Source organism: Gymnoscopelus braueri (genome assembly GCF_963280865.1).
Source record: "Gymnoscopelus braueri genome assembly, chromosome: 6".
Lineage (NCBI taxonomy): Eukaryota > Metazoa > Chordata > Actinopteri > Myctophiformes > Myctophidae > Gymnoscopelus > Gymnoscopelus braueri.
The window spans coordinates 9350335-9411823 of record NC_137607.1 but is presented as its reverse complement, the minus strand read 5'-3'; the positions used below and the strand labels follow the sequence as shown (position 1 = coordinate 9411823).

Below are 61489 nucleotides of genomic sequence, written 5' to 3'. Positions count from 1 at the left end.
GAGTACAGATACTCCTTCGTCAAATTCACTCCATTATAAGTAAAAGTAGCTCAGTCAAAATGTTACTCAAGTAAGAGTAAAAAAGTAATTGTTTTTAAATATACAGTATTATATTTAAGTATAAATATAAGTATTCCAAAGTACATGCTTTGAAAAATACTTAAAGTACAAGTAAAAGTAAAAGTAGAAGTACATTTCTTAATTTTGATATCAATGAATTGCTGTAATGTTTTCACAATGAATTTATAGGACCTTGTAACTCTTGTTTCAGAGAAGTACTGTAACTCTCTGAAACCACCTCCTGCACTGCATGCACTGATGTGCTTGCTTGTAGATGTTATACAAAGCCTTCAGAAACACCTATAAAAACATAGAAATGACTGAGGAACCAGAACTAAATACTTTTACTCCTATACACCCATACAAGATGTAACAAAGAGGAGAGCGGAGGGGGAAGCCAGAAACACGGCTAGTAGAGAAGAAGTTAGGCCAATTGCATTTTAGGGAAGAAAAAAACAGCCAACCTAAAGGCCAAACCGCACCAATGCAACTAGTCACAACTCCTTGCAACAAAACTGTTTTAAGGTCAACCACACCGATGCAACTCCTTGCAACTGCCATTGGGGTTAAATGGTTGCAAGTAGTTGCATGTTGCAACTCCTTGCAACTGCCATTGCGGTTAATGGTTGTAATAGTTGCAAGTAGTTGCATGTTGCAACTCCTTGCAACATGCATGGCGAAACATTGTTGTGGATGTGGAGTGGGCTTAAAAGTACTCAGTACTTTATAGCCTTCCTAGAAATATACTTGAGTAAAAGTAAAATATTTGTCTTGGAAATGTACTCAAGTAAGAGTAATACGTATCAAAAAAAATCTAATACTCAAGTAAAGTACAGATCCTCAGAATCTGTACTCAAGTACAGTACTCAAGTACATTTACTCCGTTACTGTCCACCACTGTTCATGACATACGTACAGTGTCTGACATTGCATTTGTCCAAAACAGCAGCAACATTGATAATATCTTATTTTAAGTATAACCAAAGACAGAATGCTTTAAATTAATGCTGTGTAACTTATCCGTGGGTTGTGTTATCCTATCAAAATTGGCTTAAGGGAGGACAGGCCGGCGGGCGGATGGACCTCTGACATCACGCTCATGTCACCATGATTCCCAATTCAGCTGCGCTACGCCCAGATATGGAGTGTGTTGTCTAACCTCAATGACATCAGCACACAAATCAGTCAGCTCCATATAGGGGCACAAAAGGGGGCATGCTCATATATGGGCATACTGATGACATAAGAGAATTCTGTGTATTCCTCCCCCTGTCTCTCCTTCCCTCTATCGTTCTCTGCAGGTCTGAAGTCACTTCCTCATCTGCTGTCAATCAACCCATTACCTGACTCCACCACTTAGTTCTCAGGATTCTAGATCTTGCAGATCTACAATTTCAAAACACGTTTTCATACAGTGGCCCTCTCCATCATCAAAGTTGCCCCCCCTGAGTTACGAGGTAGTTAGTTAGTTAGTCTGTCTTTGTTTTCCCTAGCTGCTTCTCTTGTTATTTTGGCAACGCCCGTGTCCCCTGTAGTGACTTGTTTTTGACGCATCAAATCGAGTAGTACCGTCTGAATACCAGCGCCCACACATCAAATAGAATAGTACTGCCTGAATACAAGCACCTACACATCAAATACAGTAGTACCGCCTCACACACACATCAAATAGAGTAGCACCGCCTGAATGCCAGCACCCACTCATCAAATGGATTATTACCGCCTGAATGCCAGCACACACTCATCAAACAGAGTAGGCACCGCTTACTCACACTGGGTGTGATTTTGTATTAATATATACCATTTATATATACCATTTATATATACCGATGCCAAAAACACAATTCAATTGTTAATCACACATTTGTGTGACAATTAATCATCAAGTAAAATGTCATGATTGTGACAGCCCTACACACACACACACACACACACACACACACACACACACACACACACACACACACACACACACACACACACACACACACACACACACACACACACACACAGCAGTGGCAGTCATGTGAGGTAACAACCTGCTCATCAGGAGAAGTTAGGGGTTCAGTGTCTTGCTCAAGGACACTTTGACACACAGCCAGGAGGAGCCAGGAATTGAACCAGGAACCTTCAGATTCCAAGATGGATACTCAACCTCACCCCCATAGAGAGAGAAGTGAACTTGTTTGTTTCTTATGGTTTCGACCAAACCAGTTCTAACCAGTCCCCTCTCTCTCTTTCTCTTTCTCTCTCTCTCTCTCTCTCTCTCTCTCTCTCTCTCGCCCTCTCTCTTTTTTGCACCGCCCCCCCTCCCTCTCTCTCTCTCTCTCTCTCTCTCTCTCTCTCTCTCTCTCTCTCTCTCTCTCTCTCTCTTTTTCTCACCGCCCCCCCTCCCTCTCTCTCTCTCTCGCTGTCTTTCTCACCTCCCCCCTCTCTCTCTCTCTCTCTCCCTCACTCTCCCCCCAATACAAAAAATAAAATTGCCTGAGATGGCACGGCTCATGTTTCTGATAGGTACGGATCTACTTCATCTAAAAAAAGGACTTAAAAACGTTTAAAATGGTATTTTAAAAATCATTGAAAATGGAAAATGGCACGTTTTCGTAGAATGATACATTATCGTGTTGCCGTTGTTGCTGTTGTGTGTGTGTGTGTATGTATGTTATAATGTTCTACTAGCAATATTCACAATACTAACAGCCATGGTGGGAGCAAAAAACACATTGCACTGAATGTTCCACTTTTAACAACACAAAACTATCCACAAGTTTCCTAGGGCGTTGTGGGCATCACTTCCTGTCGATTTGATCCCTGATACCTGATCAAATCGACAGGAAGTGATGCCCACAAAGCCCTAGGAAACTAAGGTGTGGCTGTTAACCAATTCAGACCGGGAACGCATCTGTGTGTCATTTTTAGATTTCTTTGGCTATTCAAAAATAGCAGATCTACAAGCTCATAGCGCGGCACGCGCTATGAGCTTGTAGATCTGCTATTTTTGAAAAACTACAAATGTCTTCAAAATCCTAACAGTTTTCTGAAAAACGTTGCTAACATACGTGGTTTTCAAACCTTTTTCATGTCAAGGGCCCCCAAAATTATATGTATTTGGCCACGGACCCCCATTTAAAAATATGTTGTTCCAGGGACCCCAGAAGCAAAGATTTTAGTTAAAAATGTATATATATATATATATATATATATATATATATATATATATATATATATATATATACAAAGATTTGCACAAATTTTCACCATTTTCCAAATAAATAGCATGATCTACAAGCTCACTTTGAGCTTGTAGATCTGCTATTTTTGAATAGCCAAAGAAATCTTAAAATGACACATGATGTGTTCCCGGTTTGAATGGGTGGCCTACCTTGAAATGTCAGCAGGTATCACAGGAGACTTCTGTCTGCTACGTTGTCCAGAGTCATGAGAATATCCTTGGCCATGGACACCAACAGCAATGTCTCCTTCAGGGTGGAAAATAAAATGTTGCAGGTCACTTGATGAATGGACACAAATCTAGATGAATGAACTTAGGTGAGACCAATTATGTGAAACGCACAGGCATAAGAGTCTGTGTAACAAATGATGTGAAACGCACAGGCATAAGAGTCTGTGTAACAAAAACTGTTTTTATGTCTCTAACCTCGGAGGGTTGCTTTCTCAGGAAGACAGCCTGGCCTGGGGAACTGACAGTATATGCAGGAACCTGCCCCTCCTCCATAGTGGGGGAAGGGTCAGGCCCAGGTGCACACCTCAATAGCATAGTGGTACACAGTAAGTCACAACATTTACTTTAGTACTGTACTTGAAGGTTTTCATTTGTATTGTTTTTGCATGGATTTCACACATCTCAAATAGAAACATGGTACTTTTGACTCCTCTATATTTCTAGGAAGGGACTCATCAAACATATTATGAATTAACCACTTAGGTCCTGTTTCAAATCAAGTGAAAATAGCAGATCTACAAGCTCACAACACGTCGCACCGTGACACATTGTGAGCTTGTATATCGGCTGTAGAAAATCCCCTCCTTAAATGCTCTGTGTGCGTGTCAGATCAAATGAATATCAAATATCTTAATACTGAATCAAGCAACTTAAAAACTGTCTGGGGTGTTCACAAAAGCCAGAGTAGGCGTTAAAATGACCTCCAAACATGTTTGAAAGTGAAATATCCCTTTAAATCTAAATCGCAGTGTGAGTATGACTCTCACCCACACTCACTCCAGAGGGCCACATTGCATGTACCGTATGGCAGACACCCCTTATCTCAGTATTTTAACCTTTTTCATAAATTAATGGCCTACTTCGCCATTCTATGTCACACAAAAGTAGCAAAAATAGCCGATCTACAAGCTCAAAACGTGTCTCAGTGCGACGCGTTTTGAGCTTGTACATCTCCGATAAGGGGCCGCATTAAGTGAAGGTGGGGGCCGCATGTGGCCCCCAGGCCGCCAGTTTCCCATGTATGACGTAGGCAGAACCTTTGTTAAACACACTATGTAACACACCGAGTGCCGCTCTATGAGCTTGTAGTCTGCTATTTTTGAAAAACTACAAATGTCTTCAAAATCCTAACAGTTTTCCGAAAAACTTTGCTAATATACGTGGTTTTCAAACCTTTTTCATGTCAAGGGCCCCCAAAATTATATGTATTTGGCCACGGACCCCCATCTCAAAATATGTTGTTCCAGGGACCCCAGAAGCAAAGATTTTAGTTAAAAATGTATATATATATATATATATATATATATATATATATATATATTATATATATATACAAAGATTTGCACAATTTTTCACAATTTTTCAAATAAATAGCATGATGTACAAGCTCACTTTGAGCTTGTAGATCTGCTATTTTTGAATAGCCAAAGAAATCTTAAAATGACACATGATGTGTTCCCGGTTTGAATGGGTGGCCTACCTTGAAATGTCAGCAGGTATCACAGGAGACTTCTGTCTGCTACGTTGTCCAGAGTCATGAGAATATCCTTGGCCATGGACACCAACAGCAATGTCTCCTTCAGGGTGGAAAATAAAATGTTGCAGGTCACTTGATGAATGGACACAAATCTAGATGAATGAACTTAGGTGAGACCAATTATGTGAAACGCACAGGCATAAGAGTCTGTGTAACAAATTATGTGAAATGCACAGGCATAAGAGTCTGTGTAACAAAAACTGTTTTTATGTCTCTAACCTCGGAGGGTTGCTTTCTCAGGAAGACAGCCTGGCCTGGGGAACTGACAGTATATGCAGGAACCTGCCCCTCCTCCATAGTGGGGGAAGGGTCAGGCCCAGGTGCACACCTCAATAGGGCTGGCAAAGTTCGCTTGGGTGGGGGAGTGATTTGGGGGGCGTGGCCAAGATTCACCATGTTGGTTGGGTCACTACCAGTCTACAGACCCATCCAACAGGGTACACTACTATATAGCTAGTACACACAGCGGTACATCCAAAGAATTACATGCAACAATGTTAAAAGCCAACTGCAAAAACAAACTTTCAAATGTATAAAATGTATAATCATTTGAAAATAGCAGATCTACAAGCTCAAAATGCTTCTAGATCGGCTATTTTCAAATGGCCGAAATGTATATAGGAGAAATTGTGGGCTCACCTATCAGGTCAAAAACCTGGGTGTCATTTTTTACTCTGATTTGAACATCATTTTACCATTTAAGAAACATTGCCAAAGTCCGACCATTTCTGTCCCAGGCTGACACTGAGAAATTCATTCATTGTTTTATCACCAGCAAGCTTTATTACTGTAATTCTCTCCTGTCTGGAGAGCAGCAGAAAAATATGCAGCAGCACGTGTGTTGACAAAGACCAGACGGATAGCACACATTACGCCTATTTTAAGGTCCCTGCATTGGTTGCCTGTCAGTTTTAGAATAGATTTTAAGATCCTTTTACTGGTTTTGAAGTCATGTAATGGGAATGCACCTGCATACTTGTCAGCAATGCTTCCTATGGACGTGCCTGCTTTACTTGTTCTTTTAAATTATTTGTATTATTATAATTTTTTAAATGCATGTATTTATGTATTTATATGCATCTCTGCTTTTTATTTTCTATTTTTTTCTTTTCTTGAACTTTTCTTTTCTTCCTGTGAAGCACATTGAACTGCACTTGTTGTCTGAATTGTGCCGTATAAATAAAGCTTGATTGATTGATTGAGAGTTATGTCAACATTGCTCCGAAGCATCTTTGTCACTGAACAGTGTTTGACATGCCTCAACCAGCTACAGAATGTGTGTGTGTGTGTGTGTGTGTGTGTGTGTGTGTGTGTGTGTGTGTGTGTGTGTGTGTGTGTGTGTGTGTGTGTGTGTGTGTGTGTGTGTGTGTGTGTGTGTGTGTGTGTGTGTGTGTGTGTGTGTGTGTGTGTGTGTGCTAATGCCCTACTTCATTACACAAAAACAACAAAAGTAGCCGATCTTCAAGCTCAAAGCGCGTCTCAATGCTGTGACACATTATAGTTATTTTTTAAACCTGCACCTGAGCCCACTTTGGGGTGGATGTACTGTACACACCAGTTCACCTTTGTACAAACTATGATGGACTATGAGGATTAAAGGAAAAGAAAACAGTGTTCAGATAAAACAAATTATTTCATTGACTAATATTCATTATTTCTCCATGTATGGCCATAAAAGGGACACAGGCAGACAGACAGATACAGAGATCTCCATATATGGGCACACTAGGGACACAGACAGACAGACAGACAGACAGACAGACAGACAGACAGACAGACAGACAGACAGACAGACAGACAGACAGACAGACAGACAGACAGACAGACAGACAGACAGACAGACAGACAGACAGACAGACAGAAAAAAGACAGACAGACAGACAGACAGACAGACAGACAGACAGACAGACAGACAGACAGACAGACAGACAGACAGACAGACAGGTATACAGGGTAATGGGTATGGCATAACAGGGTGGGGCATGCATTCCCTATTTGCATTGTTCCTGAGTAGGCCGGTGTCCAACGGGCAGCTGGAGGGAGAGTGGTAGTGCAGTGCAGGCAGTGATTCAAAGTGAGTAAAGTATGAGGTTTTACACACATGACAGTTCTTTACCAACTAAAATTCAGGACTTTATTTTGATGATGACATACTAGAGCTCATGTGTGTGTGTGTGTGTGTGTGTGTGTGTGTGTGTGTGTGTGTGTGTGTGTGTGTGTGTGTGTGTGTGTGTGTGTGTGTGTGTGTGTGTGTGTGTGTGTGTGTGTGTGTGTGTGTGTGTGTGTGTGTGTGTGTGTGTGTGTGTGTGTGTGTGTGTGTGTGTGTGCGTGTGTGTGTGTGTGTGTGTGTGTGTGTGTGTGTGTGTGTGTGTGTGTGTGTGTGCGTGAGTGAGTGAGTTCTGGGAATTGAACATTTCCTTTGGTGAGAGAATAAAGAGTTGACACTAATATGCAGTTTAGAACATGTATTCAACACAAAAGATGACAATAATATGACAATAATTATGTAATATAATAATGAGAAATATAAAAATGAGAAAATAAGAGTAAAGAATAGAAGGAAAAGGGATGGAAGGAGATGAAGGAAGGAAAGGTGGACGGGGTACGAAAGTATTGGCATAAAAATGTACTTATAGTGCCAAAAGTAAAAGTACTCATTCTGCAGAATGTCCCATTTCACAAGTTCATAATGTATACAAATATTTTGAAAATAGCAGATCTACAAGCTCAAAATGTGTCGGATCGCGATGCATTGTGAGCTTGTAGATCGGCTATTTTCAAATGGCCGAAATATATATAGGGCTGAAGTGGTTAATGTATGTTTTGTGATAATAATCTAAATCTGCAGAGTAACTAGTAACTAAAGCTGTCAAATAATTGTAGTGGAGTAAAAGTACAATATTTTCCTCTGAGAAGTAATGGAGTAGAAGTAAAAGTATTTAAAATTCCTCAAAAGTGTACTTAAGTACAGTACTTGATTAAATGTACTCATTTACTTTACACCACTGGTGACTGGGAATGGAAGGCTAATGCTATACGCCGAGGCCAGAGTCACTGCCCTAGCCAGAATACTGACGCCTGATACGAGAAACGTTCTCCTTGCGTTCAGAAAACCTTATAACTTGTCATCTTGCTGTCTGGGTCTGAAGCTTGCCTACAGAGGAATGGCTACTTGACCTTGCTGTATGAGCCTGCTGCTTAATAACTACACTGAAGGTGTACTCAACTCATAAGAAATATTATCAGACTCATTCACTTGTTCAAAACAAGTGGGTTGGGCACATCCAGTTCCTTGCTGGTGCTGGACACAGAATAACAGTATAATAGAATAAAAGTCCGCACAGAAGCTTTGCTCCTCAGTGTTTAGTTTATTTAAAACACTGACATTACAGGGTACATCATTTACTTCCCTTGCTACAACATTACATTCAGACACATCAGCATACAGTCATATATCAATATAACTGAAGTAAGATGAATACTAAATATGTATGTATAATCGATAGATCAATAGCCTAAAAGGAATATAAATTGTATTTACTTTTTTGTGATTGCTGTACCTTTAAATAGTCAATATAATGTTCAATCAATCGATCGATCGATCGATCGATCGATCGTCGATCGATCAATCAATCAATCAATCAATCAATCGATCGATCGATCGATCAATCAATCAATCAATCAATCAATCAATCAATCAATCAATCAATCAATCAATCAATCAATCAATCAATCAATCAATCAATCAATCAATAAAAGCAGAAACGACACAAATGAACCCCAGACTCAGATCTGACAGAATCTTTTCTCAGGAGTCAGTCAAAACTGTTCCAAATCTGTGTTCATTTTGTTGACTAAACGGCAAATGTTTCTTTGACGACCTTTTTTCACTGACGAAAACGACATAAAAACACAATAACAAAGTAAGCTAAACAATCACAAAATATTTTGTCAATTTAACCCATTGATACCTGGAACGCATCTGTGTCACTTTAGATGTCTTTGGCTATTCAAAAATAGCAGATATACAAGCTCATAGCGCGGCACCGAGTGCCGCGCTATGAGCTTGTAGATCTGCTATTTTTGAAAAAACGTGAACATTTATTTTTTATATTTTTTTTCCAAAAAACTTTTAGGATTTAGATTTTTTTTTAGAAGCGGCCTCAGGTCTTAAAGGGTTAAACAAATAAAAAGTAGAATAAAAATACTAGGAGACTAGTGGAGAAGAGATCCAGTATAATAACTAAGACAAGCATTTTATGCTTGGTAGCGCGTGGGCGTCACGGTCCTAAAATAGCTATGAGCTCACAGCGCGTCGAGCTTGTATGGAGCATAATGACGGTATAATAATGACACAAGGCCTGCTAAAATAATGTAGTGTCGACTACATCGACTGTAGATATATTTAGTCAACTAAAACTGAAACATTTCAGATGACTAAAATGTGACTGAAACTAAATGGAATTGTATTCAAATGACTGAAGCTACATGAAAATGTGCTGTCAAAATGAACACTTGCTCCAAAGACAGTTGTTCTCTGGCAGCACAATGTCTTACCTGGCTATCAGGTGACGGCTATCAATGTGAGTGAAGCTTTTTGCTGCTTTCACACCCTGGACGCCCCGAGTTGAAACACATTCACCTCGAAATAGACTATTCACGTTACGCTGTTCTTACCCCACGGCCCAATCAGATGAGTTGAGAACTGGCCTTCTGTGGCAGTAGTGGCACGATTATTAACTGGGGCGAATATTCAGTGAAACTAGCAGATTTAAAAGCTCACACGGCCATTTTGAGCTTATTATTATTATTATTATTATTATTATTATTATTATTATTATTATTATTATTATTATTATTATTATTATTATTATTATTTAGCACAGTCTGACAATATTCACTTGACCAAGTCTCAAGAGGCAAGAGCCTCTTGAGACTTGGTCGAGCACCACGGACGAAGAGAGACGGGTAAACAAAGGGCTTTACTTCAGTAGAACAATACAGAACCCTCAAACGTAGAGGGAAGACACACAGGACAGGTAGCACACACAAACAATACAATGTCCAAGCACAGGCCAACGGCTGGGAGATAATTATAAAGCAAAGTCATTAGGCACAAGGGCCACCAGCCGCGAGAGCCGCGGACAATCAAAGGCTCAAAACTGACTCACAAACAGGCACAAAGTTAGTGACGAGAGGGGGGGGGGCGGGGCCGGAGGTGAGGCGAAGTCCGAACTGTGACAGTTTTCTCCACTTGCTTAAGCATTTACAGGTCATACAGGCTGTCCAGTTCCCAGGTTGAATGCATTCCTCCACTGAGATAGACAAAGAATGGCTCAAGGCTCCAGGTGGTTACATTTGTACATTCTTTGAGTTAAATGAAATCTTACTAGACCGGCGCCCTTCGAGCATGTGTGTGTGTGTGTGTGTGTGTGTGTGTGTGTGTGTGTGTGTGTGTGTGTGTGTGTGTGTGTGTGTGTGTGTGTGTGTGTGTGTGTGTGTGTGTGTGTGTGTGTGTGTGTGAAACATAATGGTAAACAAGATATAACCTGTTCTCCTACTTGTCCCTCCACCTAAAACCACAAATCACAGCAGAGTGACATGCTAGTTGACACTCACTGACTAATCACTGCCTTGTCCGACATGTTGGATGAGCCAAACCTGACTCTCTATCCACATTCTATAGCAATCCTCTAGACGGTCTAGCGTGTGTGTGTGTGTGTGTGTGTGTGTGTGTGTGTGTGTGTGTGTGTGTGTGTGTGTGTGTGTGTGTGTGTGTGTGTGTGTGTGTGTGTGTGTGCGTGCGTGCGTGCGTGCGTGCGTGCGTGCGTGCGTGCGTGCGTGCGTGCGTGCGTGCGTGCGTGCGTGCGTGCGTGCGTGCGCGCGCGCGTGTGTGTTATCAACTTTAACAACTTAAACCCTATATACTTGACCAGGGTCCCCCAGGGGTCTGTACTCGGTCCCCCCCCCTCTTCACCGAATCACTTAGCAACAGATACTGTTGCAACGGGGCAGATCTGCTATTTCCACTGAATAATTGCTTATTTTAATTGAATGTTCATATTACACACAATTCACCAGACAGACAGACAGACAGACAGACAGACAGACAGACAGACAGACAGACAGACAGACAGACAGACAGACAGACAGACAGACAGACAGACAGACAGACAGACAGACAGACAGACAGACAGACAGACAGACAGACAGACAGACAGACAGACAGACAGACATCATAGCACTTTCTGTCAAAATAAATTGTGATGTGTGTACATGTTTGACTCTACATGGGTCAAAGACGTATAAGGTTTTATAGGTATATATTTTTAAACAACAATTACAGTTCCCTAAAATAGTTTATGTTCATTGGAGCGACCACGAAGAGCGCGGTTAAAAATCCATCAAGGCAGAATGAGATGTTCTTGCCCAGCAGCAATGACGACGCAACGCACAGAAGAATGCCCACTTCTGGTCAGACGAAGGAGGAGCCAGGCCCGGAGGCAACTCACAGTGCCTAGAGCCTCCTAGTGTCACCAACACCTGCTGCTATCTCACCTGCCACCCTAAACCCCCAAGAGACAGTGGGGGCAGTACCACTTGGACACAGGCCGGGGTCTGATCAGCCTCGGTCGGGTCGCCTGGAGGAGGGTGTCTGTTGCAAGACCCGAAACACCCAGTGACTCCAGGAAACAACACTGATGATGTGTTTGAACGCATTCCTCCACTGGAATGGACAAAGAATGGCTCTTTTGCTCCAGGTGGTTACATTAGCACACTCGTTGAGTTGAATTCATTCTTACTGGACTGGCGCCCTTCGGGCATGTGTGTGTGTGTGTGTGTGTGTGTTGTGTGTGTGTGTGTGTGTGTGTGTGTGTGTGTGTGTGTGTGTGTGTGTGTGTGTGTGTGTGTGTGTGTGTGTGTGTGTGTGTGTGTGTGTGTGTGTGTGTGTGTGTGTGTGTGTGTGTGTGTGTGTGTGTGTGTGTGTGTGTGTGTGTGTGTTGAAGCATAATGGTAAACAAGATATAACCTGTTCTCCTACTTGAGTCCCTCCCCCTCTCAAAGTACACTTAAAACCACAAATCACAGCAGAGTGACATGCTAGTTGACACTCACTGACTTATAATTACTGCCTTGTCCGACACGTTGGATGAGCCAAGCCTGACTTTCTATCCACATTCTATAGCAACTGTCTAGTGTGTGTGTCTGTGTGTCTGTGTGTGTGTGTGTGTGTGTGTGTGTGTGTGTGTGTGTGTGTGTGTGCGTGCGTGCGTGCGTGCGTGCGTGCGTGCGTGCGTGCGTGCGTGCGTGCGTGCGTGCGTGCGTGCGTGTGTGTGCGCGTTGACAGGCCAGCCGTAACCTTTCCATAACTCCACGGCACATTGGCAACAGCTTCTCAGTGGACCCCTCACAGGTCAGCACAGAGGAAACTATTTGGCAATGCTCGTTTACAACAAATATAATGTAACTATCTAGATTTCATGACGCACCAGTTTTGAACACATTTAGCCAAAGTGCTTTAACCCATTAAGACCTGAAGCTACAAATGTCTTCTAAATCCCAACAGTATTCTGAAAAACCTATGTTTCTATATCAGTGGTTGAAGGTTCTCAATCTTTTTCATGTCAAGGACCCCCAAAATTATATGTATTTGGCCGCCGCCGACCCCCATCTCAATATGTTGTTCCAGGCACCCCCAGAAGCAAAGATTTGAGGTAAAAATGTTTGCTTTAAAAGAGTATATCGTTGCTGTCGTTGCATTTTTTTTCCATAAATCAGTGCTATTGAACACCCTTTACATCTGTGTGTTGATTAAAAAAATATTGAACCAATGAAAAGTATTAAAAAGCGCTTCTGACAAAACCAGCTAACTCCATTGGATCCTCAAACTTTCTGCTAAACCAGCCAAGTCCACCAAAGGGGGGTGGAGTTAGCTGGACTCCAGGCTCCACCCCCCTTTGACCCCCTCATTGAGAGCTTGGAGGTCCATTTAGCTGTTCTTATCAATGATGAACAAAACCTCCTAACTCCACTTTTTGTTTTGTTTTAGTCATTTCCTGAAAAATGAACATTTTGGAGTTAGCTGGTTTCTGCCAGACAGCAGAGATATAAGATTTGCACACATTTTCACGATACATTTTTTTTTTGCAGATCTACAAGCTCTACAAGCTCTACAAGGTCTGGAAAAATGGGTTAAATATCAGAAACCCTTAACTATGTTATGCTATTCCTGTTTCATAACAAATAAATGATTAAATCAACACTCACTCACTCCTTGGTGATGATGGTTGGTAATGCCCTAACAAAAAAACTAAAACAAAAAAGAAACTGATCAAAAATATTTAATGAAAAAGTTAAATACTGGTTGAAATCAAACCAAAGCTGCAAACACTAATATGTTATGCACGTTAATAACGTTAAAGTCACTGCTTTCATGACTGTAATTTGGGAATGTTGTTGCTTTTGTACTTGTTTAGATTAGAGCTTCATATTATGTGCTTTTTGTAATTGGATTGGATTTTTGGATCTTTTAACTATAGGTAGATATTTAGAAAGGCCTAACCAGGGACTGGGGTCTCAAATTAGCCTCGGCCAGAAACCACATTCAATGCAACGGTTTCATGTTTTTATAACATGAAACCGTTATTTATGCTTTTTTGTTTTGTCCCTGTCAAATAAACATAAATACAAAATAAAATTAAAACATTATTTTCTGAACCGCTTCGTATTGTATGACCAGTTCGGACGCAGTGCTCTTGTGTATCCAAGCATTTCTTCACAGAAGTGATGGTCCTCTATATCAGTGGTTCTCAAACCTTTTCATGTCAAGGACTCCCAAAATTATATGTATTTGGCCGTGGAACCCCGCCTCAAAATGTTTTGTTCCAGGGACCCCCAGAAGCAAAGATTTTTGCTTTGAAATATACATTCAAAGATTTGCACACATTTTCATGATTAAAAAATAAATAGCAGATCTACAAGCTCATAGCGCGGCACTTTTGAATAGCCAAAGTATGTAATTTGGTTAAAGTGGTTAAAATTAATGTGAAGTTATATTAACTACTTTTGCTGGGGACCCCTGGTATCCCCACAAGGACCCCTGGGGATATATATATCCCTGGCACCAAATATTTTCAGATGGGGGGCCACGGCTAAATTGTGGGGGTCCTTGACATGAAGAAAACACTGCCCTAGGGGTCGAGTTACTAGGTTGAAGACCCATTGTTTATATGCATAGTTCCTTAACACTTTTAAATCATTCTTTTACAGTCCCCCCTAACTTTTATGTGGACCCAAATCAAATGTTTGATGGTAATGATTCATCTCGTAGTTAGTTGGCTTGGTTCCAAGCTGTCATTTTTGTATATAAGGATTTTGTGAATAATGTTAAATGATGGGAAATTCATTCAGTGCAAACTGAGCTGTTCAAACAATTGAACAGTCGCTGGTGTGCTGTTCACGTTGTCCACTTGAGGGCGACAGAGACAGCAGAGTGAAAACAGCAGCCTCTTCCAGCTTCACCAGCTTCGCCAAGTTCTCAATCTCATCTAAACAAAATGTTTGGCTTTATTATGGCTTTAATATATATGTTTTAATGGAATATTACTGTTAATAAAATAATGATAATACCAATGATAATGAAAACATTATGCAATGATAAGGAACAGGGTAATAGTAATAATAAAAATTATAATAATAATTTAAACTAGTCCATATAATGACTTGGAACATGTATTTTCTGTTTATGAAAGAGCTGAAGAGACCCCTGTTACTGAACTATCTATCTATCTATCTATCTATCTTTTGTCCACAAAAAAATAAGGTATAGTGCATAAAGCATTAGCATAATTATACTTTTATTATTACTTGAACTGCATTAATATTACTTTAAGCCAAGAGTGAAGATGGCATTTCAGAAGTGATAGTTACATTCAAAGTGGCAGGTCTGGAGTTCCTCCTCCCCAGTGGTGTAAAGTTTGCACCACTGGGGCCAGTTGCACCACCTCATACTAAGTTCAAACTTAGCCTAGTTATAGCTTAAACGGCTTTTAAAACCAATTTAGCCGGGAAAGTATCTGTGTCATTTTAGACTTCTTTGGCAATTCAAAAATAGCAGATATACAAGCTCATAGCGCGGCACCGAGTGCCACGCTGTGAGCTTGTAGATCTGCTTTTTTTTTTTGTGAACATTTTTGCAAATCTTTAGATATATATATATATATATATTTTTTTTTAATATATATATTTAAAGATTTTCACACATTTTCACGATTTAAAAAAAAATAGCAGATCTACAAGCTCATAGCGCGGCACTCGGTGCCGCGCTATGAGCTTGTAGATCTGCTATTTTTGGAATAGCCAAAGAAATCTAAAATGACAGAGATGCATCCCCGGATTGAATGGGTTCAGCTATAACTAGGCTAAGTTTGAACTTGGTGTGAGGTGGTGCGACTGGCTCCAGAGGAGGAGGGATGAGGGCGGTGTCAGTGATTCCAAAGGGTGGTTATGAGGCATGAGATGAGTATGGAGTGTATGTATGGTATCAAAAGCAGCACTGAGGTCGAGGAGAATGAGGATGTTGAGTGAGCCGGTGTCGGAGGATAGCAGAAGGTACGTTGGTTACCCTGATGAGGGCAGTCTCTGTGCTATGTTTGGTATCCGGAAACCAGATCGAAAATTGCTCATACGGGTCGTTTGTATCCAGGCATGTAGTGATTTGGTTTGCAACAACTTTTTCCCAGAATTTTTGACAGAAACGGGAGGCCTGGTTGGTGGTGGCCTGGTGGGGAGGGGGTCCAGGGAGCAGGTTGAGGATTTCATACTCTGCAAGTGCAACTACTGATGCTACCGAGCTCAGATGACAGATAGAAACTACAAGAATGGTGTAAAAAATACTGTGTTTTGTCATTCAAAAAGTGTTCCTCTTGAAAGCAGGCTGTCAACACACCATTCACACTGATGGCCCATCAGTCACACTGTGTTTTGTGCATTGTGTCATTCAAATAATGTTGTGCTCTATCATCCAACATGTATGTGCGACTTACACACAGTTCAATAGTATAGTTCATAACTATATAGTTTACTACATATTACACTACGTCTAGTATGTTGTAAACTACTGCATTACATAACATCTGTTTATAATCCCAAATATGTGGCACGCGCACACACACACACACACACACACACACACACACACACACACACACACACACACACACACACACACACACACACACACACACACACACACACACAGCTTGCTGCTACAGAAATATGTACACTGATGACCCTGACATGGAGATACTAGTGAAGGTGTGGCTCTCCCACACCACCTATCGGGCAGAAACCTATTTTTATTTTATTTTTTACTTTTCATATTATATCCAGTATTATTGTTGTTGTTGTGTTATCGTGTCACAGTAGCATTTCACTGCCTGTACCTGTATGAATAGTGACAAATACATTCTCTTGATTTTGTTGATACATTTGTATTGATGAAAATGAATTTACATTTTTACAACACGTTTGTACATTACTGTCAAAAGAGGAAAACATATAAAAACAATAAAGCTTGAGAGCTTATTTCCACTGAGGTTCCACTGCAGCTATTTTTGCCGAATGTATACAGTGTTACGATGTGAGAAAATATAGTATTGTCTTCTACCATCTCACAGATGGCTGTCTTTTAATACAATCTAATAAGTGAATACAGTGTCTTATGTAGACATTAAATCCTTCGTCACAATAACAGCATCTAATTTTAAAGTATGTTCTCCCTACATGAACCTCTTCCCTGTGCTTGTCCATCTCTATATCAAACAGATATGACGATGGGCCAGCACAGATAATATAACAGATTTAGACTTTATTAATCCCACGGGGGAATATCAGTTTCAACTTCACCCAGCTGATGGCTGCTCAGATGGTCATGAGTGCTCGGAGGGGAGCTGTTAAAGAGTCGTGCTTAGGGACACTTCGTGGACACACATGGATAGCTCCCCTGATAGGTGTGCAAGCAAGTGGATACGGTGTTTGGTGTAGAAATTAAATCCTTCGTCACAATTAGCGTCATCTAATTTTAAAGTATTTTCTCCCTACATGAACGTTTTCCTTGTGCTTGTCCATCTCCATATCTAACACAGATTCACCACAAATGGTACATGGAATGGGTTGCATCTTTATCCATCTCCTCCCGCTTCTCCTCTTTTTCTCTGTTGGAACCTCCGTGGATGCAGGGGTTGGTTCTGGAGACTCCAGGTCCTGACAGTGTGACGGCTCGTTGCTCAAAGACGATGTTAGTCCTTCACCATTGTTTATTTTATTTGACTTGCGTTGTGGTGCCTTTTTGTTACTCAAAGACGATGTTTGTCCTTCCACGCGTTTTCTTTTGCGTGATTTGCGTGCTGAGGCTCCACAGTCCTCCACGTCAGCTTGTGTTTCCATGGGTTGAGTCGAGGTTGTGGCTAGAGGCTGTGTCTCTGTGTTTTCATCCAGGTTGATCAGGGGAGGTTCAGGTTGCTCCTGGAACAGACTGGGCCTCCTCCTCTCCTCTTGCTGCTCAGAAGAAACCTCCTTTTTACACACAGGGAGGTGCAGGGAGTCTAGGAAAGACAAAATGACACGGGGGGGGGGGCACACCAACAACAGACACTGAAACTACAAGATTGGTGTAAAAAATACTAATTTCTCTTGAAAGCAGGACATCAACACACCCATCAGACTGATGATGGCCCATCAGTCACACTGTGTTTTGACATTCAAATAATGTTGTAATCTATCATCCACCATGTCTGTGGGACTTACACACAGTTCAATGTAATATAGTTCTATAACTATATGAACTATAATATTCATATAGTTGACTATATATTACACTATGTCTAGTATGTCTAGTAACATTTACATACGTATTATGTTAATGTGTATGCATTTTGTCAATAAAAAAAACAGTAAAACACACACTAATCAGCATCTTTAGACGTCCATAACAGTTCACAACAAGATTTTTACAGAGTGTAGTAAACTATATTGTTATGAACTACTATTGAGCTGTGTGTACAGTAAGTCACACATACACGGTGGATGATATATTACAACATTATTTGAATGACAAAACACAGTCTGACTTATGGGCCATCAGTCTGATATCCTGCTTTCTGGGAGAACATTTTTCCAATGACAAAACACAGTAGTTTCTACACCAGTCTTGTTAAAACTGTTTAAAAGTAGAAATTAATATACTGCATAATGAATACATTTCAATGTACAAGTATCAAATTTCAGCTTTCTTTTCACAGTGTTTTCATTGTGGTCCAGCAGTGCTGAATGGAAGAGCTGACCCATCATTCCCATCTAGCTGAACTGTTGGTATTTCATCAATGCAACTATGGAATTAATACTACTAGTAAAAAAAGACATTTGTAATTGCAGATTTAGCCTGTACTGAGTCTGTGTAGAATAGATAATGCGGTTAGGTCACAGAATGGATTTCCATTCATATTCTCAACACATTGCTGCAACAGAAACTGTACACTGATGACCCTGACATGGAGATAGGAGTGAAATGTGTGGCTGTCTCACACAACCATATCGTCGCTGTCGGGCAGAAACCTCTTATTAATGCCCTATGCTTGATCATACGTCAGCGTCACACAAAAGCATCTGAAAAATCAGTTTCTAATGAATTAAAATGCTACGGTGCCTCATCATCGTCTTGGGTCATCTTTCTGCTATAGGAAGCTATTGTTATTGAAGTACATCAAATGGCATGAATGCACAGAGATGATTCACCATAACACCTGGTATCACAACACAACTGGCCTTAAAAATAAGGCTCCAGACATCCCAAAACAAACAAGTAAGCGTACTTCTTGGCCTTACACATACAACCCATCTAAACCCTGCTCATTTTGCTAGGGTCGGATGGCTCAGGGTTGAGGACAGAGTACAGCAACTTGCAATGGGCCTGGTCTACAAGATACACCACAACATTGGGTTTACCCGTGTACCTGTCAAAATACTTCAAAAACATAAATGGAGTCCACAATCACAACACCAGAGGCAGCTTCACTGATCATGTCCAACCCAGATTTGGCACAAACAAGGGAATGAACTCGTTCTCATGCTATGCAACAAAAATGTGGAATGCCCTACCAAAAGGAGTAAAGGAGTGTAAAATACTACTCACTTTTAAAACTGCCCTAAAAAAATACCTTCAGGAGGCTGTAATTCAACTGGCCCCTGTTAAAGTATTAACCTACCCCCCCCCCCCCCCTCCTCGAACTGTTTAATGTACATTTTTCTTGTTTTTCATACCAGTAACCTGTAAGCTGATTGTATGATGTTCTGCATAGTAGTGTCTGTCTGTTTTCTTAAATGTCATCATGATTTGAGTGCGTGGGGATCTGATATATTGCACTTTTACCTTAGCGCTAGGTATACTCTTGGTTGCTTGTTTTTGCAGAAAATGCACTAAATACTTCTGGTGATTAGTAGTTTTCGTTCCCTACCTATGTTGAATACACTTATTGTAAGTCGCTTTGGATAAAAGCGTCTGCTAAATGACTGTAATGTAATCTCATTTGAAACAAGCTGTTGTGCTTTTATGGGCGATCCAGTTTAGAGGACCTTGTATTGTTAACTGTACTTTCATGTACTTTTCCCATGTCTTTCTAAATAAAGTACTTCAATCAATCAATCAATCAATCAATCAATCAATCAATCAATAAAACAATAAATCAATCCTCATCATCGTCTTGGGTCATCTTTCTAATTAATTAACGACACACGTTAAGGCGCAGCTATTATTATTGAAGTTATTGAAGTACATCAAATGGATAGAGGTGAGTCACTATAACGCCTCATCCATTTGTGAGGACTTGTTAGTCAAGGTCAGAAGCAACTCGTCTTTGGCAGCAATTAACAAACAATCCATGCAAAATCACCACAGCCTTGAATATGTTGGCCTGCTACACAAACACCAGCTTGGCCTCTTTCAGATTGAAAGCCATCCGTTGGGCTGCCAGGCATGCCGGCCCTGCTATCCATCCATGTTATCCAACATCAGTGACAAGAGGCACGGTGCACTTGGGTGGAAAACGTCGGATTGCTGCTGCCCTGCCAAGGTCACAACCGGACCTGACCATGTCTACAGTTAGAGGGCCAGAACACTTGCTCCCCATAATCTGGCACACTCAGTGTCAGAGAACTAAAGACACCCAAAATGATAGGGATGATGTGATGACACAGTTATGGCTGATGTGATGGTAAATTGGTAATCATTCTGCTGTTTGTAAACATTTCTGCAAACGGTGACAAATAAAGATCCTGATTTCGTATACGTGTTATTTCATGTACTTATTTCATGTACTCAGCATGAGTAGGCTACATTCTATCCATTTGATGTAGCCTACTTCTATAACTTCAATAGCTGCACCTTAGTATGTTAATTAATTAGAAAGATGACCCAAGACGATGATGAGGCGTTCTAGTGACTCACCTCTATCCATTTCATTTACTTCAATAACAATAGCTACCTGCAATAGCAGAAAGATGACCCAAGACGATGATGAGGCACCATAGCATGTTAATGAATTAGAAAGATGAGGCGTTAGTGACTCACCTCTAACATTTTAGTTTGTCTGCCTGCCCGTCTACTCCTTATTATTATCCTACAGTTTAGCGTAGAAATAAACAAGACAAAAAAACGGCGCAATCACTTCAGACAAAACTTTTGGTGATGCCTCATCCATTCATTGGAAAATCGACCAAAAGATAAATGGATGCACTGCATTTCTATTTACAGTTCAATAACTTGTCTTTGGCAGCTAAATGTTTTTAAAAAATGCATTACTTCAAAATTGAGTGTCACTCTTCAGCTTGTCAACTGTAAAAAAAAATAACTTGGAATAAGGATGGAAATGGTGCTCAGTGTACACTTAAGCAAAAATCCAAACAAAAACATAATAAACACAAATTGTAAACACTTCATGTAGAATACTACTGCTCAGTGGTAGGCTACTGTAGAGGACAGGAGGATTACAGTGAATACATTTGTATTAAACAATGCATTTCACAACGTAACGTGAGCTTGTAGATCGGCTATTTTCAAATAGCCAATGTATACTGTAGGTAGGGTTTAAGTGGTTAACTGATTTCTATGTACGCTATAGCCTATATTACGCTATATAAACTCCCACTTTGAGAACCACTGTTCTGGTATGAAATAGAACTGAATATTTTCTGGTTTCTTGGTAATATACATGAATGTAATGGAGCTCAAAATATTTGCTTTTTGGACTGAACTTAACATATTTCTTTAACCATTCTATAATTCTTCTTGAATAAACTACAACTCAATGACAAACATATAATAATATGACACCGTTGGCTTGATCGCAGTGAGACTGAGCACACACACTCCCTGGATGCCAGAGCAGAACCTCTGCCCCAAATCTTTCTCATGGGCCTCTTATAGCGCCACCAGGAGGCCGATTTTTGCAAAACAAATGTTTTGACAGTACTCTTACAGATTTTGTCCAAACATCACGCAAATCAGTAGACAGTATCTCTATAGTCATTAAACCAAACAGGTCTTTCAGATTGTTCATATTCCATTCTGATTGGCTAAGATTGGCTTCAAAACTTTGCAGGACTGCTCCATTTTGAACAAAATGCTTCAAATCATGAACACAGTGTGCGATTTCCGTGAAATGTTGCACGCACATTCCCACTAAGCCGAGGAAGATATAAAACTTGAACATTTTCAAATCAGCCTCATGGTGGCGCTGTAACATGCCGATTTGTGTTTTTATCTATAACTGCACCCATCTGCTTAAAACTTTGTATGTGCACTTAGAGGCCAAGGAAGAACATTGGCCTGCATTTTTCACATGCCTTTTATGTCGCCACCAGGAGGCCGACTTATGTAAAACATTTTTTTTTATATTACTCCTTCAGATTTGATCCAAATGTTATGTTTGCTTTTTCATATTCCATCCTGATTGGCTAAGATTGACATCTAAAGTGGCCCGTTTTTAACAAAATGCTCGCAGTGTCCGATTGCGGTGAACCTTTGCACGCACATTCGCACTACGTTGAACAAATACCACCTTTTTAACATTGCCCTATTATAGCGCCACCAGGAGGCCGATTTTTGCGAAACATTCTTTTTGTATATTATTATATATTATATACTCCTACCACACATTTTGTCCAAAAATCATGCAAATCGGTACACATTATTTCTAAAGTCAAGTGATCAAGAGACGGATCCATCAGATTTTTCATATTCCATCCTGATTGGTGAATTCCGAACATTGCTGGCCCACAATAACCTGGCGGAGACCTGTGCTCCGAGGAGCACTTTTTATAGCTATTATTAGTAGTAGTAGTAGCATTATTATTATTATTATTATTATTATTATTATTATTATTATTATTATTATTATTATTATTATTATTAGCCTACCCTTATTATTATTATTATTATTATTACCCTTATTATTATTATTATTATTATTATTATTATTATTATTATTATTATTATTATTATTATTAGTAGTAGTAATAGTAGTAGTAGTATACTACTACTACTACTATAGTAGTAGTAGTAGTAGTAGTATTATTTGTATTATTACTATTGACATTAGTATATTATTATTAGTATTATTAATAGGATTATAGGTCATAGTTGAGGTAACACAGGTAGAGTTACACATGTGTGCCTGTTGTCCTCCTCCCCGGAATGAATAAGTAGTGAACGCGTTCCCAGTCGGTCTATTATTTGATGGGGAGTGAAGTAAAGATGGCGGCGGCCGTGTTGCAGATGTCCTGTTGGAATCGGGGGATGTTAGCGGTCAGAAGATCAGGCATCGCTTCTCCTCTCATCCCGGGTCTGGTTCAGACTCACTACAGAACCTTCTGCGTCCACAAGCTGCGTCCAGAGACTCTGGAGGACAATCCTTATTACAGCAAATACCAGGACAAGATCCACTGGCTAAGGAGGTACTACATGCTAATATGCTAACATGCTCAGTGGTGGGAAGTAACTAAGTACTCAAGTACTGTACTTAAGTTCAATTTTGAGGTATTTTATTTTATTTTACTGGAGTATTTCCCATGTTCAATACTTTTAGTTCTACTCCACTACTTCTCAGTAGCAGCAGATATGGTGCTTTTGCTCCCCTAGAATTATTTGAAAACTTTGGTTACTTTGCAGATATGAATTATTATATTATAAAACACACTTTAACCACTTAAGCCCTATTTTATACGTAGGAAATTTGAAAATAGCAGATCTACAAGCTCACAACGCAATGCATTGTGAGCTTGTAGAGCTGCTATTTTCAAACGGTACATTTACTTTTGGTATTTAAGTATATTTCAATGCCAATGCTTTTGTACTTTTACTCAAGTAACACCTCTGAACACAGGCCTTTTACTTGTAACAGAGTATTTTTATATCGTGGTATTGCTACTTTTACTTGAGTAAAATATCTGAGTACTTCTTCCACCACTGAACATGCTAACATGGTTATAATAACATGGCTGAACCACACAGCACAGCAACCTTAACATGCACTAAAGTGTGTGTTAAAAAGTCATTAAATAGATAATTAGACATTATGTTGGGTTAAACTTTGAGACCTTTAGTCCCTGCAATGTTCCAACTGTCCAGTAGATGTCGTTTCTCAACTGTGTGCACTATCCTGTCAGGGTGAAACCTTGGAAATGAATAAACATGGAAATATGCCACTATCCTCTATTGAGAAATCAAAATGTAATAGAGAATCATTTAACATAATTATAATCACCACCTGCTGGAAATCTCTAATTCCACCTATATTACAATTTAGTGCCAAACCCCAGGAGTTCAAGGCACGACTGGAGAAACGCCATGAAGTGAAGAAGGAACCGCTTGAACACCCAGAGTTTGTCAGACTGATGGAACAGGAGGTATACGCCTGCTACAATACAACACTGTACAAAAACTGATTTAACATTAATTTAACGTGTCATTCAACTGTCATATTGTCATCATAACTAGATTTTATGCTACATGTCAGTAAGACAGTACACAATCTATTGAAATCAATGTTGTTTACAGTATATAGTGCCAAATAAAAAGTTATAAACAAGTTATCTCAAGACGTTGTACATGTAGAGCAGAGCCACACAATACTCTACAGGCAACGGTTCTCAAGCTATGGGTCACGTCCCAAAGTGGGGTCGCAGGAAAGTGCCGCTGGGGACGCGCTTTGGCAACTTTAAAAAAAAAGTTTTAATACAGAAAGCGGAGGGGGGTTCGCGACCAACGTGGAGATGACAAATGGAACCAAATGGACCCGTAAGCGTCAGTTGTTTGGTGCTGGAGGGGCCCCTGTACATTGTATCAGTTGTATGTGCCAGTAAAGAAAATAAGCCCCGGAATTGGCATTTTAGTCAACAAACTGCGCTCAATACGGACCGCGAGTGGAGACGTGACATTACCTTGTGGGCCCAAGGAGGTCCTGCTGCTCACAGACAGACAACTGAACTGAACTCGGGTGGTTCTTATGCCTCACTTAAGTTTACAAACGTGTGAACGGAAACACTTCAGTTGCTTGAATTGATATTTTAGCGCTTTAGTGCTCCGAGCTGGAATCAAACCCCATTCTCCAGACCAGACGGTAATCTGCGCCAAGGAAACTATAGCTCACGTGAGGAGCGGGGTCGTGACCGAGTCTTTTTCGCCGGCGCAAAAATATTATTCGTTCATTTAAGTTGGATCAGGAATCGCTGCTTTAACTTCACTTTCTAATATTCATATATAAGGCCACCAATGATTTTATTCCAAGATATTCTTTATTTCCACATTGAAATTGCTCTATAAATGAAGTGTGGTGTCGTCAAAAAAATGTCCCCCATTAGATGGGGTTGTGGCATAACAAAGTTTGAGAACCCCTGCTCTACAGAGACCCAACATTCCCCCATGAGCAAACGCTTGGTGGGGGAAAAAGTTAGCAGGAAGAAACTGGAACAGAACCTGGTTCTGTGTGGAGGGGGAACCATCTGCCTCCACCTGTTGGGTTGAGAGACAGACTGACAGACAGACACTCAGACACACAGACAGGCAACTCTACAGCAATAACAACTTTAATAGTTAGTTCAGTACTCCATGGAGACCCTCCATCCACAACCCGGGGTCTGTGATCATACTCCATGGAAGCACAAAAGCTCCATTTATGTACACAGCAGCAGTACCTCTGACCAGACAGCATATCAATGTAAAAGTGTTTTTGTTCAATCATTTTTACTTGGGCAACAATAGAGTCCTTATGCATTAACCCATTCAAATCCGGGAACGCATCTCTGTCATTTTAGATTTCTTTGGCTATTCAAAAATAGCAGATATACAAGCTCATAGCGCGGCTATGAGCTTGTATATCTGCTATTTTTGAAAAAAAGAAAAAAATGTGCAAATCTTTTTTTATATCTTTTGAAGCAAACATTTGTAAAATATTCTCCAGGGACCCCCAGAAGCAAAGATTTGAGTTACAAATGTTCATGTGAATAATATGTACATTTATTCTTTTTTTTTGTATAGTTGGAGAAGAGAGACCTACAGTCTACAGGCTTTACTAAAGACAAGGTAAAACATGAATGAATGAATGAATGGTGAATTCAACAATTCATGAAATCCAGAGGGTGTGATGATGATTTTTTGTTTAACACTGAAGTCGATCAGCTGCAATAAGTGTTGCGACCTTACACGGTGTGTGTGTGATGTCAGAGCAAAATGGCCGCCATGTGATGAATTGTTTCCTGTTTAGACGCTGGGATCCATCCTGAACCTGGAAATGATTCACAACATGACTGCAGACCAGATCTCTGAGGTCAGTCTGAATATATGATATGTCCATGTTATATACATATTACTGTGCACTGTATCTTTATTATAGCATTCACAATAAGATCAGAGATCAGATTTCTGAGGTGATTTTTATATTATATTATACCATATTATCCTTACATTATATTCCTATGCTGACATGACACTTATTACTGTATCTAATATTATACAATATCCTGATATATTATATATCATTCACAACAAGCCCAGAGACCAGATCTCTGAGGTCAGTCTGATCATATTATATCCATATCTTACATCCATATTATATAGTGGATATAAGATGTATAATATCACGTAGATCTGCTATTTTAGAAAAATCGTGAAAATGAGTGCAAATCTTGGAATATATATTTTATAAAGTGAACATTTGTAAAATATTTAGTTCCAGAGACCCCCAGAAGCAAAGATTTGAGTTACAAATGTCCGCTTAACTCTCTCAGTGCCACACAACGAGATATCCCAAGTTTTTTCTGAATGCCCTCAGTGCCAAGAACGAAAACATTTTTAATTAGTTTAATTATTTATTTTTTTGGGGGAAAAAAATGTTCAGAACCCAAGATATCATTATCTGGAGATGTGCAGCTCCATCCACTCCTTGTTTAACTTATAACTGAAAAGGGCTGTATCTCGCTTCCTAAGCACTTTTTTTTTTACTTTGAAAAAAATAATAAAAATGCTGGCACTGAGAGAGTAAAAAAAAAAGACGAATCAAATATTTGCACAAATGTGCACTCTGTGCCGCGCTATGAGCTTGTAGATCTGCTATTTTTGAATAGCCAAAGAAATCGAAAGTGACAGAGGATTGAATGGGTTAAACATGCCCTGAAAATGTTCAGTGGTCAGATGGGTGGGCCATTTTCTACTATTTTCGGTGACTGAACACAAATCGAGTCTGATCACATTTAATAACAGTGTGGACAGTAGGTCTTAAAGAGCACATTTAATAAGTGTACATCGTGTCCTATAGATCACATTTAATAACAGTGGGGACAGTCAGTCTTAAAGATCACATTTAAATTGGGATTTGCCTACAGTGTGAACACAGCCTAATATTCATACATAAGTGTCTTTTCCTAGATTGAATCACTTAAGCCCTATTTTATTCTTTCAAATGTTTTTTAAAAAATTGTGGAAATATCCGATCTACAAGCCCACAGCGTGTGGCCATGTGATGTGATGTGGAGACACATAGCTCACTTTGTGTGGAAAGTGAACTGACAGTTATGTGTGCAGTCACATTGCCCTCTAGTGGCTACACTGACAATTAATACATTTGTATAGAGCTTTCTAAACCAGGTTACAAGTGCTTTACAGAACAAGGTAAAAGAGAAGCATGATAATAAAACCAATGGGTAAAATCTAATTAAAACAAGGCTAAACACATTTAACGGCTAATAAAACAATATAACTGACAATTTAAAAAAGTCAAAACCACAAGAAAACCCTTAACATAAAAGTATGTTTTCAGATTGATCATTCTGGAGGTGTTGTACAGTATCTGTTATTATACCAAACATCAGTTTTTTGATGGGATCACCATGATAAGCTCAATGACATACAGTATTAACAATGATGTTTAATATGAATATGACATACTAATTAATACAAAAATAAATAATATTTTGTTTTGTCTGTTGTCTCTTTTAGCTGTGGATGAAGTATTATTCAACTAAGAACACAATCAGTGCCGTCATACCGGTGAGTTTTACACTTGGAATGTTTCAGTACTGTTTCAGGCGGCAGTGGCTCAGTGGCCGACTGGAAACCGCAAGGTTACCAGTTCGATCCCGGGCTGGGGGACTCCCCCAGAGCTAGTGTTGAAGTGTCCTTGAACAAGACATTGAACCCTTAATTGCTCCCGGGGGGTGGGGCAGGTTGGTGCCTTTCATGGTTTCCTCCGCCGTGTGGGTGAATGTAATGTAATGCACAATCTATGTAAAGCGCTTTGGATAAAAGCGCTATATAAATGTACGATTTTACCATTTACTAATCATAATAATCATCATACAATGTACGGTATGTGATATCACATCAGCATGGTTCATACGTGATCCAGCACATCAGCATGGTTCATAAATGATCCAGTGACGAGCGCATTTCTGTTTTTTTTTGTGTTGATATTTGAACTGTTGGTGCCACTATATATGACTATGAATTGAATACCAAGGACCTCAATGGAAACAAGACCCGCAAGGACTTTATTTGAACGGACCTTTTAGACAAAAGTATTTTTAAATGTAACACTGCTGTTTTAATTTTTTTGACTAATAAAATATTCAATCAATCAATCAAAAAGGAATGTGAGACACAATCAGTAGTGTCTTACTGTGTGCACGGTTCACAAAGAGTTCCAGTAAAACAGAACCATCGCCAGCACTAATTTAAAGTCCTTCTAGTTTATTTATTTTTGGTACACATACAATAACCTAACATTACTGAGTGCTGGTGATGGTTTTATTCCAGTGACAACCCAACAATGAACATGTCATTAGTTGAGTCATTAGAGTGACGTCAGGTTGACATGATGGACATGAACAGGATTGTGCTGCAGAACTCCAGTTCAATAGTCGATCTACAAGCTCACGATGCGCTGTGAGCTTGTAGATTTGTAGATTTTTTCCCCCCAAATGTTAAGGCCCGTCCAAACTCTACAAGCTCACAACGCGATGCGTTTCGATGCTATTCTCAGTGAAGAGATATGGTGTAAAGGGAAAAAAGGTATACTGTAGACCCCTGGGAGACCTTGTTCAACAAAGTGTATATAGTATAGGGCTAAGTCTTATATACTTCCTTGTATGAAACATATCAGATCTTGCACCCTTTAGCAAACCTTAAATTGTGTTTCCCTCCATACAGACCCAGACATTTGAAGTCATGTTCAACAGAGCCAGATCCTGTCCAATGGTAAGAGAGACACACACACACACACACACACACACACACACACACACACACACACACACACACACACACACACACACGTCCACACGTCCACATTGCTATACTTGCGAGAACATATGTCTTCCTGTGTAGTTCCTTATGACCATATATGTCTTCCTGTGTAGTTCCTTATGACCGTATATGTCTTCCTGTGTAGTTCCTGTACGCGTTGCCTCAGCAGGAAGGATACGAGTTCTTCCTGGGTCAGTGGGCGGGGCATGAACTTCACTTCACCTCCCTCATCAAGGTCCAGGTAAGCTCACGGGCCGCTCTCATTGGCTAGTGTCAAAAATGTGAGGTTTTCAAGGATAGGATAGTTTCTGGCCTGTCTAACCTGACACATCTGCCCAGTCATAAACGTACTCTGTGCTCTTTATATGCCTCAATAATATAATATAGTGTTAGTGTGCCCATCCAAAAAACAAGACATAAAAAAACAGTGATTGTTTTTATTTTCATCAATCATTCATCAATGACTAAAACCATTGTTTATTCATGAGCTGCTACAGCCGTCTCTCATTGACTTCAGTGCATTCCATTGAACTTCCAGCACCAGTGCGTCTGGTGCATGCTATGGCGTAGATTCTACGCCATAGCATGCACCATAGACGCATAGCATGCACCTACCTATCCTATAGTTTCATTATAACCGATATGTTACAGTTTCAAATGTACAGAATGTTATTTAGATAGCATGTTGTTTATGACAGATGCTAGGTTTATTGTTTACCTGGTACCCTAGTCTTTTAGTGGCCCTACACGGTCTCTCTGCATCCTATGTATGTGATTATTTAGATTATTTACCCTGTTTATTGACTAGAGGTCAATAAACAGGCATGATAAGAGTGTCTGCTAAATGCCTAAATTGTTATTGGAAATTGTATATTAGGTCACTGGCCGGAATGGTTAAAATTAGACTTAATGCACGGCTGTACCAGTTGTGATTCCTGTGGTTCTACTGTAAAGATGTGACATAATGTCTCCTAACCCTAACCCTCAATGGCCAGGTTTCCCAAACGAATTTGAGCCTCATGCGCAGCCTAGAAGCTGCGTAAGAGCCTCCACGCACCTGCGCAGTAGCAACCCCGCCACGCACTATCTTCATTAGTAGCAGCTGTGTGTGCTCTACGTGCCATCTAAACTGGCTTCAGGAGGCACCATCGTCGTAGGTTCTCATTACGTGTGTGCTAAAACTACATTCGCGAGACAGCATAGACGTAAAGACCTCCTGGACGAAGTCTACGTAAAGCCTACGTAAACTACGTAGTGCTGTCCTACTCTACACTGCAGTTTAAACACCCTTTGCGAAAGTGAAATGGATCATAAAAATACCAGAGCCAACTGTCAGATGTCCTGAAGCAGTCCACTCCAAATACAACTTTTGAATAATATATTTATGAATTAAATTACAGCGGTGACATCTGCAAGGTAAATAAAACACTAAAGTGTCCCCATTATGCAAGTAAATTAAATATACTTAAAATACCAAAAGTAAAGGAATGCAGAATGTCCTATTTCCCAAATTTAATATGTATTAAAATCTTTTGAAAATAGCAAATCTACAAGCTTGTGAGGCGTTGTGAGCTTGTAGATCTGCTATTTTCAAAAGTTTTTTTAACCGTTCATAAACATGGCGAGGCAAGAGCTGTCACTTTGTGAGAGGAACTGGGGACTTTAATCATAACGTTTAACTATAAAACTTCGAAATTAAGGAAACATGTTTAGCTCAGCATCATTTATATACCTTTAGTTAACTTGGCATATGCTTAATATTTTTATCAGACGATCGGATCATCCGTGAGAGTACAATTTGTAAACTTCGGGTTCATGCATATAGAGGACGAAGCCCTGGTTCAGAGCGTTAGTGAACTACAGCCACACATGTCCGTAAAGCGTCCGTCAAGTTGCCGTACGGACGCCGGAGGTCCCATCCACTCCCATGTTAAAAAAAAAAAACGGAACGGTACTTCCGGTTTTAAACTTAACATGGGAGTGGATGGGACTTCCGGCGTCCGTACGGAAACTTGACGGACGCTTTACGGACGTGTGTGGCTGTACCCACTAACGCTCTGAATCAGGGCTAGAGTGTGTGTGTGTGTGTGTGTGTGTGTGTGTGTGTGTGTGTGTGTGTGTGTGTGTGTGTGTGTGTGTGTGTGTGTGTGTGTGTGTGTGTGTGTGTGTGTGTGTGTGTGTGTGTGTGTGTGTGTGTGTGTGTGTGTGTGTGTGTGTGTGTGTGTGTGTGTGTGTGTGTGTGTGTGGTCGGTCTTTTCATAGATCTATTTCGCTACGATGGGTGTTACTAGCGCCCCAGGGCGCTAGTAACAAAGTATCTATCCATGTAGATATCTATTATTACTGTTGCATAATAAGCTTATTCACAGGTGGTTAACCCTGGTTTCCCCTGTTAGGCCCTAGGGGAGAACACACCTCATATCCTCACCTCAGATATTTTATAAAATATATTTTTAAATGTGTATAATCAGTTAAATCAATGGGTTGGATTAACTGTTGCACCTCTACTCTGTTAGACCCGATGAGAGAACACTCCCAGCCAGTTGATTCTCTACCACTATCCTGAGCTCAGATTATTTTACTGTTATTAATTGTTATTATGTTATTAATTGTTATTATGTTATTAATTGTTATTATGTTATTAATTGTTATTATGTTATGTTAGACCGTAGGAGAGAACGCTCCCAGCCAGTTGATTCTCTACCACTATCCTGAGCTCAGATTATTTTACTATGTTATTAATTGTTATTATGTTATGTTAGACCGTAGGAGAGAACGCTCCCAGCCTGTTGATTCTCTACCACTATCCTGAGCTCAGATTATTTTACTATGTTATTTATTATGTTATTAATTGTTATTATGTTATGTTAGACCGTAGGAGAGAACGCTCCCAGCCAGTTGATTCTCTACCACTATCCTGAGCTCAGCAAAGACAAGGGAATCATCCTCATGACTGCAGAGATGGACAACAAGTTCATAGTAAGTAATGCAGGCTACATGCTCCCCCTACAGTCCGTAGTAAGTAGTGCAGGCTGTATATTCCCCCTACAATTTGTTCAATTTGTAACAAGATTATTAGAGAGATTATACAGTATATAGATATATTTTATATACACCGATAAACAACTAAAAAGACAAAAATCGTGACCAGTATTTCTGGGATAACAGACTGCGGTGCAGTCTGTTCTCTGGATGGGGAGAGAAAGTTTCTGTCCCTGGTGGGGGTGGAGAAAAAGTTTTATGCAGTGATTTAAACCATCTTCTCTCTGTGAAGAAAATGTTCAAATCATTTAAATGTACCATTCTGACCACTCCCCTCTTTTTCCAGAGCGTCCATCAGGCCCAGTGCCTGGCCAATCAGGTGCAGCTGTTCTACGGCACGCAGAGGCAGGAGACGTTCCGATTGGTGGAGTCGTTCAACCACAGACCAACGGACTTCAAACACGCGTCTGTGATCGCTGAACTGGAGCTGAGTGGACTGGGAGCTGCTGCCCCTACAGCGTGATACCAGAGAGAGATGGAGAGACTAAACATGTAACATTAGGGGTGTCGGAAAAAATCGATTCGAATACGAATCGCGATTCTACTGTTGGACGATTCAGAATCGATTCTCATTTTTTTTTTTTTTTGGGAGGATCTTGGATTTACCTTTGTGTGTTTACATTATTATCAGTTGATACAACCTTTACAATTATAAAAGCTACATAAATGTACTCTGTTGAATCAAGAATCGTTTTGAATCGAGAATCGTTTTGAATCGAGTCGTTTGAATCGAAAAAAATCGCTTTTGAATCGAAAAAAAATGATTTTGAATCAAGAATCGCTTGTTTTGAAAAAATCGATACAAATCGGAATCGTGACCCCAAGAATCGGAATCGAATCGATTCGTGAGATAGCAGACGATTCACAGCCCTAACAAACATGCAAGTGATTCCCGTGGTTTGGGAATGGCTTACACACAACATACTGTATATATTGTACTGTATATGGAGTATATATTTAAAGAGCGAGAGATCACAGTAAACATCCTAAGTCTTCTTCCTCGGCACTGGGAGGAAAACTGCAGCCAACAGTTTGAACACGTGAGTGCTGTGACTTCTTTTCCTTTGTGTATAATAGGGCTGGTAAATTAATATTCAAATTTCGAATATTCCTCGAATATGGGGAAAGAAATGTGCATTTGAATATGAAAATTAATATAAGATGAAAGAATGTTTTTTTTATGTTTATTTGACAGGGACAATACAAAAAAACAATGTATCAAGTTATAAAAAAATATATATATATGTTTTATTGGATCCGAGCACTTGTTTTTTGTATGTCCCTGTCAAATAAACATTAAAAAAAAAAAAAAAAAAATGTAAATATATGTTTGTAATAATTATATTCGAATATCTGCCAATTTTTAAGACCAATATTCTAATATCATTTCTGTGGAAAGTTACCAGCCCTTTCCTTTGTGTATAATGAGCGGTCGGGTTGTTTTGCAACCTATCTGTGTAACGTGGTCTGATAAGGAGTCTGTTGATTCCTGTTGAGGAGTCCTGCTCACTGAACCACTTAAACCCTGTATACTTTGTAATGAGGAGTCCTGCTCACTGAACCACTTAAACCCTGTATACTTTGTATTGTATTACCGGAGTCCCCCAAGGGTCTATACAAGGCCCCCTCCTTTTTCACCGAAAATAGCAAATCTACAAGCTTTGCTATGTTCTATATAGATTACGTTGCGCCATGCATAATGAGCTTGTAGATCTGTTGTTTTTGGCGAATGTTCGCCCCACAACGGACGCTGGAGTTCACTGGTGACCCTGTGTTGGGCATGTCACCATATGTGAAAATCTTCAAAAACAAATGTCAAGTTCTTTTCAAAATAGCAAATCTATAAATCTATGTTTCAAAGTTCTACAGCTTCCTCTGTGTGTGTCTTCAGTCCTTCAACAGAAAGCTCAGAGTCTCTCAGACCTGCATCTGGAAGACCTTATGGTTTAACCTCAATGGTACTTCAGTAAGTGTAGCAACACCACTATGTAGAGATACTCTGTTACATGGAAAAGGCCTGTATTCAAAATTGTACTTAAACGTATTCATAGAATGTCTTATTTGTTTCTCAGAAAATCGCAGATTTATTCCTGTTTCCTTAGCGTGAGGCAGCTTGACATACATGTACTTGGGACTCTCTAGGATGAAATTGCTCGTGGGAATGGACATGTTGGAGTCAGTTTCAGACTGTATTTAATACCACCGCTTATTCGAGCCTTTGGTGGTGACCTTCCATCAGTTCCTTTAGGTTTCACTCCACTGGTGGTCTCTGGGTTGTAACTCTGCACCTGGTCTGTGTCGCTCTCTGTGAGTGCCAAAAACGGTCCGGACCGTTTTTCATAATCCAAACGAGGTGTGCCAAAAACGGTTATAACCGTTTTTGGAAAAAAATATTTTTAAAAAAGCACCAGGAGATATAATTTTTTCGAAGATTTAGACTTTAATCCACTTCCTGGTTAACTTATGACTTCAAAAGCCTGTATCTCGGCTCCTGTGTACTTTTATTTTTTACTATGTATTTTTGACTATTTTCAACTGGCTGCAACTATGGAACGGATTACCGAATGTTTTTAATTTTTTTCCCCCCGATTGTACGAGACCTCTATGTGTGTAATGAGGGGATCACCGCGAGGACGGTGATCACTGAAAATATTTTGTGACTACTTGAAAAAGGTTCAAAAATGGTTAAAAATCCAGGCACTGACTGTACCCTGTTTTTAAAAAAAACCCTGGCACTCAATGTGTTAAATCCTCACCGCCTGTAACGTAGATCTTTCCATTGTGAATACAACAGCTATTAGCGAGGAACCTGCATAGCTGGACCTTGTGTCCATAGGTTTCACTTATCCAACAGCACAGCGAGTTCTGCTGGTGTCCTTGACGTCAATTCCTTTTAAGTTTCAGCGTTTGCAGCCATACTCTGGTCAAAAGAGAACGTGAAGTTCTTTCACTTGTCTTCTAAGTACGAGACGCCAGAATCCGTGCCTTGTGTGTAAGTTCAAGAACCACTGGAATAGTAATCACATTATAGCTGGTGGTGATGTTTGTGTGTAAGATTCCACCTGGTAGCTCTGGGTTTTGTATTGCAGACACCCCATTATATAATATAATATAATATAATATAAATATATATATCGTAATTTCTCACCATCATGGCCCCAGTTCAGATCAGGGGCGCCGATTTATGTCCGCGCTACCGGGCGTAGCGCGCACGCCAACATTTTGGGGGTTTTTCCCGGGTTTGTTACCTTCTTTAGGGGGGTTTTGTTACTTAAATGCGGTTAATTTGGTACAAAAAATTTAAAAAATTGTTTTTTTTATTTTTTTGTGATGGGTGCTCGTCATTTCTCCTGGGTGCTTTACCCCCGAGGCACCCACAGTATCGGCGCCTATGGTTCAGATAGTAATTATACATTTAAAGAATATAACGGTATTAATTGTAACTGTGGGTTACCAACTAACCCACGCTAGGTGGTTTGCCAACTCAACGTTCATGGCAGATAGCGGATGCTCCCTCAAACGTTCTTGGCAAACGCTCTTGCTTTTGTCCGTCTTGCGCCGGTCCAAAGAATTTCACCTCTGGCAGTGCCATACGAATGCCCCCGGAGGTCCCTCTTCATCATGGCCCCAGTTCAGATGATAAAATCCACAAAATGGAGCCGAACTCCTATTCCATTATTCCTCTAATAATGTATTCGGGCAACTCGGTGAACTGCTTTCAACACTCTAGTTTTGTTCCCTTTTTTGGGATATATAATTTACCATTGTTAATGCACACCCCTCCTGATAAGCAATACCCATTGTGCCGATTGTCAGAGTACCTGTTATACCCGTTGTTGGAGTACTAGAAGACACTGCTATGGTTTTCATCAGCGGACCATTAGATCTGCTTTTTTCGTAAGTTGTGGAAAGTATAAAATAGGACTTAAACCTAAACTAAATTTGACCTGAGTTGGCTCTTTTTTCCAAATGCCTGCGAAAATAGCCGATTTACAAGCACGCGCTGCGATGCATCAGCTGTTTCCGCCGAATGTTGGCCTATTATGACTTGCCCAGAATATGAGCACTAGGGTTTAAGTGGTTAAATAATTGAAGGCGTGTTGACTTTCATAAGCCAACAAGAAATAATGCATAAAACTTTGTTTTATGCATTGTTTATACCGGATGTTTTTTAATTGGTCATTGCACTTGTATTTAGATAATTAGACCATTTTATTGACTGAAGGTGTGTGTGAAAATATGTCGATGGTTTTCAGTCTCATCAAAGCAGAATGTTTATTGACTGTAATGTAACGGTTGTAAATTGTATATTGTAAAACAAATAAAATACAAAAATGTAAACATCATGACGAGTCGCGGTTAGCTCAATGGTTTGGTCTAAAGCAGTGGCTCTCAAAAAATGTCGTCTCAAGGACCTCCAAATTGATGATATGCATTTGGCTGTGGAACCCCATCTGAAAATGTTTTGTGCCAGGGACCGCCAGATGAGAAGATTTGTGTTTAAAAATGTCTAAATTGGAAAATTCTCAAATAGCAGATATACAAGCTCGTGTGCTTGTAGATCTGCTACTTTTGAAAGGCCAAAATGAAAGGTATGGTCAAAGTGTTTAAAATGATTGTGATGGGGACCCTTTTCCGAGCAATATTGCCCACTGGGGATCCCGAGGCGTTCCAAGGCAAGAGTATGGAGATATAATCACCCCCCCCCCCCCCCCCCCATCTGGTTCTTGGTCTGCCAGGGGGTCTCCTCCCAGTGGGACGTGCACCAAGGACCTCCCTAGGGAGACGGATGCGCATGGAGGAATCCGCACTGGCTCCTTTCCAAGTGCATAAACCTCCAGTTCCAGATGCTTGTGTGGCGCTAATCATCTGTGTCTGCACCACTGACTGCAAGACCGCTCCATGCTGCTGCAAGCAGTGGTGGGGAAAAAGTACTCACGTTTCTTACTTCAGTAAACGTATCAATACTGCAATGTAGAAACACTCCGTTACAAGTAAAAGTCCAGAATTCAAAATTTGCTGGAGTAAAAGTACAAAAGTATTGGCATCAAAATGTACTACCAAAAGTAGAAAGTACTCATTATGCAGAAAATCCCATTTCAAGTTTTCAAAGGTATAAAAATCTTTTGAAAATAGCCGATCTACAAGCTTGTAGATCTGCTATTTTCAAATGGCAGACATGTTTATAGGGTTGAAGTGATTAATGTATGTTTTGTAATAATCAAAATCTACATAGTAACTCAAGTTTTCAAATAAGTGCAATATTTGACTGTACTGATGTACTGGAGTAGAAGTTAGTTAAAGTACTGAGAATTGGAAATACTCAAGTAAAGTAAAAGAAATGCCTCAAAATTGTACCCGAGTACAGTACTTGAGTAAATGTACTTAGTTACTTTACACCACTGGCTGCAAGCCTAGCCCGTGCACTGCATCTTGCAAGTGCAGAAACTCCAGTGATAGCTGTATGAATAACTAACTTGTGGAAAGTTTTGTGTTTTGCATGCAATTTTCGGAACAGTGTAGCATGTCTTTTGCTGTGCATTGAAGACGGCCTTGCATACACCTATTCCTTTCATGGTTTTAACTTCAATTCAGCACAAAATAATCAAATGGAACAGTGGTTCTCGGGGCGCCCGCTGGCCTAGCGGTCCAGGGAGGCGTATACCACATAGTCTGGTAATCCCGATCTCGACGACCTTTGCTGCGTGTCAGCCCTCATCTCTCTTCCCATTTCCTGTCAGCCTGCTTTCCTATCAATAAAGGCAGAAAAAGCCCTTTTCGTGCCAAGGACCCATACATTGATATGTATTTGGCCACGGACCCCCATCTGAAAATGTTTTGTGCCGCGGAGCCCCATCTGAAAATGTTTTGTGCCGCGGACCCCCATCTGAAAATGTTTTGTGCCAGAGTCACCCAGAAGAGCAGATATGTTTTTTTTTTTTAAAGTAAATTATTCAAAATTTTTCAAACAACACAGAAATAGCAGATGTACAAGCTTGAATATCTACTATTTTTTTTTAAATAGTCACAATATAACATTTTGCTGGGGACCCCCTGGAACCTCTCCAAGGACCTCTAGGGGTCCCCGGACCCCACTTTGAAAACCAATGATAAAGAAACAACACATGAAGTACATTTCCTCAAAAAAGGTAGGGTACATTGTTTTACATTTTCGGTATTGATACAACTGTCATCTCACACTTTGCACTGTGCAGCAGCAGGCTGTGGAAGCCTGCATTTATTTTCATTCACATTGAACTATTAAGAAAAAATATATTAATCTTTGATGTAAATTAATATTACTACCTAATATGATAATATATCAGAAGCATATTATGATTATTTCCCTGGACACCCCTTGGGGGCGCCTCTGCAAGATACTGACCATAATGTTGAGTTCTTCATTGGATTCCTTGACCCAGAAAACATTTTTTTCAGTTTTGTCATGTTGAATTACGTTTCTACGTTGTCTAGAAGCCAAGATAACGAAAAATTATGTATTTTATGGTGGCCATTTAAACACCCAAAATGTTGGCCATGCAGGTGTCTGTGCAAATGGCAACATATATTGTTGGATTCCCTACGCTCTGAAGATTATTAAAAAATATATAGTTTTGCAAATCTCCAAAAACTTTGAACAAACCTAAATTATTTAACATAGTGAACCTGACTACATTTCCTACAAGCAGTTGGACATTGGGTTGTGATCATGTCACTACCCTCTCAGCAGTGCACACGCCCAGCCTATGTCGAGGCTCAGTAGCTACCTAAATGTTTGACCCTGGAAACTGGACCTCACTCTGAATGTTTCACCCTGTTACTAATGACATTTTTAGTTTCGTGTCATACCACCTTCCTGTTCGTATTACGTCATTCCTTCTAACATACCACATGCATAAAAATGCGTACAGTACTTATATGAACAAAATAAGAACAAATAAGACAATGCCATTTTTCGAGCTTGTAGATGTATTACCCATTACTGTCTGTCTGTCTGTCTGTCTGTCTGTCTGTCTGTCTGTCTGTCTGTCCGTCTGTCTATCTGTGTGCTGATAACCCAGTACCCCACCTGTCTATCTGTGTGCTGGAGAACCCAGTACCCCACCTGTCTTATCTGTGTGCTGGAGAAGAACCCAGTACCCCACCTGCCCCACCTGTCTGTGTGCAGGCCCCCAACTGTCTGTGTGCACCTGGATCCTCTGGTATGCAATGACAACTCCTGATATTAGCTGTGTGCCGAAAATAGCCGATCTACAAGCTCGCAATGCGTCCGCGACACCTTATTTATTGTTTTGTTTAGTTTTCTTCAGTGTAAAAAAATATATATAAATATATATTAAATATATGTCTCATATAGCTTATATTATGTCCACATATATGCCACATGTATGGATATATATGTACATATATGTAGAGACATATATGCAGGCGGCCAATTCCGAATATGTCACATGAGAAACATATGTTGCATGTATAAAAAATATATGTGCATATATTTCCTTTGCCCCCCCCCATCAATGTCTGTCCACATTGGTCAGGATCTAACAATACATATCTATGCAATAATTATTACGTTCATTGATATGTAGTAAATGCAGTACATAATGGTGCAGTAAAGTGCTGACAAGCTGCTGGGTTTGTGTAGCTGTTCACTGTGTGTTGACACGTGTGTTGTTTAGATTGTTACATTATCATAGTACATATTTGGTAGATGCCGGAGAGACAGTGCATATCATCAGTTAGTTTGATTACTTGTTTACATTCTACAGAGTTTTGTGTCTTTTTAGAGGTGTTTTGATAAACTCTGATCCCCTTTTATCCCTTGGGGAAAATTATTATTATGTGTTTTTGTTTTGTCTTGTTTTGTTTTGTTTAATAAAAGGTTTCACCGCTACAGGTCCTCTATGCTTGCTATCCACAATAACGTTTCCTAGGGAATTATGGGCATCACTTCCTGTAGGAGTGTGAATTGAATGACTGACAACAGGAATGATGGCCATGATTCCCTCAATGCCCCATGGGACACTGGAAACTCGTGGATATCATTCAAATATTCAACTTATTGTTTATGCCCAGAATGACAAGGATATCCACATGTTCTGTAGACATGTGTCAATCAATTGCAGAAATATAAGGTGTTGAATGCAAAAAAACAAAAACAAAAAATATGTATTTATGAAGATCTATGAATAAAAAAAAACTAACAAAGAAATCATGAAAATAGTAGATCTACAAGATCATATGATGCGTTGTGAGCTTGTAGATCTGCTATTTTCACTATTTAATAGTGTTTAAAATAGCTTGTTCTTAATGGATTGTTTTGTATGTCTGAGACACCATGTGTATCTTTTGGGTCTCATTTGAAAATGTTTGAGAACCAATGTCCTAGTGGTCTGTTCTATCACAGCAATATGTATCGTCGCTGTCGGGCGGGAACCAGCTAACTCCACCTTCAGTTTTTTTTTCATAAATCAAAAAGCGCCTCTGACAAAACCTCCCAACTCCATTGGATCCTCAAACTGTCCGTCAAACCACGCAACTCCACCCCCTGTCCTCCTGCTGCTGTGGCATTCCACAGCACAACGCGAGTGAACACAGACAGAGGACAGGTCTGCTGCAGACATAAACAAACTTTAACGACGCAGGGTATTTCCCCCGTAGTCTGTTGAAACTATGCAGTGTACCTGTTTATCAAACCTAGCACTGACGCTAATGTTATGAAAACAAGTAATTCTATTTCTAAAATCTAGAGCAAGCCCCCATTTGAAACTTCTCAGCTGTTCGAACAAAACTCCTAACTCCATTTGAGCTGGATCTGGGTAAAGTGGTGATAATATACATGCAAGTATCTGACAATATATAGTCACTATACCAACTTTGATGAGGCAGTATTGCTTTGTTTTAAAAAGATAAGGTTTTCTTCATTTCCTGAAAAACGTATATTTAGTTTGTACATTTCCTGAAAAAAATGCGTTTTGAAGTTAGCTGGTTGCTGCTGGACAGCATATATATATATTACAGTGCAAGAACCAATGCCCTAGTGGTCTGTTCTATCACAGTAATATGTATGTTAAAGTACAAGTGAGAAACCAGTACAAGTCAGAAAAATGGAACTGCAGGCGCCCATTTTACCGGCGCGAGGGAGACGATCTAAAAGCTCACAAAGTGCCACATTGAGCATTATTGTGAGCACTGTGATCACTGTGAGCTTGTAGATTGGCTATGTTCTGTGAATGTAGGAATCAAGGGTCCATGTGGTTAACTCATTTAGCTGGGGACCCCCTGAATCCCCCTCAAGGAATCCATTGTTTGTTTGCTGTTACAAAATAGTTGCACTGTATATACTGTTCATATGCATGCAGGCAAAGGTAGCTTAGTGTGAAACCTTTTTTTTCTTCAATTCCTCAAATAGTGTTGTGGGTTTTTGGATAGTGTAACCTCACTCCGTCAAATGGAAGAAGCTTGCGACACACATTTTGTTTCACAGCCTCCTTCCTGAAACCAAATGCAAATGAGATTTCCGGAGGGAGGGGGTGTTTACCAGGCTATGGATAGTGTACTTCAGGAGTAACCTGCTATGATGAGGTGGTCAGTAGGGCTGGGCAATATGTTGATATGATCATGTTATGAATGATCATATCAATATACAGTATAAAATGACAGATATTGTCTTTCGTAATATTGTGATATGGCATAATTCCTGATTTTAATCACTGAAGTCCTATATGTTATACTTAAAGAATTTAGCAAACATTTTCAAAAGCTGAAACAACACCTTACAGTGTCGTAGAGCTTGTAGATCGTCTATTTATGAAAAAATAACTATCGTCGATATTGAGGTATTCGGTCAAAATGTGCTCATATAAGTACTGTATGGCCAAAGTCAGGCATTAGGATGCCATCATGGCCCGCCAAAATATTTGACAAAGATGACAGCTTCCGTTCTCGCCTACATCAAGTCTCCCGGGAATTAATGTCCAGAAGATTAGCTACAGTATGTCTAGTTTGTCAACCTGTAGATATACATATTTCTTACAGTCAATAACAATATCGTAAGTGTTTCTGTTCTTACAGAAATAAGGTTAAAGTGAAGGGAAAAAAACGTTTATTCTATCGATTAGTCACCCCATGGAGATTTTTTCCGCATTCCTAAGCCAATAATTTGATGACCAGCGGACCGGTAGGAAGCGGTTCCGGTAGGAGAGACAAAGGAGACTCTTTGCGTCTCCTACCGGAACTGCTGCCGGTTATCAAATTATTGGCTTAAGAATGCGACAAAAAAAAGAAATATCCATGAATTCAAGTCTCCGTGGGGGGGACTAATCAATAGAAAAAAAACGTCATTTTGGGGGTGAACTAACCCTTTAATGAATAATACTGCACCAATGCCATGCTGCCAGCGTTACTGTATCTATCTACCCGTAAATAGTTGTGGTTGTGATGTCACGATGAATCTACAGTATCTACAGTATACTTGTCAAAACGACCCATAGGCCTACTATTCACTACATATCACAACTCCTCACTGAAGTGTTTCCGGTCTCACGTTTCATTTGACCAGTGGTGGAAAAAGTACTCAAATGTTTTACTTTAGTAAAAGTATCAATACTGCAAAGTAAAAGTACTCTGCTACAACTAAAAGTCCGGAATTCAAAACGTACTTGAGTAAAAGTACATAAGTATTGGTATCAAAATGTACTTAAAGTACCAAAAGTAAAATGACTAAATGTCTGAAAATAGCAGCTCTAAAAGCTCACAACACGTCGCGATGCGACGCGTTGTGAGCTTGTAGATCGGCTATTTTCAAATAGCCGAGGTATAAAATAGGGCCATAGGGCTAAAGTGGTTAATGTATGTTTTATATGATTTATATCTGCAAAGCAACTAGTAACTAAAGTTGTCAAATAATTGTAGTAAAGTAAAAAGTAAAAAGTAAAATATTTGCCTCCGTCATGTAGTGGAGTATAAGTATAAGTACTGACAATGGGAAATAGTAAAACCTCAAAATTGTACTCAAGTACAGTAGTTGAGTACATGTACTTAGTTACTTTACCTTTACCTGCTTTGACCGCCAAGCCACAGTGAGTCACTGAATTATGTTCAAATGTTAGTGTTGATATCCTTTTATGATTTTCTTTCCCATTCTATTGACCGTTGCTTTAGAGGTAGAGTGAGAGACAGAGGGACAGAGAGGGAAAGAGAGAGAGACTATATTCCACTCACACAATAACCCGTGCAAACAACATAAGCATATCAGTGAACACAAATGTCCATGTTTATTAATGTGTTATTAATGTACGTCAGACAGATACTGTACAGAAAACACCCTGGAAGTCAGAGCACACCATCAGGAGGACTGTACGACACACACCACACTCAGCGTCAGTCCCGTACACAACCACGTTGTCGTCATCCAACTTGATTACTCTTTTGGCAACTGTCCTCTTCAACAACAACAAAAAAAAAAAAAAACGAATGTGAACAGTTTAAAACATTTTAAAATGAAAATAAAACAAAACTCAGCTCTGCTCTGCTTTTTGATAACTTGCGAGTACAAATAAACAACGTGGAATAGTGTTTAAAGCGTCATGGCTTGTGTTAGTGCATGTAGAAAACCATGGGGAACTTCGCTAGGACTGACATGACACCAACTTATCAAACATTACGAGTCAGTATGACACACGGATGGAATGTGCTCAGAGCAAAAAACACTTAGAAAAGATTTAACAAACTGGTTTCCATCTCGTATAGTCTCTTTCCACTGTGTAGGATCGTTATAACGGTTCCATCTGATCTGTCCACTTACAACAGTAGAAGACTGTGGTCGCACGGGCCAGGGGGAGTGGGGGTGGATGCAGTGGAACGGGAGGCGCCGTCAGTCAGTCAGTAGGGGTACAACAGTGCCTTCCTCCCGGTGGGGGCTCCTCGCTGGCAGGTCAGTAGGGTATAACAGCAGTGACAACACAGACGATGTGTGGGGAGAATTAATTGGCATAAGGATTGGTTCCAGGATTAAAATGGGAGAAAAAATAATTGGCTATTTGGAATTTAAAAAAAATATATATACATGAAAAAAAGAAAGAAAAAAGAATGGCATTAGCCTGGTGTCCTGTCCTGGTAGGACAGACCAATAGGGTACCAGGGTTCTGAGTAGGACAGACCAATAGGGTATCAGGGTTCTGAGTAGGACAGACCAATAGGGTACCAGGGTTCTGAGTAGGACAGACCAATAGGGTACCAGGGTTGGGTTTTGTTTTCATGCTGCTACACTCAGGTATTAAACAATCATGATTAAAATAAAGACAAAGGCCACATGATGTAAAAACATTTAGACTGGAACCACTTGAGTTACAGTGCTGCGCGCACACACACACACACACACACACACACACACACACACACAGAGCAGTGTAGTGTTGTCGGGTCAGAATGGTTCAGCTGTTCAACTGGACATACATTTTTTCAAATGGGCTTGTGCTATCTGGATTTATTATGGCATTTTGGTTTGTAAATGAACATAACGTTGATGTACTGTAGTACCGGAAGAAATTATTCATAACCACTTTTAACCTGCGGCTGATATTTTTTGATATGTCGTTATGCCATAGGCGAAAACTTTCATATGATGAAGTATAATGGGGCTTACAGTAACGTGGTTAAGCCCAAAGTAACAGGGGAAAGCTTTCTCATGAAATGGCCGATCGACAAGCTCACGTCCTTGTCGATCGGCTATTTTCAGCTGGGGTTTTAAGTGGTCAAATGTTGTTGTTTTTTTCAACCTATTACGGGATCGCGTCACGTCAGAGATGGGCGACACGTGGTCAGATGAAGTCACTATAGTATGACCTGATAGTGGGAATGTGTAGCAACTACTCTGTCAACAGCAACGTCAGTCAACTGTCTATTTGGTGGTGGGTGGAGGGGGTCCAATTTTGGACCCGAACGCCAGGGGCTCTCAAACTTGTTAATATCAAAGACCCTCGGTTTGGTATGCAGTAGGCCCACGGACCCTCATAACTCTGAGAGTGTTAAAATGGAACCAAATGGACCCGTAAGGGTCCATTTGGTTCCATTTGAACACTCTCAGAGTTTCCAGGTCTTTTGAGTCCATTTGGTTCCTAACGATCAATGATTTAGCTGGGGACCCCCTGGAACCCCCCCCCCCCCAGGACCCCGGAAGGTCCCAAGACCCCACTTTGAGAACCACTGCCAAACGGACCTGTCTCTCTCTCTCTCTCACACACACACACACACTGTGCTTTATCATGTTGGACACATAGAAAGATGACATTCAAATTTCAAAACGGTGTTTAAAAACAACAAAAAGTTTCCTTCTATTTTTTTCTCTCTCTTGAACATCTGTACAAGGTTAACGATTAAAAAAAAACAATAATTAGTTATACATATTTATATGACACCATTGTTTACTTAATATTACTGTAAAAGGAGTACAGGTTGTTTTGTGTAGATTGTGAATGCAGCATCCCTTCCCTGCTAGCCGTTGCTACGCTATGCTAACCACACTCGTTTTGGCGTTGGTTTTTTTTAATCAGGCAGCAAAAATAAAATCCTTGTGTGGCTCTAAAACGTTTTAGCACTATGTTTGTAAATCACAATTAAACTGTGAGCCTTAAAAAATATACCTGTACGTTGTTGATTGTGCTAAGAAGACTTGGCACGATCACCTTACTTACTGTCCCTCTGTAGTAGCAGGGTTTGGCCTCTGGGCGGAGCTGTAATGCATTCATTCTTATGGTTACTGTTTGTAAGAAGTTTGTTTGAGGCATCAAGCTACACCGACAGATTTGAAACATCGACCTAAAAAAAAAACCCTTCCGAGTCGTCCAATCACCTCAACTCTTTGATCTAACGACGTCCAATCACACATGACGACAGACAGATTGACAGGCGGTTGGTCCAATTGCGGTATAGGTTCATGTGTTTCCCCCGTGCCGTCCTCTCTTCGGCCATTCCTTGGCAGTCACAAAAATAATAACGAGTCTCTGTCTCCTCCTCCTGCTGGCAAAAAAAAAAGGAACACTGCATCGTCCTGTGAGGCTGGTCTTCAGTTTCAGCTCGTGTGTTTTTAAGCTTCATCATTCGTTCCTCCAGTGGAAAAAAAATAACCCTCCTCCTTATTACCCCCCCACCCCCATACCCCCATACCCCCCACCCACACAGACAGACAGGTACTCCCCGCCACAACCAGTCCAGAGCACCCATCTAGGGCAGCGACCTCTCAACCTGGTGGGCCGTGACGATATTGAAATTATAATTGGCAAAACACGTATGATGTTAATGATAATATAGCATTAATATCACTATGCTAGTTCCACTAATCCAAACCAGAACACAATTGATTGGTCCTTAGAAGAAACACGGCTCTGAAATTGCACGCGGCCCACCCAACCGACCGCTTAAAGGACAACTTCGTTTTTTTTTACAACCAAGGTTTATGTTTTAGCTTGTAATTAAAGTAAATAAAAGATGAGTGTTAAAAAAAAATCATTTGCTGCTTTCTATAGTTTTAGCAATTTTCGCGATCTTTTTTTTTACAGTGGGCGGGGGCATTCGGGCAGGTGGCTAAATATGTCTTTTTTACACAATAAAAAAAGATCCCGTGGTCTTTGATGGCCAGATGTGAGTTATTGGGGGCTAGAAGAGCTACTGTAAATTATAATTAAGAAATCGCCGGGTTATTGTGTAAAAAAAAAGACATATTTAGCCACCTGCCCGAATGCCCCCGCCCACTGTAAAAACAGATCACAAAAATTGCTAAAACTATAGAGAGCAGTAAATGAAAAAAATGTAACACTCATCTTTCATTTACTTTAATTACAAGCTAAAACATAAACCTTGGTTGTAAAAAAACTAAGTTGTCCTCCCATTAATACCTGGAACGCATCTGTGTCACTTTAGATTTCTTTGGCTATTCAAAAATAGCAGATATACAAGCTCATAGCGCGGCACCGAGTGCCGCACTATGAACTTGTAGATCTGCTATTTTTGAAAAATCGTGAACATTTTTTTTTTTTGATTTTTTCCCAAAAACTGTTAGGATTTAGATTTTTTTTAAAGAATCGCCTCAGGTCTTAAAGGGTTAACACGGCAGCCGATGGGTGGGCCCGGCTGCCGACCCTTTTTTACATTTTTGGGGGATTTTCAAGATTCAGAAAAAAGGGGTTGAGGAACCGCTGGTCTGGGGGAGGGGGGGAGGGGGTACAGGCTGTGCAGTGGGGCGGGGCATAGTGGGGCGTGGCAGGGCGCGGTTGGTGGGCGGGGCCTTACGGAGGCCCCTCCTTGGGGGAGGAGGGCGTGGCCGTCTGGGAGGAGGAGGAGGAGGAGGAGGAGGAGGAGGCGGCGGCAGCGCTCCCCGTGGAGCTCTTCAGGGAGCCCAGAGTCTTACTGAACCACGAGTTCTTGGCAGCTTGGATCTCGTTGATCAACACGCCTCTCTGGTGTTCCAACTCCTACATACACAGGCAGACAGAGAGCTCAGGGTCAATGTCATTGTCAGGGGTGCACATAACTGGTGCGCAGGTGCGCATGCGCACCCAAAATAAATAATGCGCGGCACATCAGACGACGCGAGGCGCTTTTGCGTACCAACAGCTGGGACAGGAATTTCCAAGCTTTTATTTTTTAGCAAAACTAAAAAATAAAAGCCTGGTGATCGAGGCTAGGAATTTACTTCCTGAAGCCACTCGCATCTCAGCCACTCGTGTCTCGCATCGCCTCGCATCGCCTCGCTGCGTGCACGCAGCCAGCAGCGGCTGTTAGAGGCACTCGTCACCGATGATGAACGCACCGTTCAAAATGGCCCGACAAAATGGCACGGGACCATTTATTTTGTGCGCACCAAGTCACATCTCCAGGTGCTCTTCTGAGTACTAGACCTAAAAAGTTATGTGCACCCCTGGTCATTGTCCTGTTATCATTAGTGTCTAAAGGTGCGTTCCGCCGAAAGATCAAATATCCTTCATAGTTGCTTGAATCACTTCACTTTGGTCGCGCTGGTCAGCATTAGTGAGGGGGTGAAATATCTTACGCTGAAATACGCTGTTCGAAGAAATATCTTATCTTTCGGTGTGAACGCACCTCAAGTGTTTAATGTAATGCTGTAAGTGTTTAATGTATATATACTGTAAGTGTTTCATGTATACTGTAAGTGTTTCATGTATACTGTAAGTGTTTCATGTATACTGTAAGTGTTTCATGTATATATACCGTGAGTGTTTCATGTATATATACTGTAAGTGTTTCATGTATGTAGACTAGGGGTGTAACAGCCATACGATACGCATCACGATACATAGTTGCAGCGGCGGACTGGCCATTTGGCGTACCGGGCAAATGCCCGGTGGGCCGCTGGGCCAGTGGGCCGGTGGGCCAGAAAATAAATAAATAAAAAAATTATTATTATATTTTTGCACCCGTTTTAGGATTATTACGGTCATTTCTGGGTCGCGCGGCCCAATTATTAGTTACGTTAATGTTTGGGCTGGGATGCTTTCCAGCAGGGGCCTCAGTGCGGCTGCAGAGTTCATGTGCAGGGCTGGGCTGAAACAGTGAAACTCCCCCCCCCCCCCCCCCCCCCCCTTGACAAAACGGACCCCCCCCCCCCCCCGTTGACAAAACGGCCCGGGGGGTGGTGGACCGGTTCGGACCAAAATGCCAGGGCTGAATTTCGGTCCCAGTCCGGCCCTGCATAGTTGACGAAACGATACATGGACGATATTGGTTCATTCACGGCGATACGATTCAATGATTTAAAACCGATACAGTAACTACTTAGCAAAAATTTAAATGCATCCGTGTGAAACGTGTGGATAGAGCAGGTTTTTTAAGGGAAACATTTATTATTATGGATATAAATAAGTAAACACAGCGATTCGCTGGCAAATACATGGACATTGTATTTGAACACATATGGACAAACCCGCACCTTGACAAGAACACAGAGAATACACACATTTATCGATAGACCAAGTGTAGTGATATGTAATGGAAAAGTAATTAAACCCCTCTTTCTCTTTTTTCTTCTTAAAATTGCTAAATGCAACGCGCAAGAACTTAGTATCGATAACATCGATTATTAGCATTGCAAAACGATTCGATCCAATAATTTGCGTTGTAAAACGATTCGATACAATACAAAGTCAAACGATACAATATTTTTGCTGTTTGCATATCGATATAGTAGATCGTGGGAAATTACAATCGATTTTTCGATGCAGTTACTATATCATTACACCTCTAATGTATACTGTAAGTGTTTCATGTATATATACTGTAAGTGTTTCATGTATATATACTGTAAGTGTTTGATGTATATATGTCACCTGGATCTTGCACTTGGCCTCCACCAGCTGCAGTTTGGTCTGAGCCAGTTCCAGCTCCATTTCTCGGAGCTGGGCTTTCAGCGAGTCCTTCTCGTCGTCCAGCTGCTCACTGGCGCCCCCTGTCCTCTCCCTGCTGGGGGCCACGGCCTGCAGGGGCCCGTCGGAGCCGAACACGTCCCTGCAGCGCTCACACGCCATCACCTTACTCTGTACAGGGTCAAAATAACACCCTATGTTACTGCAGTGTTCACATAACACTACCTTACTCTGTACAGGGTCAAAATAACACCCTATGTTACTGCAGTGTTCACATACCGCCACCTTACTCTGTACAGGGTCAAAATAACACCCTATGTTACTGCAGGGGTTCTCAAAGTGGGGCCTGTGACCCACAGGGGTCCGTAATGGGGTTCCAGGGGGTCCCAAGCTAAATGTGTCAAATAGCATAAGAATCAGTTTAACCACTTTGACCTAATGTCCATTGGCTACTGAAACATTTAGAATATTTTTTAGAACACAAATCTTGTACGGGGGGGGGGCAACATATTTATTTAAATCAAATGAGGGCTCCACATGAAATAGTTTGGGACTTCTTCTGTGGTTCTGCCGTCTCCTTCTTGTTGTTGTATGACACTTGATACAGTGAGTCTAATAATACATCATGATAATAATGGTAACAATATGAACCGTTACTATTATTAGTTGGCTCCATCTCTAGGGAGAGGACAGGCATGCTACTGTCACTATTCTTTATTTGTTCATGAATACATATTTAGTTGTTTTGCTCCTCATCATTTTGTCACGCTCCAACTCCCCACTTCCAGCTAGAAGCTTCTTTCAGACTTCAAAATGTTTATCTCCTTTGGGAATAACTTTTTGTCAGTCAGTCTGCTTTTCTGCCTGCCTTGCCTGGCTGCCTGTCTGCCTGTCTGCCTGTCTGTCTGCCTGCCTGCCTGCCTGCCTGTCTGTCTGTCTTTCTGTCTGTCTAATGCCCAATTTATGCCCTGCACAATGAAAATACCATATATACAGTACAAGCTTGCAACCGACTGCGGATGCAAGGAGTCTGCTAGATCTGCTAGTTTGGAGAGAGTCCAGTCCAGAGAGTCTCACCCTGACGATGTCCAGTTCCTCTTTGGTTGCAGCTTGTTGTTTCTCCAGCCTGGTGCTGAGCTGAGAACAGATCTACACACACACACACACACACACACACACACACAAAGTGTCAACCACAGGAAGTAAACACAGAAGGAGGAGCACACACCGGTATTGAGGAGGTGCTGACCACGGTAGAAATAACTGAGAAAACTAGGAGGTCCAATAGCGCGTAGCCACCATGCAATACAGATTTATTAACACCAACGTTTGGACAGTATGGTCTTCTTTGAAAACCATGAAGAAGACTATATAAATTGCCAATAATGATGTGTTGTTTCTTCCTTGTTACTGATAGACATTCTAGCCACCAACCAACAGCAGAATAAAGATGTTTTATTTATTTTACCCACGTACTCAGCTGCGCTATTCATAACCACAAATTCATTCATGTTCTTACAATTGGGAAATATTTATTAAAACTATATGTTTATTAACAAAAATTATAATTTTTTAAAGTGAAATAAACAGGCTTTCCAACAGTATAACATTTATTGCCAAGAAGCATTGTTACACCAGATACATAATCTACCAAAGTTCAGAACTTGTTGTTTGACTTGTTTATTCATTCAATACACACATGACCCGAGGAAAGCTGGTGTCTGAATGCTCCTCGTCCCCCTTTAACACATTCCCTGCCAGAGGTTTTTTTTTTTTTACTTCCCCCACTGCCAGCATTGTTTGCAATGTTAAAAAAACATTTTTTAAGTAGTCACAAAATATTTTCCGTGATCACCGTCCTCACGGTGATCCCCTCATTACACACACACAGGAGTCTCGTAGAATCGTGGGAAAAAAAATCCGATTGCGGTAATCCGTTCCATAATTGCAGCCAGTTGAAAATAGCATGTTTTCCCCAAAATAACATGGTAAAAAAAAAAGTACACAGGAGCGGAGATACAGGATTTTAAAGTAATAAGTTAACCAAGGAGTGAATGGAGGTAGGAATCTTTGGATCGTGATATCTCTGGTTCTGTGTGGATAAATTGAAAAAAAAAAGAAAAAAAAAAAAACGGTTATACTCGTGTTTGGCAGGTAATGTGTTAAGGCTACTACATATATGAATGATGTTAATGTAAATATACATTTCATTGTCTTTTATAAGTTTGTTGCACTTGCAATAATGTGTATGAACTCATGAATGTTACCATACTGGCTGTTCCATTAAATAAATGTGTCACTTTACTCAAAATGATATGAAGAAATCAATACTAACAGGACATTTAAAGCTTGCATTTGACAACTACTTTAAATAAAATAAATTATGATTTAATCTATATACTAGATACTAATAGTATATGGGGTTTAAGAGGTTAAGGAAATGTTATTAGTCAAACAATCTCAGCAACAAAGACTGGAAAATATGATTTAGAAATATGTTTTTAAAATCACCCAAACTATAGAATAATAGAACCGCATTTATCTTACTCGTTCTTTCTTTCGTTCTATGTCTGCATGCATGTATAGTATCATGGTCACCTGTTTGTATTCAGTGATGATCGCAGTGGTTTTCTTGATCTCGGACTCGGCCTTCTCCAGCTCTCTCCTGAACACTTCTTTAAGCTGTAGACAGACACACAGGCTTTAAGATCCAACCCAACGAAACGATACGATACGATATTGGGCTCACAACTTCGATACGATTTCGATACGATACGCACTTTTTTATTATGAAAATACACATTATTCAGACATGCAAACTTGTAGCTTTTCAGCTACAATAGCCGTTTTGAATCCAAATAGGGCAATAGTGTGACACCTGACCCGAAAAACAACAACATTTTGTCACCCTTTTAACCTCGGGGCTGTTTGCATGCCTGATTATTATTATTATTGTAAAAAAAAAAAAAAAAAAAAAAATCTAAACGATATTTTTTTTCTTCAAAACGATACATATCGTCACGAAAACGTATCGCGATATATCGCGGGACGATATATCGGCACACCCCTACCCGTAACCCATTTAGACCGGGAAAGAATCTGTGCCGCGCTATGAGCTTGTAGATCTGCAGTTTTTAGGAAAATCGTGGAAGTTCTGTGCAAATCTTTGAATATATATATATATTTAAAGCAAACATTTTTTAACTCAAATATTTTGCTTCTGGGGGGGGTTCTACAAATGTCTTCTAAATCCTAACAGTTTTCTGAAAAAAAACTTATGTTGCTGTAATATCAGTGGTTCTCAGACTTTTTCATCTCAAGGACCACCCAAAATGATATGTATTTGACCGTGGACCCCCATCTCAAAATATGTTGTTCCAAGGACCCCCAGAAGTTGTAACATGAGTTAAAAATATATACATATTCAAAGATTTGCACACATTTGTATGGTTTTTCAAAAATAGCAGATCTACAAGCTCATAGCGTGGCACTCGGTGCCGCGCTATGAGCTTGTAGATCTGCTATTTTTGAATAGCCAAAGAAATCTTATAAATGACACACAGATGTGTTCCCGGTCTTAAAGGGTTAATTTAACCAATCTGTATCTTAGAGAGTTAATTAATATCATACAACTAACCTTCATACGTTCATAAGAGAAAATGGCTTATCGACTTGAACGCTAGCACTGCTATTGGGCAAAATGAGACGATCTACAAGCTCACAACGCGATCGGCAATTTTTGGCAGAGATTTGATGTTGAGGGAAAATGGGAGGGGGGGCCTAGTATAGAGCCCTAGGGGACTCCGGTCAATGAAGAATATAGGGTTTAAGTGGTCGTCACTTTAGGCTCATGCCACCTGGACGAAGATACAGAACTTTGAAATGGCAAAACGTTTGTTTTAGCAGGAGTTTTGTCCCTTCAGCCATTGCTGCACTAAACAAAGTGCCTCGCTGATAGGATGGTCCTGTGTTTACTGGGGACTTCATGTATCGTCTTGGCAGTGGCGGCCTTTCCTATGTTTCACCCGTTTCAATTGAAACGGGCCCCCAACCTCAGGGGGCCCCCACATTTTTTTATTTATTTTTTGACCCAGTCCGGGGCCCGCCTGAATTTCATGCAAGAAGAGGATGTAGATCTGATTAAATCAGGGCTCAGCTCAAGTGAATCATGTGAGTGAGTTGTTTTAGCTGTCTGTCCATGGTGGAAGTGCAGATAGCCTAATTAATTTAGTTTGAAAATGCATCATTAATGATTGTGGAAGCAAACCAACTTCAGTCCACAAATAATATTAAAAAAAAAAAAAAAAAAAAAAAAAAGTTTTTTTATTTTTTATTTTTTTATGGGGGGTGCATATGGGGCCCCATATGAGCTCTTGAAACGGGCCCCCAGATCATTAAGGCCGCCCCTGCGTCTTGGTGTTATGATGTTGTGTGCTACAGTATATGGTTATATGTGTTTCCTGTTGGAACAGACTGTGAAGATGAATATCCCTGAGGGAACAAGAAAGACTAAAAAAACAACAACGGCAGATGTGAAATTTAACTGATTGCAATACTGACTGGACCAGCTCTCAAAAGTCAGTGGTAAAAGAGGTTCAAGTTCAAATAGTTTGAACTTTAACATATTTAAATCTGGCGTCCATATTGTATCGAATATACTATAGAATGACGTTATCCTGATATTTATCTGGACAAGCTGTTTGTAGTGTGATATTTTGGATGTCATTTTCGGCAAAAAACATTTCATATCTTTCAAAAAACATTTCAAATAAATAAAAGCGTTCTGTCACGATGTGACACGTGAGCTTTTGGATCTTCTATTTCCGCTTGACACCGTCCATACGACGAAGTATAAATCGTCTCTGTCGGGTGGAAACCTATTACTGTACGTCCAAAACTGTTCTTTTCAGGATTCAAATTGAAAAATAGCAAAACATAGCAGATCTACAACCTCAAAACTCTTCGTGTTCATGTTTCGAGCTTGTAGATCTGCTACTTTTGATGCTTTTGTGTGACGCTGTGATCGAGTAGGACATTTACATTTTACGAAAAAACACTTAAAGTTAGAAGATGGAGATAAGAGGTTTCTGCCCGACAACAATGATATAGGGCATCAGTGGTTAACCCATTTAGACCGGGAACGCATCTGTGTCATTTTATAGATATATTTTGTCAATAAAAAAAAATAGCAGATCTACAAGCTTGCTATGAGCTTGTAGATCTGCAACAAAAAAAAATCGTGAAAATTTGTGCAAATATTTGAATATAATATATTATAACATTTTTGACACAAATCTTTGCTTCTGGGGGTCCCTATTATAACATATTTTGAGATGGGGGTCCGCGGCCAAATACATATCATTTTGGGGGTCCTTCACATGAAAACGTTTCAGAACCACTGATATTATAGCAACGTAAGTTTAAAAAAAAAACTGATTTAGAATCCCCCAGAAGCAAAACATTTTTGCTTTAAAAATATATATTAAAAGATTTGTAAAATAGCAGATCTACAAGCTCATGAGCTTGTAGATCTGCTATTTTTGAATAGCCAAAGAAATCTAAAATGACACACAGATGCTTTCCCTGTCCGGTCTTAAGTGGTTAAGATGTCAAATTGAGGCAAGGTAGCGTTCATCAGTCTGTCATAGGAGAAGGACGCAGCTGAGGTGCTAGGAGGTATTGTAAGGAAACACGATAGGAAAGGTGGCATCATTTGTTTGAGTGAGTGAGTGGGGAGGTGTCACCTGTGCCGTCTCCTCCTCCTGCCGCCGCTTCTCCTCCTCCGTCTCCACCAGACGCTGTTTGGTGTTCAACAACTCCTTGTTCAGAATGTCTGCCTTGTCCTCCGCCTAACACGCACGCACACACACACACACACACACACACACACACACACACACACACCTTAATTAACTCTGGCTTAACACACCACAGGAGCTTACAACACAATAGTGTGGATGTCAGTCAAACATTTCACAAGAATCTGAGTAAAGAGCAGGTGGTTGCAGAAACACACTAATGTTTGATTGAAGTGGTTACTTACAGACCAAAACGCACTCATGTTTGATTGAAGTGGTTACTTACAGACCAAAACGCACTCATGTTTGATTGAAGTGGTTACTTACAGACCAAAACGCACTAAAGTTTGATTGAAGTGGTTACTTACAGACCAAAACACACTAATGTTTGATTGAAGTGGTTACTTACAGACCAAAACGCACTAATGTTTGATTGAAGTGGTTACTTACAGACCAAAACACACTAATGTTTATGCTTCAGTTGTGAGGTGACATGACCCTCTATCAGAACATTTCCACCTTCCTGACTGTATGTCGCTCTAGAGACGCTGGAAGATCTTTGCCAGCCTATTGCTAAACTATTCCTGACATACACAACATATTTGAAGTGTACCGGTGCATGTTCATGTCCTCCTCACCTCAGAACAGAAGTTAACTCTGTTTATAATGAATATTGCTTGATATCGTAACATACTGCCAACAGATATTCACCTGTTTCTTATGCTGTGTGTTTTCCACATCCTGTCGATTTGATCCAATGAAATCCAATGAAACTTGTCAGATGACCAATGATCTCCAATGAAATCGACAGGAAGTGGAAAACACACAGCCTAGGAAACAGGTGAATACAACAACTGAGATTGGAGGAAAATCAATTCCCTTTTTGGCCAGTAGGGGGCAGCCATGACACAGAATCCAGATACAGAACACATACTGTAGGGCAGGCTGTGTGTTAGAATGACTTACTAACACGTTCTGAATGTATTTGAAAAGGTTCTTTAATCAACCATAGTAATGTGACATGCCATACAATAGTGTGATTGTAGAAAATCTACCACTATTGCATTGTGGCTCATATCATGGTTTACTGGTTGTCTGAACAGCGCTCTCTGTAATTTGGGGGCCGTTCAGCCTCAAAGGTTTGGGAACGCCTGAACTAGACTAGAAGGTTTGTGTTTGGAAAAAGTACTCAAATTCTTTACTTAAGTAAAAGTACCAATAATGCAATATAGAAATACTCTGTTACAAGTAAAGGTACAGAATTCTAAATTGACTTGAGTAAAAGTACAAAAGTATTGGCATCAAAATGTACTTAAAGTACCAAAAGTAAAAGTACTAAAATGTTTGAAAATAGCAGATCTACAAGCTCGCGACGCGTTGTGAGCTTGTAGATCGGCTATTTTCAAATAGCCTTGGTATAAAATAGGACTGAAGTGGTTAATGTATGTTTCATAATATCATAATTTATATCTGAAAAGTAACTAGTAACTAAAGTTTTCAAATAATTGTAGTGGAGTAAAAGTACAATATCTGCCTCTGAGATGTAGTGGAGTAGAAGTGAAAAATATTGGAAATTGGAAATACTCAAGTAAAGTACAAATACCTCAAAATTGTGCTCGAGTACAGTACTTAAGTAAATGTACTTAGTTACTTTCCACCACTGTGTGTAACCACAGATCTGTGAGTTAGTGACGGTGTTATAGACTACTACCACTACTAACTACACATAGTTTGTTTTATTCCACAGTGTTAAAGGAGAGTTCCGGTCATTTTAGGTTGTATGTTTGATGTGTCGCTAATCACTCACCAACATACAAAGGAACGTTGAATATTTCCAGATCTGCCCCCGTTGTCCATTCTGCAGGCCCCTTGCAGCGGCATAATTGGAGAGTGTGTAAGAGTGAAAATCGCCTATTTGAACCGATGCAAAGTCTGTTTTTTTTCTCCTAGTACTCATCGTGGAGTCTCATGATACTCAGACATGCGCTGAATGTCCCGCAGGAGCTACCGCTCGTGCAGAAAGACATGACGCTGGTTGCTTGTTTCTCTCACAGAACCTGGCGTGTGCCATACAACCTAAAATGACCGGAACTCTCCTTTAATGGCCTAGAGTACTCTGTGGTGGTGGACATGTTTATAGTTAAAGGAATGCTTCACCCGCAAGAAATATTGAATTCATGGAGATTTCCCTTTGTTTTTGTCACATTCCTGAGCTAATAATCCTATATTTGACTACTTGAAGAGCAAGACCATCATTTAAAACATTCTCTTTGAACAGTAGGCTCATCAGTGATTAAACTGTGAGAGTTGTTTTGGAGTTTATATTTGGGGTGAAGTACTCCTTTAACTAAAACTAACAAAATAGTTGTTAGTTAAAGGATCACTTCACCCATTTTCAACCCATCTTCATATAATTGGTCCTCACTCATGCTCATTATAATGTGGTACTATTTTATTCTACTCGGTCTGTGTCTCAGAGGTAGAGGGCTGTGGACGGTTCAGAAACCTGCCTACCAGTGACATCATCGATGTGGAATCCAAGCTAATAGAAATCAAAGAGATTTAGTGATTGATAAAAGTGACGTTACAAACGTCATCAATTCTGATGCACACTAACACACGGTGTGTGTGTGTGTGTGTGTGTGTGTGTGTGTGTGTGTGTGTGTGTGTGTGTGTTAGTTACCTGGTCCAGGTCACTACGCAGGGCGATCTTGCTGGTCACCAGTTCATGGGCCAGATCATCATTCTCCTGCTCCAGCCTCATACTGGCCTCCTGTAGACGACGGTTCTCCCTCTGCACACACACACACACACACACACACACACACACACACACACACACACACACTTAAGTTACACCATCAATTTAAAAACAATGTTTTATGGTGAATATGGTAATAATAATAATAAGACAGGCCTTTGCTGTGAATACAGATACAAGAACACATGGAGTAAATATGAACATAATCTTGTACTTATGATTTATACATCTCTGTGTTCCTAGTCTCTGCATCCAGGCATTGCAGGTCGAGCTCAGAGAGAACCGATAGTTATGCTTCCATTCATAATATTATACAAACATTTTGATGATACATTGAGCTGGGAAGGTTTGTATTTTTTTATTTTTATTACCTCTTCGTTTAATCACGGATGTGGCATGACTTAGTTCTACACAGAAGTTCTACTCAGTGTTAAGTTGAAGGCGTTGGATGTAACTTGCCCTGTGTTTACGTAACGACAAAACATATACACATTTCCCTCTTGTACCAGAGAAGTGGATGGAAACATAACTACTGTGTCTTTCACACTCGCTCAACAGCATGATGCTAAAGCTAGTCCTTGTTCACGTAAGCAGCATGATGCCAAAGCTAGTCCACATGAATTCAAACAGGGGCAGCCCATTATTCCGACGTCCCAAAAGTACACAATATGTTAGGTTAGTGTGAGGTTAGGGTTAGTTAGTTAGTTACAATGCATGCTGTTGGACAAATGGTACTGCGGAACAATGGACTGTCGGACTAATTGCATATGGCACCACTCAAACAGCATAATGCTAAAGCTAGTCCTCATTCACTCAAACGGCATGATGCTAAAGCTAGTCCTCATTCACTCAAACGGCATGATGCTAAAGCTAGTCCTCATTCACTCAAACGGCATGATGCTAAAGCTAGTCCTCATTCACTCAAACGGCATGATGCTAAAGCTAGTTCTCATTCACTCAAACAGCATGATGCTAAAGCTAGTCCTCATTCACTCAAACGGCATGATGCTAAAGCTAGTCCTCATTCACTCAAACAGCATGATGCTAAAGCTACTAGTCCTAAAAGAATGGCTGACCTCAAATTACAATTGGGCTTAGTAGAACTCCCTAGGAACACCTTGGTCCTCAGTCCCCCGCCCCCACCCCTCCTTAATTCTCTGTAAATATAACTTTTGCTGCTACTGGAGCTTTTTACCGATATGTATTGCATTGTATTTTATTGTATGTCTTACTATTGAATGAATTGAATTGAGTACAATGGACCACTATGGAAACAAGCCCCTGGGGCTTTTTTTGTTATCCTTTTAGCATAACCTTTGACTGTAGCCTACTACCTGTACTGTTAACAAACTTAATAAAGTATTCAATGAATGAAATGAATGAATCAATCAATCAATCAATCAAAAGCAGACTTGGAATACAGCTGGTTGTCTTTATATCAGGGACTTAGAGCTTTAGAGCTGGGACCGGGTGAATGTAGAAGATAAAACGAGCAGCTTCTCAGGAGCAGTCAATCTTCTATACCTTATATATGGGTGTAAGTATATGTACTTGTAAGCAGGGACGCAGAGAGCAGCTTGTATATCTGCTATTTTTTTTTATCCTGGATTTTGAATATATTGTTGCTGTCGGGCAGAAACCAGCTGACTCCTTTTTGACACTTTTGCATTTTCTTCCATAAATCAGTGCTATTGAACACCCTTTACATATGTGTGTTGGTTAAAGAAATGTTGAACCAATGAAAAGTATTAAAAACAATAAAAAGTGCTTCTGACAAAACCAGCTAACTCCATTGGATCCTCAAACTTTCTGCTAAACCAGCTAACTCCACCAAAGAGGGGTGGAGTTAACTGGTTTTGCTGACTCCAGGCTCCACCCCATTTTGACCTCCAACCTCATTGTGAGCTTGGAGGTCCATTCAGCTGTTCTTATCAATGATGAACAAAACCACCTAACTGCAGAGATATACATCTAAAAATATACATTCTGGGGGTCCTTGGAACAAAATATTTTGAGATGGGGGGTCCGCAGACAAATACATATAATTTTGGGGGGTCCCTGACATGAAAAAAGAACCACTGATATTATAGCAACATAAGTTTTTTTCAAAAAAACTGTTAGGATTTAGAAGACATTTTGTAGAATCCCCAGAAGCAAAGATTTGAGTTACAAATGTTCACTTTAAAAAATATACATATTGAAAGATTTGCACACAAAAAATCACGATTTTTCTACAGTTCCCGGATTGAATGGGTTAAGGAACCGGAATCGTTAGAATCCTAAAGGATCACAACCCTACACTTCCTGTGTGTATCGCTGAGGACCCAATGGAGCCAAGTGTCGACTGTGAAGTCAATGGGATGAGCGGTTCACCTGGACAACATTGCATTGCAGAGTTCTGGAGCTCTGCAATGCAGCCATACTGTGGCTATTGACAACACTGCAAGCTCTTCGGGGGCAAAATGAGCTCTGACTATGAACGGGCACGTGTTCCGAATGGGGGCATTTATCATTGCCGTTCATTGTTTTATATGGGGCTTCTTTTTTTTTTTTACTTGTTAATAACAGTTTAAAGTCACCGAGAGATAGAGATAGAGAGCTTAGTTAGATAGTTATTTTTCCTTTTCACTGGAATATTTTCAATAACGCTGTTTTTCATTCAGGCTAGATTAATACAATATCCAGCTCCTGGGAGAAGATTGAAATGTATATATCTCTGCTGTCGGGCAGAAACCATGTCCAAAATATTAACTTTTAGGGAAAAAAAACAAAAAACATGTTTTTAGAATAACACAATACTGCCTCGTCAAAGTTGGTATGGTGACTTTATACATTATCAGATACTTGAATGTGTCCTCAAATTATCATCACGTTACCCAGATACAGTGGAGTTAGGTTATTTTTTTTACCATTAATGTGGAGATTTTTTTCTGTCTGTCATTCTAATCAATGATGGACAAAACAACTATCTCCAAAGTTGGAGTTGGGTGGTTTGACCAACAGTTTTGAGGATCCAATGGAGTTAGGAGGTTTAGTCAGAAGCGCTTTTTAATACTTTTCATTTTGTTCAATATGTGTAAAACCCACACACAGACGGAAAGGGTGTTCAATAGCACAGAATAAAAATAAAATAAATAAGTTGAAGAATTGAGATAGCTGGTTGCTGCCCGACAGCAACAATATTCTCTTTCCCATATTTGATCAATATCTTATCAGTTCCCTTCCATTACACACACACACACACACAATTTGAATCTACAATACTAGTGAGGACCATTGACTATATCCCCCAATTCCAAGCCCTACAATTACCCTATAAACTAACACTCACCCTAAAAAAAAAAACCCTGTCTTCACTCTCCATGATTCTCAGACAGAAGACAGAAATACAAGAGCAAACACCACCACCCACACAAACACACTCAAGAGTTTGTATCCAAAACTCAAAGCCTGGACTAACCCGAGCCCACATTGGTCCAGCCTGAGCCCAGTGATTTGTAGCATCTTCAAACCCAAGCCCTACAGACCATGACAATGATTCTGCCGAGCGCAACCGAACCGTTAGGTCGCTGAACTGTCACACTTAAACACTGAACATA

At 40.2% G+C, this 61489-nt stretch overlaps 2 protein-coding genes across 2 annotated transcripts in view; one reads left to right on the top strand and one right to left on the bottom strand.

The window, feature by feature from the left end:
* The first annotated feature begins 22859 nt into the window (after positions 1–22859).
* LOC308087222 (ATP synthase mitochondrial F1 complex assembly factor 1-like) lies at positions 22860–36299 on the top strand. The gene is made up of 9 exons (XM_080430941.1): positions 22860–23069; positions 23921–24020; positions 25651–25695; positions 25877–25939; positions 27607–27657; positions 28816–28863; positions 29057–29152; positions 31783–31890; positions 32240–36299. Exons 1-9 carry the CDS (start codon positions 22870–22872, stop codon positions 32414–32416), a joined length of 888 nt encoding a protein of 295 aa, XP_080287067.1. The 5' UTR covers positions 22860–22869; the 3' UTR covers positions 32417–36299.
* Positions 36300–47081: 10782 nt separating this feature from the next.
* Positions 47082–61489, bottom strand: part of rabgap1l (RAB GTPase activating protein 1-like) — a 188120-nt gene continuing 173712 nt past the window's right edge. The window contains exons 22-27 of the mRNA XM_080430953.1: positions 57813–57923; positions 55076–55180; positions 51930–52013; positions 50409–50480; positions 49296–49502; positions 47082–47423 (exon numbers count right to left, since the gene is read on the bottom strand). Coding sequence (XP_080287079.1) covers positions 47238–47423; positions 49296–49502; positions 50409–50480; positions 51930–52013; positions 55076–55180; positions 57813–57923 — 765 coding nt within the window. The 3' untranslated portion in view covers positions 47082–47237. The remainder of the gene's footprint in view (positions 47424–49295; positions 49503–50408; positions 50481–51929; positions 52014–55075; positions 55181–57812; positions 57924–61489) is intronic.

Bases quoted from the DNA above. Each gene is read 5' to 3' on its own strand.
- LOC308087222 (XM_080430941.1), top strand. From the start codon at position 22,870: ATGGCGGCGGCCGTGTTGCAGATGTCCTGTTGGAATCGGGGGATGTTA. The intron at 23,070-23,920 runs GTACTACATGCT...ATTACAATTTAG, and splicing joins AAGATCCACTGGCTAAGGAG to TGCCAAACCCCAGGAGTTCA. The intron at 29,153-31,782 runs GTAAGCTCACGG...ATGTTATGTTAG, and splicing joins CCTCCCTCATCAAGGTCCAG to ACCGTAGGAGAGAACGCTCC.